The following is a 72,089-nucleotide window of genomic DNA, read 5'->3' on the forward strand; positions in this document are numbered from 1 at the left end:
TGAATTCATTTCGATTCTTCTGTTTCTTTTGTTTAAAAACAGATTCCTTTTCATAAGGGGTGGCTCTCTAAAAGAGGCAATGTGAAAACAAAGCTATCAATAAAATCTATTTAATAAAATCAATGAAAAAAAGAAAATCACCACTGGCATGTGCCAGTGCATGCATGCGCATGTGCCAGTGCATGCATGCGCATGCACACACATGAACTAAACACTTTGTAATTATGATATCCAAGCTAGGTCCTAGAGGAAAAAAGGAGAAAACACTTTCCTGCCTTCGTTGTAGAGGTGGGTGACTATGGGTGTGGAACAATCACATGGGTTGTCAGAACTGGTTAACATTTTGGGTTAGTTTTGTTGAACTGACTTTTTCCCCCTTCTCATTCTTTTTTAATTCTCTGTTACAGGTGTGGCTATCTGGGAAGGGGAGGGAGAAGGAATGAAACAATATACTCTGAAATAAAGGTGATCGATTTAAAGAAACAAGATATAAATATTTAGACGTCACTGATCCCAGTAGCCTTTTAAGTCATTGGAAGCTCAGCATGGAGAGTAAGCGTTAAAGATGAAAGTAGGGGCAGCTAGGTGGCGCAGTGGATAGAGCTCTAGCCTTGGAGTCAGGAGGACCTGAGTTCAAATCTGACCTCAGACACTTGACTCTTACTAGCTGTGTGGCCCTGGGCAAGTCACTTAACCCTGTTTGCCTCATCACCCCCCTCAAAAAAAAAAAAAGACGAAAGTAAAGAAATGGTTCTATCCCCATAGTAGAATGTAAGTCTCCAAAGGTGAAGATTGTTTTTAGGGGGGAGGGAGTTGCTTTGCATTTATAAGTCTTTTTGCTACCATGCACACAGTAGGCACTTAATAAATGCTCTTTGGATTGTTAGATTGGAGAGTAGTCAGACATTTACTCCTCATTCTCAGCCCTGCCAGGGGTAATCCAGAATCCCCATTCTACTCCAACCTTTAGCTACATTTCCACCTCCCTCCTACTGATGATTATGGGTTCCCTCAAGGCTCCCTGCCCTATGGGGCAGACACTATGATACATTTTAAGGGCTCCTAGGCTTTGCTATACACCTTGAAGCTGAATCTGCCTGTGTATGTCATCTCTCTCAATTCGAATGTGTGCTTCCTGAGGGCAGGGATTGTGTTTCACTTTTTTATTTATATCCCAGCTAAAAGTTGGCACAGTGCCTGGCACATAGTAAGTGCTTATTAAATGTTTTTTTCATTAATTTTCCATCCAAGAGACTCCCAGCTGTAGAATCTTTTCCAGTAAGATTAACCCAGACCACTGTGAGGATGATATGGGACAGTCAGAGATGCAGAGCTCAACAAGGTCCATCACCAACATGTTTTAATAATAAATGAACTTACAGACTTTGTTCCCTTGCAATGTTTACTGAAAACAGACATCTCCAAGCAAAAAAATGTCAGCAGCATCTTTGGCCTTCGATGGAAACTGGGGATGCTCTTCCTTCTGATGCAATCCCCTTGCTTTCACAATGGGAAACATCACATTTTGAATCAAGTACTGCAGGCCGACGTACGACGCTGACATGGAACCTAGTTAGTCCCCTTCTCCTGGCCCCAGAAGCAAGCCGAGTTTGGCCTTTGCAAAAAGGCAGGCTCTCCCCGCTGACATCTCATGTTCTGTCCACCAAAGAGGGCCACCATTCCCCCCAGGAGGCATGAGTGGCACCCCAGACCACCCCTGGGATGGTGATGTCATGAGCATTGGCAAGGGATGGCAGCAAAGAAACTAGAGCTGAGGGACGAGGACCTGAAAACTCAGCATCCCCAACCGCAGCTTTGGAAAAATACTGAGATGTGTGTGGGCACATGTTCTGATTTCTCTGTACATCTGTCCAGGCTCAAAATCTGAATCCCCCATCATGGCTGGTGCTTAATAAAGAGAGGCCATTCAAGTGGGCCTTTTCCTTCTCCCACCTTTTACCCCCATAGAAGAGCCAGCAATTCAAGATACTGGGCCCCCAAATTGCCTTTCCAGGGGGTAGAAAGGAGGTTACCAGCCCAGTCCCTCCTGGCCCTCTCCAGGAACCAGAAGCAAGAGCCCTCCTTCCGTCCCTCCTTTCTGTCCTGATGTCCCAGCCCAGCTGGAGGCAGTTGTGAGAGGTGGCTATCCGATAGGAAGGATCCCTGATCCCCGTCCAGTGAGAAAGGGTCGATGCTGGGAACAAGCCTGGGTACAATGGACAAAAACACACCTGCCCCCATGCAGTGTGGATATGGGAGTTGGGGGAGGGGCAGGGTCCTGACCTGAAGGTCAGCAATGGTGATACCACCTGGTGGTATGATTGGGCAGTGAGCAATGCCAGGAGAGCTCTGAGCAGAGAGAACGCTGACTCTTTCCCATTCCCAGTTTCAGAAGCACTACTTGGACCTGAACAAAGGGTTGGGAGGTTGTGTAGTCCCCAAGTGCTTTGGATTGACCTTCCTCTGCAAGCCCAGACCATCTATAATGCCCAGGAGAATTGCCACTGAGCTGGGGACTCAGGACCCAACTGGCTGCTTGATGGCAGAGGCTGACCCATCAGAGTCCCCTTCTTTGCTAAATGTGTCGTGGAGTTGGGTCACCTCCATGGACCTTTCGGCTTTTGGCTCTCCCGTCGTCGAACACCTGGATCTGAATGGCATCTGGTTGGCTCATGACGTCACTGGACCTTTGGAGCTTGGCAGTGGGCCAAGCGAGAATGACAGGCTACTAACAAACCTCACCCCACTATCACACAGACAGAGCAACCCCCAGAACAAATGCATCCCCTGCCATCCCCGAGGTGGTGCTGGATGAATATGAGTGAACGGTATTAAAGACACAAATTCCTTTCGGTCCAAATCCACAGGTCTGGAACTTTGACCCATGACGTTGGCAGTGACAGCCTGATCCCGCTGGGAATCACCCCCACCTCCTCCCTCTCGGTCTTCCCCGACATCTAGCCTCTCTAGCCGCCATCACTCTTGTGATCCAGAATTTGACCTGGTCACACCCATGTTGTGGGAGCCTTTTCCCACCATCTCCTGACCCCACTCCCGGTGGCTGGACTCCTGAAGACCACGGCCTTTGGTTTCAATTGGCAGAAAGCAGGAGGCGAGGGCAGCTAAGAGGCAGCAGCCACTGTATACCACCAGAGTCAAGTAAACAGACGATTCCAACATCACCTGCAGAGTGAGAGATACAAGATGCTGGTGACAAATCATTTTGGGAGTTGGGCCTTTATGGACACTGATCCCCTAAATCTAGATGTCATGTTTTTCTGCTCAAAGCTCTTTTCCGTATGTGGTCTGAGAGGCAGTCTGGTATAAAAAGAGCATTAGGTTTGGAATGAGAGGACCCGAGTTTGAATCCTGACCCTAGCACTTACAACTTTTATGACCTTGGCCCCATCATTTCATCTTTTGTCTTTAAAAATGGATTTGAGTTCTCATGGTTTTTTAAAACCTGCTTCTTCTTTCACAACTGTGACTAATATGGAAATATTTTTCACTTGACAGTCCATATATCAACTGGATCAAACTGCCTACCATTTTCAGAAGAGATGGAGGGAGAAAACTTTAGAACTCTAAATCTTGTAAAAATGAATGCTAAAAATTTTCTTGGCATGTAATTGGGGAAAAAACAAAATACTATTCATTCTTTAAAAAATATTTATTTGTTTGTTTTAGTTATCAACATTCACTTTTATAAAGTTTTGAGTTTTACATTTTCTCCCCCTCCCTGCCCTCCCCCCTCCTCAACTCAGCATGCAGTCTGATATAGGCTATACATGTACAATCATATCAAACATATTTCCACATTAGTCATGTTGGAAAGACGAATTAGAACCAAAGGAAAAAATGAGAAAGAAAAAAATTAAAAAGAAATTAAAAACCAAAAAATAGTATGCTTCAATCTGCATTCAGATTCCACAGTTCTTTCTCTGGATGTGGATAGCATTTCCCATCATGTAAAATACTATTTTATAGAAGTGGATTTGAGGGTGCATTTCATGAAGCCTGGTCTAGGCATGAAAAAAATAATATCAAGAGCTCTGCCTGGCATTCTCATGAGGACAGACTTGCTTAAGAGTAAGGGCCTGCCATTGCTGTCCCATCCCCCACCCTCTGACTTCTTCTCTTTCCCGCCCATGATATCACCTACCTGAGCAATAAATGGAGTGATGAGGGCACCCACTCTTGCCATGCCACTACAGGTGCCCAGTCCCAGGGCCCGGGTAGCTGTGGGGTAAACCTGAGAAAGAGAGGAGCCAGATGTTAAGCTCTCATCCAGGGGATCTTATCTATTTTAAGGTCACAGACCCCTTTGGTAGTCTGGTGAAGGCCAGGAACCCCTCTTTGTAATAATACTTTTCAATGGATAAAATAAAAAACATGGGACTACAGAGGAAACCTATTGCATTGAAATACAGTTATTGTCTCTCCGTGCCCAGCGTCAGCCAGCCCCCACACCCTCTGCTCACCAAAGCTGCCCCCTTCTCACCCAGACCCTCCTACCTCTGGAGTGTAAACGTAGGCAGCCTGAAATCCTCCTGAAATGAAAGCCCTTGAGATGAACAGAAGCACGGTGAGGACACTTCTAGGCGAAGAAAAGAGAAAGATGCTTGGCCAAGAGTTGGTTTGGCAGGGAAACGTTTTTCATCAACACTCTGGAAACCAGCAACAGTGCCCTATGTATTCTAGGTCCATCTCCCATCCGCCAAGGCCTGCCCTGGTAGTCCTCACTATTTCACAAAGAACAAGGATGGGAGGGGGTAACCCTTGGGGTGAGCAGAGGGAGAAGGAGAGGTGGTGGATGGTCTCCAAGTCAAGGAGATTGAATGCTGACCCTGGAGTCAAGAAGCACTAAGTTGGAGTCTCACCTCTGACGCTTATCACCTAACTTCTCTGATACTCCCTTGGAAAATGAGAGGGCTGGACTTGTGGTCTTGTGAGTGTTGGACATGGAGTTTGGAAGAGCAGAGTTCAAATTCCACCACTGATAATAACTGTGTGACCCTAACTGAGTCATGTAATCCTCTGAAACTCAGCTTCCTCATCTGTAAAATGGGGCAGTAGTTCCTGTGCCACCAATCTCACAGGGTCATTGCAAGGCTCAAATGAGATAATGTATGGGAAGCACTCTGAATATTTGAAAGCATTATGTAAATAATGTTAGTTATATTAAATTAACATCAACATCATCACTGTCTTCAAGTATCCCAAGTAATACCAGAGTGTGCTTAGTTGGGGAGATTGAGCAGCCGGGGGGGGATGTGAGGGAGGCAACCAGGGGCCTCACAGGGTGCGCAGGGCAGGAAGCTCAAATAACTGGCAATGGGCATAATACGTGTGTGAAAACCAGGAGGTATCTGCAAGCCTCATCAATCAATCAACAAGTATTTAAGTATCTACTGTGTGCCAAAAACAGAACTAGGAATACAAAGAATAACTCGGTCCCTGCCCTCGTTCTAAATGGGGAGAAAACTGGCACTTATAGAGGTACATAGAAAAGAAACACAATTTTGGGAGTGGGCAGGGAGGGTGTCAGGGAAGACCTCACGTAGGAGACGATGTCTGAGCTAGTCTGAAGGCCTGAGAGCCTTCTCTCTGAAATCATCCCCAATTTCCCCTGCACATATCTTGTATGTACCTAGCGTGTTTGCATGTTGTCTCTCTCATTAGACTGGGAGTGTCTGGAAAGCAAATTGCCTTTTGCCTTTTTTTGTATCCACAGCACGTTAGCACGGTGCCTGGCACATAGTTGGGGCTGAATAAACGCTAATCCATTAACTGAGTAAATAAAGCCTTTACCTTTCTCATCAACCTTAAGACATAATCATGACAATAATAACTGCCATTTCTATGCACTTTTAGGTTTTCAGAGTTCTTTATATGTGTTATTCTATTTGAGCCTCACTATAACCCTGTGAGTCATCCTCTATGGGTATTATCGCTCCCATTTTACAGATGGAGAAATTGAGGCTCAGAGAACCACCTACCCATGGTCACAAGCCTAGGAAGCATCAGAGGCCGGATATGGATATGGAGTTGAACAATTTATCCATTATACCATACACGCCTTTCCCAACCTGGTGGCCAGGAGATAGGATGGTTGGCCCTCTACCCCATTATCCATTCTTGACCCTACCTTCCAACGCAGATGAGTAACAGGAGACTACAGAAGGAGAAGACGAAAAAGGAGAGGGCCATTGTTTTCTTTCGGCCTAGACGATCGATGATCCACAGAGTCACAAGGATGCCTGGAGAGAGAGGAATAGCATTAGCCTGAGGCCTGACAAACTGGGGTTGGGGGAGGTGTTGGGGGACCAGGGAAGATAATCAGTGGCTCTTCCCAGCCCTTGATTGGCTGTAGCTGGGGACATCAAAAGCACCATTTCATGGATGCCAGATTTATAGAGTCCATCCTGGTCTCCTTAGCTAATTCCATAGCCTAATTGGGGAGGTAAAGTCAGAAGGAGCTATGGAAGATCCCCAGTCAGGACCATACCAGTCTCCCAGCTCAGAACAAGGCATGTAAGCGGTCACTATAAAAAGGCTGTAGCTTTTGGGGAGACAGGTTGAGTCATACAAAAAATTCCCTTCCCACACTCCTGCCATTTTCTCTCCTGATCTAGTACTGACCTCAAGGCCAGAAACAGCCCCTGAACCTGGTTTTCCACTTATCAAAGTCCCTTGGATTTCAATGCTCTGCAGACAGCAAGATAACAACCCAGCATGGTTTGTGCTCTTCCCGATTTGGGGCACCTCCACATCTGCTCCCAGAAGGGGAATGCCCTCTACCCTCCTGAGTTTTTGCTCAATCACTTGCTGATGATGGATCTAAGTCTGGTATGGCAGAACATTGAATTTCCACGTAGCCCACGTTTGAAACACCTTTCACAGACACTAGAGATATCATTACTATGTCTTTAAGAGTCAAAAGTAATGTTGAAAGCAGTTTTACTAGATCTTTGCTTGGCTAATCAGTCACGCCCCTTGTTAACTCTTTCCTTTTCAGTATTTCTCACCCTTTTTCTTTCCCCAAATTCTTGTGGATGGAGCTCCTGCTAAAAGACTGTAGCTTAGACTTGGTGAACAAGTTCTAGAGTTTTCCTTCCTTATTGTTTTGTATCCACGTTCTTCTGCACTAATCACAGTCTAATCCTGAACCAAGATTCTGATTCAAAAGTTCTCAACATCCACCCATGTCCCCTGGATGGTAGCAGCATCTGACCCCCTTCTTCTGAATTACGCATCTCCCTTCATTCTGGTGCATGCTTCTTTTCTTGTTGTTCAGTCATTCAGTTGTGTCTGATTCTTTGTGACCCCGTAGACCATACTGTCCATAGGATTTTCTTGGCAAAGACATTGGAGTGGTTTGCCATTTCCTTCTCCAGTGTATTGAGGCAAATAGGGGTTAGGTGCCCAGGGTCTCACAGCTAGTAAGTGTCTAAGACCAGATTTGAACTTAGGTTCAAGGCCTGGTATTCTGTCCACCGCACCACCTGGCATTAGCACAGATAAATGAGAGGTAAATGAGCTCACGTCTGCTCCAGGTGTGGGAGTAGTCCCAGCACAGCTCAGCCAGATAGTGGCCCTCTGTCTCTGGCTAGGCCCCCTGTCTCTGGCTAGGCCCCCTGTCTCTGGCTAGGCCCCCTGTCTCTGGCTAGGCCCCCTCTCTATAAGCAGGTGGGTCACTTACCAGGAAACTCTGATAAAGTGGTCAAGAGCAGGTCCATGTAATCCTCCTCAGTCAGGTACTCACAAGCCAGGCTACACTTGGCCTTCACAGCTTTCCTTCTGCTGGACACTGGGGCAGGAGGAAGGGAGAGAGGAGGAAAAGTAACATTTAAATGCTTCAGCTAGGACTTTTCAGGACTACCTACTCTCTTTGTTTTCCAATCAATAACAATGAATGACATTTTGTTAATAATAACTTAGTAACATTTAGATAACATTTCAAGGTTTACAAAGCCCATTATAAATATTATTTCATTATATAAATATTATAAATATTATTTCACAACAACCCTGGTATGTAGGTCATTATTATCCCCATTTTATTGATGAGGAAACTGAGGCAGAGGTTAAGTGACTTGCTCAGGGTCACATAGCTAGTAAGTTTCTGAGGTCAGATTTGAACTGAGGTTTTCCTGACTCCAAGCCTAGTACTCTATCCACTGTGACACCTAGCAGCCTGATAGATGTCACCATGTCAAATACTTATAATCTCCAAACTACTCTCAATTAAAAAAAACCTTCCAAAATATAGAAACCTAACAGAGATGGAAACCATGTGGGAATCAGACTAAGGGGAAGCTAGGTAGTATACTGGATAGATCACCAGACCTGGAGTCAGGAAGACCTGAGTTCAAATCTGGCTTCAGACACTAGCTATGTGACCCTGGGCAAGTCACTTAACCTGGTTTGCCTCAGTTTCCTCATCTGTAAAATGAGCTGGAGAAGGAAATGGCAAACCAGTATCTTTCCCAAGAAAACTCCAAATGGGGTCATGAAGAGTTGGGCATGACTGAAAATGACTGACAACAATAACAAAGATGATCGAAACCATGTGGGAACCAGACAAAGAACACGCTGTCTCCATCACCCTGTCCAGCAGTCCAGGTCTCCCAAGGATACTTACAGAAGAAGAGCTTATATTCTCACAGTTTTATTAAATTACAAAAACAGTCATTCGTACACTTTTGGTTAATTTGTTTCATTTGACTCTGAGGATTTGTTACAAAGACTTTATACATTTCTTTCCTCATAAGAGGGTTAATGGAAGGGTGATGGCAAGTAGGAAGCAGTCAGTCAACCTATATTTATTAAGTATCTATTACATGCATATCTATTACACTCTGTCAAACACTGGGGATACAAAGAAAGGTAAAAAATGACACCTGCCCTCAGGGAGCTTACAATCTAATGAAGGAGGTAACAAGCAAAGAATTGTGTACAATCAAGATATATACAGGACAAATAGGAAGAAACAATATTGGGAAGACACTGACATTAAGAGGAATTGGGAAAGGCTTCATCTTTTTATTTTTGTTTTGAAAAACTTTTTAAAATTACCAAGCATTTGTTTCCTCTCCTTCCAATTCCCTCCTTCACCCCAACTGGAAAAAAGAAAGTAAGAGAAAGGAAGACATAGGATGTTGGTGCTGTTCAATCATTTTCAGTCATGTCTGACTCTTCGTGATCCCATTTGGGATTTTCTTGGCAAAGATACTGGAGTAATTTGCCATTTCTTTCTCCAGATCATTTTTACAGATGAGGAAACTGAGGCAATCAGGGCAAAGTGACTTGTCCAGGGTCACACAGCTAGTAAGTGTCTGAGGCCAGATTTGAACTCAGGAAGATGAGTCTTCCTGACTCTAGGCCCTACGCTCTATGCACTATGGCGCCACCTAGCTGTCCATCCTGGAAGCATAGTCAACCAAAACCAATTCCTACATCAGCCATGCCCAAACATGGTTCTCATTGTACACATTGGTCCTTAACCTCCGTCCTGAGGTGAGGAATTTCTTCACTATTGGTCTGCTGAAATCAGGGCTGGTCATCGTGTTTATCAGAGTTAATTGTTTGTTTTTCCAATATTGATGTTATAGTAGAAATTGTGTTTTTTGGGTTTTTTGTTTTTGTTTTTAACACAGAAAAATAGAGAGAAGGACAGTTTTGGATGCTACCTCTTGAACTTACTATTTATGTCAAAAGAAAACGCAAGCTGCACATCATAGCAGAGAGCTGTGGGTTTGTGTACAGTACTTCCTATTCTGCAATGAAGAAAGAATGGCCTATTTTACTGGGTGTTTGTTAAGTCCACAATAAAAATAAGATGGAAAATGCAAACAAAGGCAGTCACCCTATCCTTCACAAAAGTCCTTGGAACATTAAACATAAAAGAAAAATAGCAGGAGGGCCAACGGCAGCAGGACTATTTCTACCTGAACTCTATAAAACAAGATGAGATGCTGGAAATAATGACGATAATGAGAATCGCTCAATTTGTCTAGAGCTTTAAGGCTGCAAAAGCACTTGATGTATACTGTCTTTTTGATTAATCCAGCAAGCCCTTAGCAAGCTCCTAGTCCTTATGCCAGGCCAGCTAGGCGTTGTTATAGTCACAGAGCACTGGGCTTGGAATCAGGAAGACTTCTTTATCTTCATGAGTTCAAATCCAGCCTCAGACACTGGCTAGCTGTGTGACCCGGGGCAAGTCACTTCATTCTGTTTGACTCAGTTTCCTCAACTCTAAAATGAGCTGGAGAAGGAAATAGCAAACCACTCTACTATCTTTGTCAAGAAAACCCCACACGGGGTCACAAAGAGTCTGACAAGGTTGAAATGGCTCAACAGCAACAAAAAGTCCTTATGCCGAGCAAAGTGCTCGGCACTAGGGATACTGAGAGAAAAGTAAGACAAGAGGGTAGCGCCTACCCTCAAGGAGGTTGATTTCTATTGTATGTAGAAACATGTATATAGAAAAGTAATAACAGATAAGTTATATAGTACCTACTACGTGCCAGGCACTGTACTAAGCACGTTATAATTATCTCATTTGATCCTCACAACCACCTTGAAAGGTAGGTGTTATTATTATCCCCATTTAACAGATGGGGAAATTAAGGCAAATAGTGTTTAAGTGACTTGGCCAGAGTCACACAGCTACAAAATGTCTTCAGCCGCATTTGAATTCAGGTCTTCCTGCCTGCAGGCGCCACCCTTTATCCACTGTACCACCTAACTCTCTCATTATAGTAAACATAAATAGAAGGAAATACAAAGTCTATATAATGTTACTACATAGCAGTCTTGGAGGGAAGGTAGGTTGGGAAACACTAACCACTGGGACTTGAACCTTAATTTTTAATTTCTGCCTCTGTCACTTAATTTCTGTGTGACTTTGTCCAAATCACTTTCTATTTAAAAAACATGGTGTGTATTATCACATATATTAACCACAATATGTAGTATATGATGTATTTATATATAAATATCACATGTATATTGAAATATATAATAACTATACAAAATATATAAATAGGTGATGTATTTATATATAAGTATATATTTATGTGTAATAATACCCTCTCAGTCTCAGCTTCTGCGCCTATAAGGTGACCGGATTCTGGTTTTTGAGGTCCCTTCTAGTCCCAGATCTATGCTCTACAGTGTGGACAGGCCTTTCCTAGAAAGGGGCACCTGAGCTGCCCCCTGAAGGGAGGTGGGGTGTCCAAGAAGCAGAGGGGCTGCCCAGGCCCACCCTGTCCAAGGGTCGGCGACTGCCCGTCTAGGCCAGCAGATGCATTATGTTCTGACATTCCCCGAGAAGCTGGATAGAGCAGGTCCAGAGGAGGCTGCCAAGAGACCCCCCCCCCCAGTCCTTCGGGCATCACCTAAGCCCTGGACGTGACTCTGCCAGGCTCTACTCTTCTTCTTCTTCCCTGTCCCCAGGTGGGTTTTGCTCCTGCTACCTCCACTGTCTCTGGAATTACCACTGTCTACCCACTGACTTGCCAGCGCTAACAAGTGCCCATTCCCCATTAATAAGGCCTCCTGCAAGGTCTCTTGGAGTTATCTCTTCTTGGCAGAATCCAAACAAATCAGGTGGACGGGCAACAGGTGAAGCCAGGGCCATAGGTACCGTTCATCCAGGGGCCACTGGTCAGAGCTGAGATTTAGTAGATGCCTTCCCTACTGCAGCTCCATGAACAGAAGGCAGGCAGCCTTGCTCTCTTCCACCATCCTTCCTTGGCCATGGAATCACACCCTCCAACGGCAAGCACCTCTGCACCCCCTCCCCCAGGTCATGGACTCTTGTTCTAAACAGTGATTCCTCAGCCAGGCAAGCTGCCCCATGCTCTGTAATGAAGTCTCAGAGGCAGGGGCTTGGGGGGGGGGGCAACAATAAGGCCTAGTGAGAAAACTGCTCACATTCTGCTTGATCCATAAATTTCTGTCCAAGGCTGAGACTAGGCCTGATACCCTGATGAGCAGGGGGCTGTGATGAAGGACTCAGAGGCAAGGCCTAGGGGGGCTTAGTTTCGAGCCTCAACAGCTGAGGACTCTACTTTCCCCTTAGACCTCTGAGCGCCGACCAAGCCTGGAAGGAAGGCCTTCAGCTGCTGTGCCTTTGGGAACAGGATGTTCTGTCCCCACCAGGGCAGGGGTCAGAAGAGTCTCCCTCCCTGCCATGGTCAAGGCAAGGCCAGTGCCCTCCAGACAGTGTAAGTAGTGACCTTGGACAGCCATGAGCAAAGCAGGAAGGCATGGGGAGAAGGACACTGGATCTCCAGTTCTTAAAGAGTCTGGGTTCAAATCCCACCTTGGCCATTTAATAATGTGTGACCCTGGGCACATCACTGAGTCTTGCGGGACCTCTTTCTTCATCTATAAAATGAGGCAGTTGGTGCCTGGATGCCCTCTGACTTCACTGTTCTCATCAGGGACACTGCTATCCACCAAGTCCCTCATATCCATGTATTTAATTATATTTGTACAGGTTGTGCATCCTGTCCCTTCCTCCTTCCTAACACTCTTCCCCCCAACAAGAAGCAACCAGGTGTAGTGGGTAGAGATTTGTCTTTGGAGTCAAAGTACCACCTCTGGTCTGACTGTGACCTTGGGCAAGTCATTTTCTAAACAATTCTCTAAAAGCCCAAGTTATGAAGAGGATGTTGACCTGCATTGGTAGAGGTATTTTTTCACCTGGGAATTCCCTATACCAATGAGATCACAGGCCCAGCTCTTATCCTCTCTCCCTATCCTCCCTCTACCCCAGCCCCCTCATCAATACAATGTAAGTTCCTTGAATTGAGGCTTGAACTAAGGTGGATTTGTGTGAGAGAAGAGAAGGCGATGGATGTGAGAGAATACATCCTTCTCTCTGAGTCAGTTTTTCCATCTGTAAAATAGTTGAACTAAATGATATCTATGGTCTTTACTAGCTCTATGATCTAAGGTCCCTCCCAGCTCTGACATTTTCTAAGGCCCTTCCCGGTCCTGACATTCCCTGTTCTGAGGGCCCTCCCAGCTCTGACATTCTCTGTTCTGAGGGCCCTCCCAGTCTGACATTCCCTGTACTGAGGGCTCTCCCAGTCTGACATTCCCTGTTCTGAGGGCCCTCCCAGCTCTGACATTCTCTGTTCTGAGGGCCCTCCCAGTCTGACATTCCCTGTTCTGAGAGCTCTCCCAGTGGGACATTCCCTGTACTGAGGGCTCTCCCAGCTCTGATATTTCCTGTTCTGAGGGCCCTCCCAGCTCTGACATTCCCTGTACTGTGGGCCCTCCCAGCTCTGAGATTCCCTGTTCTGAGGGCTCTCCCAGCTCTGATATTTCTTGTTCTAAGGCCCCTCCCAGTTCTGATATTCCCTGTTCTAAGGACCCTCCCAACCCTGAGATTCTACTAATCTCTGGAAAATAAAAAGAAAAAAGCGTTACTACTTACTGTTGCAGACATCTCCTTCTTGAAAGAACTCTGTAGTTAGCAAAACTAATCCATAGTATGAAAATGCATTGGAGAACCTGTCAGGGAGCAAAAGAGAATGGTTGATTCCTGTGATGAAGCTTGCTGATGAAGGCTACTCACCCCTCCCTTCATCCACACACTATCACTATTTCCTTGCACAACCCACCTGCCAGGGACCCATGACTTCTCAGGGCACCAGGGGCCGATTGTATTAATGTGGCAGTTCTAAGTCGTTATGTGCAGGCAAGGACTTAAAGTGAACCAGAGACACAGAGGGGAAGACTGCTCTCAATGACAGAAAACATTATTCAGGGCTATCCATATGGAATCAAAAGCTTTCTTTTGTTCAAGCTCCCTGTGGGCAGAGATTGTTTTATTTTTATCGCTATATTCCCAGCTAGCAAAGTTCCTGGCCCATAGGTACACAGAAGCAACATAATATAAATATTGTGTAACAATACTATATAACAATATATGCTTATTGATTGATACATGGATGGAAACATAATGTCAGCACTAGAAAGAACGTTAGAGATCATTTAGCCCAATGGTCTCATTTTACAGGTGAGGAAATTGAAGTCTTGGAAGGGGCTTGCCTGGAGTCACACATTCTATGTCCCTATTAAATATTCCCATTTCTACAAAATCATCTACAATGACCCTTCACCACTGACGATGACAAATTCTGTTTGGTACACATTTAACACGACATTTTCATGCATTGAAATTCGTCTCCTCTTCCCACCCTTCCTCCGCCCCACACATTTTATCTGTCAAAATAGCCTCTCTCGGGTAGAGACTACATCTTCTGTTTTTCATTTATCACCCTGACTCCACACTATGGTGGTCTCTACTACCAGAGTATAACTAGGGCAGGGCAAATGAATCTTTCCCCTAGGGTGCTGAATATAGAGGGTATGCCCAGCATATATAGATGTGTTCAAGCATGTCACAGGCTGTCACGTAGACTTATTCTGAGCAATGGGTGGAGGTTGCCAACAGTCAAATTTCCTCCCAATGTTAGGAAAAACTTAACACTTAAAACTATATAAAAGCAAAAAAAAATTTTTTTGAGGCAAACGGGGTTAATTGACTTGCCCAGGGTCACACAGCTTGTAAGTGTCTGAGGCTGGATTTGAACTCAGGTCCTGTGCTCTATCTACTGCACCACCTCACTGCTCCCAGAATGGGCTCTCTAGGAAGGGAGCAGGCTTCCCTTCACTGGAGGTCTTCAAGCGGAGGCTGGCTGACTACATGTCTGGGATATGACAGAACGGATTCTTGGTCACGTGCAAACCGGGTTAGATGGGCTCTGAAGCCCCATTCCACTGAGAGAATCTGATTTTTTTGAATCTTAGATCTAGAGCTGGAAGCCACATAGTCTAACACCTCATTTTACAAATGAGGAAACTGAGGCCCAAAAGGTTAAATGACTCGCCCAGTGTCACACAGGTAAACATTAGAGGTGAGATTCCAGTGTTCTTTCCACAAACTCCCTCATCATGTAAAAATAGCAGAGCTTAGTGCCTAGTTTGTGAGAAATAGTTACAATAAGATATAATCAGAAGGTAGAGTGGGCTGTCCTCCTTCCCATTCTCCTCCCACTCAGCTCCCCCAGAAGTGGCTCATACTTTAGACATTTATAAGCTGTGTGACCTTGTATAGGTCACTTAACCTCTGTCTGCCTCAGTTTCTTCAATTGGAAAATGAGGATGATAATCATAGCACTTATCCTCCGGGGTTGTTGTATGGATCTAACGAGATATTTGTAAAGCACTTAGCCCAATATGGCACTTAGTAGGCCCTATATAGATGCTTTCTGTTATGATTAATATGAATGATTGAATACATGAATTAAACTGTCCATTACTCAGGGGCTGACCATTCATTGGCTTTTTTTTTTTTGGCTAGGCAATGGGGTTAAGTGACTTGCCCAGGGTCACATAGCTAGTAAGTGTTATGTATCTGAGGCTGGATTTGAACTGAGGTCCTCCTGAATCCAGGGCTGGTGCTCTAACCACCTAGCTGCCCCCATTCATTGGCTTCTTTAAGGTGCCAACCTCTTCTCCCTCTTGTTGCTCATTTCACAGGTAATTAGCACCTTTCCCAGAGAGTGAGCAAGGAAGAGCAAAGGTGATTAATAAGTGATAAGGAGAAGCAACGATATTTTTTTTGTTATGTGTGAATAACTCTGTTTCAAGGTTTGGTGAGAGAGGAAGCATGAAGGAAAGGGCGAAAGTGAAACATTGGGATTAAGAAAGGAGGATAGATTTCTATCTGGAAGGCACCATGAAGGTGATCTAATCCAATCCCTTCACTTTACAGATGAGGAAAAAGGCCCAGAGCACTTAAAGGCCTTTACAGGGTTACAAGGCACACAAGTATCACAGAATCTCAGAGTTGGAAGGAACCGCAGACATCATCTAGTCCAATCCATACTTGGTCAAAAATTCCTTTTCCAATATTCAAGACATGGAGTACAATGGCCCCAAGTGGAATTCAACATCAGCCTCTAAATTCAGTGCTTCCTACTATAAATGGAGGATTTGTTTTCTCCCAGCAAATTTCCCTACTGATTCAAATATTCAACACTGAGGAATTAGAGATTTAGAGCTGGAAGGGACCTGAGAAGCTGTTGAGTCCAATCCCTACATTTTACAAATGAGGAAACTGAGGCACAGACTTGCCCAAAGCCACATAGGTAGCTGGAGGCAGGTTTGGGACTGGTCCATTGTTCTTTCCTCTATACCAACCTATCTCCCTAGTGCATTGGCTATTTACTGACACCTAAGGAAATGAGAACACTACGGCAGCCTGGGAATTGCTAATAAGACTGTCTTCAAGACACATGGAAGTCTTTTGTGCCACATGGTCAATGGAATACATTTGCAGAAACATGGAACATGTGTGGGGAAAAACACTGGTACAGAAAATCTCTTACCATATAAACCACAGCAATAAAGTTGTCCACCTAAACTGGGGTGTGAAAAGATCCCTAAATTTGCCCCGGTCTTCCTGTTTCAAAACAAAGACAAATTTGGTTTACATTTCTCAAACTCAAAATAAGGTTGCTATCTGAACAGAGAATAGGTTTATTGTTTAAAATCAGTGGGAGTGGACAAGTTCATGGAGAAAATGTCCCTAGCTTAGCCTTTGTCACTTTAAATTATTTTTCAGTCTTGAACAACTCTTTGTGACTCAGTTTGGGAGAGATACTGGTGTGGTTTACCATATCCTTCTCCAGCTCATTTTACAGATGAGGAAACTAAGGCAAATAAGGGTTAAGTGACTTGCCCGGGGTTACACAGCCAGTAAGCGTCTGAGACCAGATTTGAATTTAGGAAGATGTCTTCCTGATTCCAGACCTGATGCTCCATCTACTACACCACCTATGGTATAAATAAATATTCAGTCCACAGGATCCCCTTTGTCCTCCAAAACTTCAAATTCTGCACTGGGCAGCACAGGTAGCAAGGATTGACTCTCACTTGTCCTATAATCTTGAGACACATGGGACAAAACAAGCTTTTTCCTCCAGGGAGCCTGGAAAATTGAATCATGAAAATGATTCTGAGATAACAGGATCATAAATTTAGAGTGAGAATGTACTTTTGCTAATCATTTTACAAATGAAGAAACTGAGGCCTGGAGAGGTTCTATAACTTTCCTGAGTCACATAGGTAGTAAATAGCAGAACAGGGATTTGAACCCAGGTCCTTAAGACTCCCAAACCAGCTCTCTTTCCACTCCCACATGCCCAATCCCCATCAGCTGCAGCACACTCTGAACCAGCTCATTCAGGGCACTGACCTGTCTGGAAATGATCAATTTTCCCAGGGGCATTGGTGCACCATTCTCTGTTGCAATCCTCTTCAAGGTGGCGATGGCCTTTTCCTGGTTCCCAGATAGCACATCATACCTTGCACTCTCAGGAAGCCACTGGGAAGGCAGAGAAGATCAAACCCAAAGCAGAGGCAGGGGGAGGCTGGGCACTGACTCCCAGCTGAGCCACAATATGTGGGGCTGGTGTTTGAGATCAAGGTCAATCCCAGCCAACCACCAACATGCCCCTGAAAGTCCTTCTAGATGCTCTTTTTTTTTGTAGTGAGGCAATTGGAGTTAAGTGACTTGCCTAGGGTCACACAACTAGTAAATATCATGTGTCTAAGGGCCGGATTTGAACTCAGGTCCTCCTGACTCCAGGGCTAGTGCTCTAACCACTGCACCACCTAGCTGCCCCTCAGATGCTCTTTTGACATGGAAGTTTCCTAAGGGCAGAGACTGATTCCTTTTTATCTTTGCATTTATAGAGCATTGCATGGTACCTGGCACCTAGGAAATGCTTTATTTGAGTTTGGATGCCTGACTACCAAGGAAAAATGCCAAGTAGAGTACATCCTGAGCTAAAACTTTGGCTACACTACATAAAGTATGACTATGTGAGTCAAGAAACTTGTGATGGTTGGGGGAGTGGAGTGTGTTGATAAGATCTGAAGCATTAGAGAGAAGCTAGTACATTCATTTATACTTCTATCGTCAAGGTGAATCATTTGTTTTTGCCAAAGATGCTCTATTTGTCAAAGATGCTCTATTTATTAATGCTATCAGTAAATGATAATATTTGGCTTTCCAATCAATCAATCAATCAATAAACGTTTATTAAGTGCCTATGGGGTGCCAGCCATTGTGTCAAGCACCAGGGATACAAAAAGAGGCAAAAGACTGTCCCTGCCTTCAAGGAGCTTACAATCTAACCCATTTCCCCAAAGTTCAATAGTCTCTGCCTTCAAGGAGCTTACAATTTAATGGATTTCTTCAGAGTTTGAATCTTGGATCTTCTAGGATATCTTCATAGCATACAGAGCACCCCATTTTATAGACAAAGTCCCCAAGTGGTTGGGTAATTTGCTCAAGGTTCTAGAAGTAGGAAGTCACAGAACCAAGATGCAAAATCAGGTCTGCTGATTTCAAATAAATCCCCCGACTTTCCACTCCACCGAAGTCTGGACAAGGATCCAGGATCAACCAATGCATTTATTATCATTTAAAACTTGATATTTGCATAGCCCTTTGAGGTATATAAACAGGTTTGTACATACTGTCTCCTCTGAGCCTCACAACAGCCCAGTGAGGTAGATCCTTAGAGGTATTATCATCCCTATTTTATAGGATCAAAGCACCTGGTCTTCCTTAAACCGACCGTTGATTACTCTTCACAATAAAAATAAAAAACGGTTTCTTTGATTTGCTAATAATTCTTTCCAGTTCTGGACAGGACTCAGTTTGAGTATACTGAGTAGAGACTTTCTCTCTTTCTCTCTCTCTCTCTCTCCCTCTGTGTGTGTGTGTGTGTGTGTGTGTGTGTGTGTGTGTGTGTGTGTGTGATATGCTTATTCCTACTGCAGACAATTCCTGAAAAATGACACATAGCTAGGAGCAACCGAACAGCAGAGTAAATATAGCACCCAGATAATGGTTCCTGTCACATCTAGTCCAGAAGGAAGGCGTGGGCTCTCAAATAACATGGCTTTGGGAGTCTCTAAGCCACACACCAAATGGGATTGTCATGGGAGATCCATCTCAGAATGCCAGGTGCAAGCCTCGCTTGTTCTAAGAAGTACAATCTATGTGTCTGCCCTGAGTGTACCACAACCCACGCTATTCATCAACAAATGAGGAGTCCTGGACTCAGATGCCCATGCTTTTAAAAGCTCATAGAGGTCCTGCCTTGGACTGATGATGATGTATGGTGGGAGCTGTGACTAAGGCAAGGAGATCAGACTGTTAGCCCTGAGCGATGAGCTTGGGGTGGAGAGGAGGGGGAGGGAGAGGCAGGAGGTGCTGAATTTAAAAGGCTCTATCCTCACTGGCAGTCCTGTAGCATAGAAACAATAGAATTTAGCTCAGCACGACTAATTCCTTAAAATAGGAAGCTGCCAGATGGCTTGCTGGCGTGAGCTCTTCCCTTCCCCCACTTTTTCCCATCCCCCTCCCCAGAGGGTGAGTTTAGCCAGTGTGGTTTGTGGTAATTGCCCCAGGTGCAAAAATTCCCAGTTCTGCCTCAGATGTCTCATTAGGAGGGTGTCTTTTGACCACAATTCCAATGATGTTGTAAGAATCATCATGTAATCTGAGATTCTGGCTCAGAATCTGAGTGAGCGACTGAGATGACCATGTTTTTGCCTTTCTTGGTATCCCCAGCCCTTAGCAAGTGATTGGAATATAGTAGGTGCTTAATTAATGTTTGCTGCCTGCCTGCCTACAGGCAGGACAGATACTCTGTTATCGGGAAGGCAGGTATCCAATGGGGATTTGTTTCTGTTGAGTTTTCCCTTTAACTCTGCCAAGAAATTAATACCTACCCAGGAGTTTTTCATTTGTAAGAGGTTTGGCGGATGAAAGTGAACGCTTGTAGATAGACTTAGTGGCATTTCAACAGAAAATACTGCAGCCTTTCAGCCAAACGCCAAAGCAATTTACAAATCAAGGGGCTGGATTTCTGTCTGATCTTCAGCCAGTAAGTGGAGCTGGTGCAGAGGGATGTATGAGGTGGAAGGAGAAGGAAAACATCAGGCCAATCTGGACCCCTGAGCTTCCAGTCTCTATTACTCAGTGCTCAGGACATAGAATGTCAGAACTGGGAGGAGCCTCAGCACAGAGAATGTCAGAGCTGGGAGGGGCCTTAGAACAGAGAATGTCAGAGCTGGGAGGGGCCTTAGAACAGAGAATGTCAGAGCTGGGAGGAGCCTTAGAACATGGAATGTCAGAGCTGGGAGGAGGCGTAGAACATGGAATGTCAGAGCCTTTACATTTCTTTGTATAGCAAGGACCCAGTACAGTAACTGGCATGTAATAGGTGCTTAATAAATGCTCATTGACTTGACTGAGAGCTCGGGGGAGGGGTGGACCTTAGAAGATATGACATAGAACAATACAGTTGAATAGATAGACATCGGTCCAACTTCCTTGTTTTACAGAAGTGCAGGGAGGACATGTGACTTGACTAGGTCCTGGCGCCCCACACATACACTTCTACCTCCCCCACCCCAGGGCTCTTTCTATGGCACGGCACTTCCTTTGTGATGCGGGCTCAGGAGGTCCTCATGCACTCAGCCAGCCCACTTTCTCCCTCTGCAGAGGATATCAAGAAAAGTTGGGTGGGCTCAGAAAGGGACCTGCAGACTTATATGAATGGAAACAGAGTAAAGTGGGCAGAACTAAGGGATGATGTATCCACTGACAACAATATTGCAAAGACAAATGACTTGGAGAGACTTGGGAACTTTAACCATAGTAAGAACCAACTGCGATTCCAGGTGATGAAACTTACTGCCCACTTCCTGAAACAGAAATGAAGGACTCTTTTTTTATGGACATGGCCAATTCAGGGATTCGTTTTGCTCGACTATATGGGTTTGTGGTGGGGATTTTGTTTTTCTTTCTTTCTCAAGTTGGGAGGGAGAAATAGGAGGGACCAAAGGTGGATTTTAGTTGACTGGAAAAAAAATTAAATTAAAAAAAAACAAACCCAAAAAGGTACCTACAAAGCACAAGACAGCAAACAGGAGCAGCGGCACAGCAGAAAGGATGAGCAGCCAACGCCATCCCAGGCTGGGCATAACAAACACGGCCAGGACGACCTCAAACACTGTCCCAATGGCCCAGAACACCTGCCACAGGAGAATGGAAATCAGAGGTAAGTAGAAGGCTGCATGGTCAGAATGAACAAGAAAGGAGGAATGAATGGGCCAGGCGACAACAGCTGCTATCTGTACTCCCTCAACCTCCCTTTTTTGCCTTGTGACAAGGTAGAGAGGACTTTAAACCCGTAGTTGTCCTTAGCCCCAGTTTATAGATGAGATAACTGAGGCCCAGAAAAGTGGTAGGATCATAAAGTTAGGGCTGGGAGGGACTTTAGAGGTCATGTAGTTCAGCTTCCTTCATTTTACAAATTCGGAAACTGAGACTCACTGAGGTTAAGAGACTTGTGTTAGTTCACACAGGTAGTAAGCAGCTGAGCTTGGATTTGAACCCAGGTCCTGGGACTCTGATTTTAGCCTCCTTTTCTTTATTCCACTGTGAGGAGACTTGCTTATAATCACATGGCTAGCAAATGTTGGAGGACTTATTTGAATTCTGGTCTTCCTGACCCCAAGTCTAGGACTCTACCCACTGTACCACACTAGTTAATGGGGTCAGCGTGGACCAGCATGGTGAGTTTGGACAGGTGGACAGGACAACCTGCTCAGTGTGGACAGCAGTGTGGGAAGATGGTCACCGGGGACAGGCTGACTACTAGTGTGGGACCGGGCGGTCAGTGTGCTGAGGACGGTCAGGGAAGATAAGGTCAGTGGAGACGGGAAAGTCAGCTAGTTGGGATGGCCAAAATGAAGAGGACAGCCATTGTGGTCAGGATGTCAGTGTGTCAGGAGGGACAATATGGGCAGCACAGTGCAGTCAGTGTTACCTAATTAGGTACCAGGCAGAAGTTGTCCCTAGGTTTTCTTCCTGAAGCTGTTATGGGAGCACATGAATAAATGAGGGGCATAGGGAAAGAGAAGAAGAGCTCAGCAGCTCATTGGATAGATCACTGGGCCTGGAGTGAGGAAGACCTGAGTTCAAATTCAGCCTCAGATACTTCCTAGCTGTGTGACCCTGGGCAAGTCATTTAACCTCTGATTGCCTCAGTTCCTCCACTGTTTAAAAAAAAAAGAGCTAGAGAAGGAAATAGCAAATGATTCTAGTATCTTTTACTAAACAACTCCAAATAGGCTCATGAAAAGTAGGATATAACCGAAAAATGACTGAACATAGGGAAGGGAACCCCTTCCTCCATTTCTCAGCAACATTGGGCCTGAGATCATCCCAATGGGGTCTGGAAGGAGTGTTCCAAGATGACAGCTAACTCTCTTGTTAGCAATAGGCCTGCAGCAAAGATAACCAAGTGTGAAACGTTGGCTCTGAATATAAAATTGGAAGGGGGAAAAAGGAGTGGAAAGGAGCATAGGCCTTGGAGCTCATCCAATCCTACATCCTCATTTTACAGATAAGTAAACTAAGGCACAAAACATTAAATAACTCATTCATGAACCCAAAGCCTTGGAGTTGGAAGGATCTGAGAAAGCTCCTCAACCAACTTCTCATGTTAGAGATGAGTAAACTAAGGACAGAGAGAGGAATTAACTTAATTGAGGTCACATCGTTTATAAGTGGCAGAGCAGGATTCGAACTCAGATCCTCTTACTCCAAACCCAGTGCTTTTTACCAATGCCCCCATGGCTCCCAGACACCTCTGTTTTCTAGGACTACTCAGCACTGTCCTTCTCAGAACCGCTACTTCCTCATAAGATCAATCAATGCAGAACTGGAGGAGACCTCGGAAGCCATCTAAGTCAAATTTAACAGAGGAAGAAACCGAGGCCCCAAGAGGTGAAGTGATTTTACCCAGTCACACTAGTTATAAGAATCCTTTTACAACCCAAATAATTGATAATTTGTAAATTTGGAATAATTAGCGGAGTTTTCTTATAACCCATTGATCTCCAGTCCACATTCCTTCCCTTCCTCTCACTCTACATGCTGGGATGTCACTAGGCTCAGGAAAGACTGCTCCTGGGGCTGGAGAGATGGAGTGAGGTGATAAGAGGAGAAGGATCTGGGGGCCTGAAGATGATTGCTAAGTGTTCAGCATTCTCCTCTGCTGGGGTTCGGGACTGCAGCTCCATACCTCTATCAGCAAGATGCATTTGGCTCTGGCCTTCATCGGGAGGAACTCAGCATACAAGGTTACCCTGTGGAAAACAAAATCAGAAAAAGATGGATTAATGTTAGATAGGAGGAAGTACCAATCAAATTGATTGGCTTGGCACCCCTATGACTCCTCAGACCACAGGATCCTTCCCTGGCCACCTCTCTCTTCTATGTGTTTCCTGCTCCTGTTAAATTGCAAATTCCTTGAGGACAGGGACAGCCTTGTGTTTATATGGGTACCCATAGTTTAGCATGGTGCCTGGCACATAGAAAGTACTTAATGACTTTTTTCTTTATTCGTTCATTCATTCATTCATTCATTCATTCAAGTGAGAGTTAAGATCATGAAGGACCCATAGTCTAGAAGGGACAATAAAATTCAAAGATATGGATTATTTGGGGCAGCCAGGTAGCACAGTGGATAGAGCACCAGTCCTGGAGTCAGGAGGACTTGACTTCAAATCCAGCCTCAGGCACTTGTCACTTACTAGCTGTGTGACCCTGGGCAAGTCACTTAACCTGTTAGCATTCTAAGCAACTCTCTAAATTGCAGAGGAGGTGCTAACCTGTATTGGTAGAGGGAGTTTTCTCACACGAGAGTGCCCCATGCCAGTGAAATCACAGATCCAACCTCTTTCCCTCCATCTCCATTTTGTAGATATTTATATAACAGGAGACTAGCCAACAGGCTCAGTTCTTCTGAGCGGGTGTAGCACACCCTTCTTGAAGTCCACATGCAGACTTGAGTGTGCACAGATATTATTTTCAGTCTGTTTACCTTGGCCCTTTGATTGCAGATCCCAAACCCAGGCTGCATTCAGAAAGCCTTCACCAGCCTTTGGAGTTAGACAGATGCACTGTACACCTCTGGGTGAGGAGAGGCCTAGGACCCTCCCCCTCTGGGGCTGATGGGGCCCATCAGTATTGGCTTCTAGACTTCACCTCTTATTGATCATTTTTTACTGCTCATAGGGGAAGAAGTATGAGAAAAGGCCATGACCCTCTGAGCTTTGCAAGGTCGGAGTGGCGAGCCCCCAGGGGCCTGGAAGCCAGAATCCATGACAGGGTTTTTGGCCAGCCAAACCTGGTCTAACAACCTGGCTCAGCAGCGGACAGGCCCAGAAGCCAAGATGCTCAGCCTCATAAACAAAGGAACAAATTGTGTTGAGAAATGAACTTGGCAGAGCCAACGCATTGTTGAAATAGATTCCAATTTAAGCCCACTCTTCCTTGGTACCAAAATGGTACAGGGAAGAACTGGTCTAGGGCTCTGGGAGAATATGTCTGCACCTGGATTCTTGAGTAACTGAGAAATCTCCTCAATAAATATCTTTGTGTAAAAGCTACCTGTTGTTAATTGGTTAAATGACGCTGGGTTCGAATTGCTAGTGTTGCTATTGGTGAGAACACACCAGAAGAGCAACCCCCAATGCCTCAGGGCCTTGAGGGGACCTGGCAGGCCCCCTGAGGCACTCAGCCTCATCAGAGAGGATGAGGGAGGGTAGCTAAGGGGCTCAGAGAACGTGGTGCCCTTCACTAACATCCTTCCTGATAGAATGGAAGCCTCCTGAGGGCAGAGACTCTTGTATCCTCAGTACCTAGTACTGGGCCTGGCTAATACACGCTTGTTGACTGAGTACATGATTTTACATATGTGAAGATCTAGACAAAAGATCTAGTATTCCCTGGGGCAAAACCTTGGGTGGGGTTGTGAGCCAAAGAGAATGAGACACACATACATGCATACACACATGTATACACACATACATATGCACACATGCACATATATACACATATACATGTGTGTATATGTATGTATATAAAATATATATGTATATATAAAAACTTTTTTTTTGACAGCTCTTCAAGATTAGCCTGGCTCAGGCCAAATTAGAGTTTGGCATTCTGGGTTATATGCACAGCAACGTTAAGAAGTAGAAAAATGCAAATATCACGATCCCCACTTTACATATGGGCAAACTGAGACTTTGGAAGGTTCCCAAAGTTGCCTGGGTAGCACATGTCAGAGCTGGGATTCGAACCCATGTCTCCTGACTCCAACTCCGTGGGTCTCTCCACGACAACTGGTCTTGTTTCACGTCTCTCTCCCCACCCCGATCCAGCCTCCACTCAGCTGCCAATGTGATTTTTCTGAAGCTCACTCTGACCACGTCATTCCCCTCACCCCTTTTCAGTGAACATCAGGGACTCCCTATTGTCCCGAGGATCGAATATAAGTAATTATTTTAGGGGGGAAGAAGCAGCTCGTGACAGCTGTCATCTCGGGGCTTCTGGTGAGAAAGTCAAGCTTGTTTTTAGGCGGTAGACCCTGTTTGAGGCTTGAGAAAGATGAGCCGCGTTCACTTGGCGATGAGCGCTGTCATGATTACGATCATGCTGAGAGACAGATGAATGAGCAATGAAGTTAGCAGGCACCGAGCAGCCGTCTGTGGCTAATTCTGACATAATTTCCTGATGTTCACTGTTGGGTCTACAGTGAGCTCTTACTGGAGAGTTCATGTAGGCCACTCTGCTTGGGAAGAGGAGGCCATGTTATCTGAGTTCAACTCAATTCCGTTCTACAAACATGCATTAGGCATCTACTATGTGCCAGATACTGTGATCACCACTGGGCATATGGAAACATGGGGGACAGCTAGCAGACTCATGTGACTGGGATGGGGAAGTAATGTGAAATAATCCTGGAAGGGTAGATAGGAGCCCTAGTGTGAAAGGCTTTAAATACCAGGTTAGGAATTTTTTATCTTATCCTAGAGGCAATGAGCAGCTAGGTAGCTCAGTAGATATGGCTGGGCCTGGAGTCAGGAAGACTTCAGTTCAAATCTGGCCTCAGTCACTTACTAGCTGTATGACCCTGGGCAGTCGCTTAACCCTGTTGGCCTCAGTTTCCTGTAAAATATCTTGAGAAAGAAATAGTAAACTACTCCAGAATCTTTGCCAAGAAAACCCCAAAAAGGATCACAGAGAGTCAGAAACCACCACCAACACCACCATTTTTAATCTTATTCTAGAAGCAAGAGGGGGTCATTGAGCTTCAGAGGAAAAACCAGCCTTGAGGGTCATCTGTATAATCTTGTTAGAGGCCAGAAGCACTGACATGTGACTGCTCAATCGAGTTTTGTTCCTTATGCTGTGTGACCTTAGACAGGTCACTTCTCATATTGGAACCTTAGTTTCCTCAATTGTAAAATCGAGACTTGGGATTAGACAATCTTTCAATTTCTTTCCAAGTTTTAAAGCCTTGAATTCTGCAGTTTCACTTGAGGGATAGTGATGGGGGCTGCACCGATGGAGCGAGCTCCCAGATGAGCAAATCCCTCCACCAGTATAGGTTAGCACCTTTTTTTCCTTTTAATTTATAATCTTAAAAAGTTGCCTCCAGTCCTAAGTGACCTGCTTGCTCAGTGAGGACTAGAGGCTATGCCCAGAGTCATACAGCCAGCTTGGTCAGCAGTGGGACTTGATCCCAGGTCTTCCTGGCTCCAAAGCCAGTGAGTTATTGATCTGCCTTGCCACATTGCTTCTTCCTCACTTGAGGACAAGAGGAAAATTGGAGCATCTTCATGGTTTGGTCACCCCTTAGCGGATGGCTGCACCGTAGTCAATGAACAAAGTCCTGGGAATGGAACGTTTATCATTCCATTCAGTGTGATGGCCTAGCTCTGGGAAAGAAGCCAGGCCAAAATGGCAGCCGAGTTGAGTTAGTCCCAAGATTTGTGACCTGAGCTCTAGACACAGCCCTGGTTTCCAGTCGAAGAGGCTTTTAAGGCAACTCTAACCCCTGGCAGGACCTGCTGTCCAGTGCTCAATCAGCCAGAGCCTTAGAAGAAGGATCAATAATGAATGAGGATGGAGGATGAGGGAAGGGAAACACAGACTGCTACCTGCTCTGGTGGTAAAAGTCCCAGTGCCTTCATTTCCCTGGGACCATAGAAACCCAGAAGGATGGGGATGGGCTGCATCTGCCCTCCATGGACATCTTTGCCAATCCTCCCAGGCCCAGTTCCTTCATGACCTTTCCCTGCTTTTATTCTAGCTAGAAGAGATCTCATGAGATTAGAGGATTTAGAGCTTAGAGATCACCTACATTATGCCCCTCATTTTGCAGAAACTGAGTTTTCTACCTCTCAGAATCCCCCCCAGAGTCCTGCTCCTAGCTGGTACTTAGCATGTATTTGTTAAATGAATGAACTCGCCACTTTACAACTTAAGCTTCTGTGATTTTGTTGGTTTGGGCACCTTCTCCACCAATGCAGATAGCAGCCCTTTGATAATCAAGCAGATGGTCTTTCAGAGCTGCTGTTACCCCAGGTCCCCTCCATTCACCCCTCTACAGCCAACTGAGCCCAGAGCCTCCCTTAACTTGAAGCTAGACATGGTCTTCAACAACAGCTACACCAGCTTCATTGAGTCCATGACAAAAACCTTTCTAGTTTGGTCGGACCTGGTGGTGGTGGTAGTAATAGCAGAAGTAATAATAGCAGTTGTAGCAATGGTAGTAAGAGTAAGAGTAGTAGTAATAATGATGGTGGTAGTAATGGTCATTGTAACAATAATAGTAGAAGCAGTAATAATGGGAGTAATTGTAGTAATGGGAGTAGTAGTAATAGTAGTTGTTGGGGCAGCTAAGTGGCCCAGTGAATAGAACACTGGGTGTGGAGTCAAGAAGACCTTAGTTCAAATCTGGCCTCAGACACTAGCTGTGAAACCTTAGGCAAGTCACTTAACCCTGTTTGCCTCAGTTTCCTCATGCTTAAAATGAGCTGGAGAAGGAAATAACAAACACGAAGAGTTGGACACAACTGAAAAATGATTGAATTGTAACAACAAGTAGTAGTGGTAATGGTAGTGAGACTAGTAGTAACAGTAATTGTAGAAGTAGCAACAATAATAATGGTGCTAAGACTATTAAGGAGTAATAATGATTATGGTAGTTGTAATATTAATGGTAATGATTGTAATTAATAGTAATGGTAATAATGATAGTAATAGTAGTAGTAATAGCGGTAATAGTAAAGTGGTAGTAATGGTTCTCCCATGCTTGTTCTCCCTTCTTCATTCTCACTACTGGTCTCTCTGGCTTCTTTTAAATCCCAACTAAAATCCCACCTTCTCCAGTAACCTTCCCTAACACCTCTTAATTCCAGTTTCCCTCTGCTAATTATTTCCTATTGGTCTTGTATATAGCTTGCTTTGTATATATTTATTTGTATGTTGTCTCCTCCATTAGATTGTAAGTTCCTTGAGGGCAAGGATTGTCTTTTGCCTCTTTTTTGTGTCCCCAGAGCTTAGCATGGTGCCTGGCACATAGTCGATGCTTAATAAATGTTTATTGATTGATTGGTATTAAGATTAGAAGTAGTAATAATGGTAATAGTGGTATTGGTAGTAGTGCTAACAGTGATAATTGTAGTAACAGTAGTAGTGATAATGATAGTGGTGATAATATTAAAAGTAATGATTGCAATAATAATAGCAGTGATAGTAAGAGTTGTAGTAACAATGGTAATAGTAATAGTAATAGTAGTCAAAGTAGCAATAGTAATAGTAGCAATAGTAGTAGTAATAATGGTAGTATTGGCAATAGTAGTGATGGTAGTAGTAACATTAGTAATAGTAATTGCAGCAATGGCAGTAGTGAAAGTATGGGCAGGTAGGTGGCTCAGTGGAGAGAGTGCCAGGAGTCTTCCTGGAGTCAGGAAGACTCATCTCTCTGAGTTTAAATCTGCCTCAGACACTTAATAGCTGTGTGACCCTGGGCAAGTCACTTCACCCTGTTTGCCTCAGTTTCCTCATCTGTAAAATGAGCTGGAGAAAGAAATGACAAAATACTCCAATATCTTTGCCAAGAAAACTCTAAATGGGGTTACAAAGAGTCAGACAGGACCGGACAACACCAACAAGTAGTGAAATCTAGTAGTAATGATGGCAGTAGTGGTAATAGTAGTAATGATAGTAATAAGAATAGTAGTGATAATGGTAATAATAGAAGAAGTAGTAATAATGATAGCAAGATAAGTAGTAGTAATGGTAGTAAGAGTAGTGGTAGTAGTAATGGTAGTAAGAGTACTACTATTAGTAATGGTGGTAAGAGTAGTATAATGGTAGTAGAGTAGTAGTAGCAACAGTAGTAATGATAGGGGGCAGCTAGGTGGTGCAGTGGATAGAGCACCAGCCCTGGATTTAGGAGGACCTGAGTTCAAATCCAGCCTCAGACACATAACACTTACTAGCTGTGTGACCCTGGGCAAGTCACTTACCCCATTGCCTAGCCCCCCCCCCCAAAATAGTAGTAATGATAGTAAGAGATAGTAATTAATGGTACTGAGAGTAGTAGTAATAATAATAATGGTTGTAATAGATGAGGTAGCAGTAGTAGTAATGCTAGTAAGAGGTTTACTAGCAGTAGTCGTGATGGTAGTAGTAATGGTAATGAGTAGTACTGGTAATAATAGTAGTAAGAGGTATAATAGCAGAAGTAGTTATGGTAGTAAGAGGAGTAGTAGTAGCAATAGTAGTAATGGTAGTAAGAACGGTAGTAAGATTAGTAGCAGTAATAATGATAGTAAGAGGCGTAGTAACAATAGTAGTAATGGTAGAAAGAGGTGTAGTAGCAGTAGTAGTAATGGTAGTAAGAATAGTAGTAGTTTGGTAGTAAAATTAGTAGTAGTAATGGTAGTAAGAATAGTAGTATTAATGGTAATAAGATTAGCAGTAATAATTATAGTAAAAGTAGTAGTAGCAACAGTAGTAATGATAGTAAAAATAAGAGTAGTAATGGTAGTGAGTAGTAGTAGTAGCAGACTAATTGTCTCCTCCCCCTAGAATGCCCTCCTTCTTTACCTCTGTCTCTTGGAGTCAGAACTTCCTGTGAGGCTCAGTGCAAGCACCACCCTCTACATGAGGTCTTCCCTCATCCCGTAGCATCTCCAAACTACCTTGTATTATATACATGCACGTATGTGCTTTTACATAAATACATATTTACTTTACATGCTTATATATGGACGTGTGGTCTCCCCCAAGAGATGTAAGCTCCTTGAGGGTAAGGCCAACTTTGCTTCCCATCTTTATATCTTTATATTCCCAGCACTTACTACAGTGTCTGGTACATGGTAGGTGCTTAACAAATGCTTTTTGATCGTTTGATTACAGATGAGGAAATGAGGCAGAGAAGTTCAGGGACATGCACAGAATCACACAGCTTTCACTCCAGTGACATACCTTTTGGGAGCCCTGAGTCACCTCCACACTGTGAAGAGGCGTTGGAGTCTCGAATGAATGAACGAATGAATGAATATTTACTTACGACTGAGGAACTCCTCCAATCCCAAAGCCCACGAGGCCCCTGAGGACCAGGATCCAGCTATACACGGGGGCAAAAGCACTGAGGATTCCATAGTAGAGCGTCCATAGCACGCTGATCTTCAGCCCCTGCAGTGGGAGGAGGCAGAGCGGAGGTCAGACTCCGAGACAGAACAGCACCTCCACCCACCTAGCAGACAGTCTGCTCTCGCTTTGGAATCGCATAGGGAGCTTAGGATGAGTCAGCCAAAGAATCCCCCTCCCCCCAAGGAGATCCCATAGTCTAATGCCCTCATTTGACAGATGGGGAAAACGAGGCCTAGAGAGGGAAAATCAGGACTAGAACCAGGGCTCCTAACATCCAGTCCAGGCCTCTTATGTCTGTGCGGTGCAATTCACCCAGACTGCCTTCTCCTAGGATAATAATATTAATGTTAATGAATATCACATTAATAATGGGCACAAAATATTTAGGCCTCATTGAAAAATTTTTGACATCTTTTATTTTTCATGGCAGTCTTTATGCAAGTATTTTTCAAAACTAGGTATGTGTATTGACAAAATGTCTCATGAAATAATATTTCTTGTAACTTTTGGGAGTATGAGAAAACCCATTTGGCCAATTCCTTTCTTAGCCTTTCCAAGGCAGACCTCGGAGCCCTCCTTCTATTGAGCTAAAATGTCTTTCATTTTTTTTTTCATTTGTAGTCAAACCGTCAAGATTGATATCATTCATCTCTTTGCCCAATATGTCCACCTGTGGGTCACTGGACAGAGGTCTCACTTTTAGAGTAGGGATAAGGACGAGATCTCTGATTTCACTGACATAGGGAACCTCCCACATGAAGAATGTACCAGTTATACCAGATGTACCAATGCAGATCCCCCAAATCCCTGCGCCCTGCACCTTAGCTGCCTAGAGCATTGAGAGGTTCAGTGACGTGTCCAGGGTCACACAGCCAGCATGTGTCAGAGGTGGCAGTGGAACCCAGGTCTTCCTCCCCACCCACTGCATCACACTGCCCTTCTCCATTTAGAACAGTAACAAAGTTTGTCAACAGTTTGGCAGCTGTGTGAATCTTAGCACTTTCTGATTATCTCTTGTTTTTACATCACCTTCATTCCCCACCACCTCATCCAGAAAGTCATCCCTTATGAAAAAGGATGACAAAGAAAGGGGGGAAAGGAGGCTGCCTCTTATGGTAGAAAGACAATAAAACTTAAAAGTATTATGTAAATATTAGCTACTATTACCATGGGCTGATGGACACTTACGGTCCCTCGATCTTCTCACCAAAAACTGGGCTGTTTGTCCTCAAGTCCATCACTGTAGAGAACTTAGGAAAGGGGTCCCTACCCCCTAGCAAGGGGGGTTAGCAGGGGGAGAAGTGTTACAGATTGGGGGGAGGCACTGTCAAAGTTTTTCTTGGGGATTCCATGCTGACTCCTAATCTGACCCATCAGGTTTTAGGATGAACATTCCTTTGAATCCCCTGATCCTAGAGAAGAATGAGGAGGAATCAGTGAAAGGGGCCTGGGGTTGGGTGGAAAGGGACGTCAGAAAGGCTCTGTGATAAGAGACCCTGACTGCTTTGAGCCACTGAGGCCCAGATTGAAACTGCAAAATCGATCTTTCCCCTCCGGGCCAGCCAGGGATAAAAACAGATTCGAGTCACGTGGTCTGCTGATATGGGAAGGATGAAATCTGTTAAGCCTGCTTCCTGCCCAGGATCCCCTGAGCCAGCCTTCTGACAACAAGGAACCGGCTAGTAGCATCACCAAGAAATTCCCTCTGCAGCGGGACAGAAATTGAGTGAAATATGAGGAGAAAGCCAAGCCAGCTCACTTTCTATTAAGTTTGGAGGAAAAGGGGCCAAGTAAGGGTCTGGGGCATGGTGTGTGCCATTGACGGATGTCCTGGTGATTTGCCCCGAAACATAAAGATCCCTCCAAGCAATGTAGGAGAACCTACTGTGAAGGTAGGGTACCTCAGTGGTCCTGGAGTCAGAAGACCAAGATTCTAGCTCCTGGTCCACTTAACTACCAGAAAGCAGGAGAGGTAGAGTCCGAGGATCTGGGTTTGAAACCTGATTCTGGCACTACCTCTGGGACCTTAGGTAAATCTACTGACCACAGTTACTCATCCTGAAGGTACTATAGCTTGAAAGAAATAGGGGTGAAGGTGAAAGTTTCCTGAGTTCTGACATTGATGTTCTAAGGTCTCTCCTAGTTCTGACATCCTCTAAGGCCTGTTCTAAGGCCCCTCCCAGCTCTGACATCCTCTGTTCTAAGGCCCCTCCCAGCTCTGACATCCTCTGTTCTAAGGCCCCTCCCAGCTCTGACCTTCCCTGTTCTAAGGCCGCCTTTCAGGTAGTACAAACATGATAATTAGGCAAGGAAGAAACTTGGAGTCATCATCAGCAGAATCTATGCTCCTTGAGGGCAAGGCCCATTTAATTCTTCTGTCTTTGTGGACTCAATGTCTAGCTTAGTTAGCTAAGCAAAGTTTGCCTTAGTTTCCCTATCTGTACAATGGGGATAATGATGGCATCTTCTTCTCAGGATGGTTGTGAGGATCAAATGAGATAATATTTATAAAGTGCTTAGTACAGTGTATGGCACATAGTAAACACTACATAAATGTTAGCTATTATTATTAGCCATTATTACAAGCTACTATTTAATTGCTTGCCTCCCAGGATTCATATTGCAGGATTAATGAAAACTTCATTGTTGTTGTTGTTTTCGGTCATGTCTGAATCTGCCTGTCCCCATTTGGGGTCTTCTTGGCAAAGATAACTGGAGTGCTTTTCCATTTCCTGTTCCAGCTCATTTTACAGATGAGGAAACTGAGGCAAACAGGGTGAAGTGACTTGCTCAGGGTCACACAGCTAGTAAGTGTCTGAGGCTGAATTTGAACTCTGGTCTTCCTGACTCCAGGCCAGGTGCTCTATTCACTTCACCACCCAGTGGCTCATTTTATAGTCCTCCCCTTTAGCTTTTCCCTCTAGGAGCTTCCAGGAAAGACTATAAAACCTAGTGACTTCCTTCTCTAAGGGTACCATATTGGCCACAGCTATGGGAGTTCTGGAGCCAAGTGCTAAGTTTTCAGAGCAAACATTTACACCTCAGAAATCAGCAGCTTGATTTATTATTTAAACAGATCAGAGCTTGATTTATTGTATTGCAAATTGTTTGGGCTTAAGAAAGTGATGGACAGAAGTTAGTAATACAGGTTAAAAGTGGGTCCCGCTTACATTTTTTTCTGGAGAGCTGGTTGTTAAACATCACCCCACCAACCCACACTTGTAGAATAATAATGAATGACTGAAGTCATTCTGAGGGCCCGAAGTCTTTGGTGGGCTAGGTCTGTTACTGAGCCAGCTGTCAGTTAATGGGCAATCAACAAGCACTTATTAAACACTGATTGTATGCCATCCATTGTGCTCATTTCTGGGGATACATAGAAAGGCCACCAAGCCATCTAACAAAATTAGTCCTGTACAACGGACAGACCAGGAATGCTGATGGAGAGGAGAAAAGGGGGTAGAACAGAGGAAGGAAAGAGAGAAGGGCCAGGTCTACCAGTTTGCTCCGTTCCTCAAGCTGTATACAGCAGCAGCTTGAGAATCTCAAAGCCAGCTCAGTTCAAATTTGTGATAATCACACCAGGAGCCAGACAGATGTCTGCCCTGCCCATGGGGAAAAAACAATGGATGGAGGATCCCAGGGCTTGTGGCAAAGGGAACAGATCACTCTCTGATCTTCAAATTCTTAATGTACCTCTTTACACAAAACAACTGATGGGCCAATTACAAATCATTCTCATCTCTCAGGTACGCTGGCCAATGTCCGGGGGAGAGTGGCTAGGACGGTAAGTGAGCTAGAAACCGCACAAAATGAACATCATTTGAAAGAACTGGAACATTTGTTCTGGAGAAGAGAAGATTCTGGGGGGCCATGACAGATGTCTTCAAGGGTTTGAGGTAGCCTAGTATATCAGATCAGGCAGGAGATTTGGAGTCAGGAAGATTCAGGTTCAAATTTCATCTCAGACCCATACTAGCTGTGTGACCTTGGGCAAGTCACTTAAATTCTCTGCCTCAGTTTACCCATCTGTAAAATAGAAGATTAAACTCAAAGGGACTGAGGCACCTTCCAGCTTTAAATTTATGATCCTTTGTCATTCAAAAGATAGATTAGACTCAATTAGCACTTAGCAGAGTGCCTGGTATATAGCAGGTGCTTAATAAATGTTTACGGCTTGACTGACTTGTTCTTGGCCCACAAGTTGCAGGGAAGATTTTGTCTTGATGTGAGAAGTATCTCCTGACAATAAGACCCACTCCAAAGGGGAATGGGTAACCTCAGCAGGTAGTGGGTTCCCCTTCAGTAATGGTCTTCAAGAAAAGATTAGATGATCAGGGATGCTGGAGGGGGAGGAGTGGAATTCTTATTGGGATGTTGGTTGGACCAGATTGACTTTGAGAGCCCTTCCACCTGAAGATTAAAGCAGGATCCTTCATTAAAGCAGGGTCCTAAGGGCTTTTACATAGCCACACTTTGTCAGGCCAATCAGGGTTACTAGGTAAACATAAATAAAATGCATTAAAAATAACTCCATGACCCAGACCCTCCACTGATCCAACCTAACTTTCCCTACCTTCAGTTCCGGTAACAATAGCTCATATCTCTATAGCCATTTAAAGTTCATAAAGTACTTTGCACACAATGATGATGAGAAGTAGGAACTATAGGCATAGTACAAATTAGTGATTGTTATTTCTTTCCCGCCCAGTCACAAGGGGGCCTAAGAATAAATACTCAGCAGGGCCTATGCCTCCTCCCCATATTCATTCTTTAAAAAACCAAAACATCATAAAGCTTCCTGAAAGGATAAATGACATCCGAAAGGAAGGGAAATGTCCCTGCTGGATGGAGAAAGGGGCATCCCAGGCAATGACAATTAGGATTTCTGCACCAGGGTGCAGACTTTCAAACCAGCAAATGTCACCGGCTGAACCGAAAGGGGGACAGGAGGTAGGAGGAAGGTGTCAGGCAGCAGTGCTCTGCCAGCCTGGGAAGGAGAAGGAGGAGGAAAGAGACTTGTCTCTGGAGGAGATGAGGAAGCTTTTCATCCTCCCCCTTCCCAATGCATGTGATTCATCAAGGAACGGTGTCTCCAAGGTGTCCCGGATTAGCAACAGCTTGGTAGTGGTGTTTATGGAGAAGAGAGTCTGGGGTTAGAGGTCAGAGGACCAGGGTTCACATCCTGGTTTCACTAACTTTGGGACAACGCCACTCTCTGTATGACTCACAGGCAGTCAGATAAAGGGGAAAGAAGGCTGGATTGGGAGTCAGAGGACCCAGGTTCCTTAATCTCAGATTTGACCATGACACCCCATTCCTGCACCCCCACTAGATAAAAATCTATTATCTTCTGTTGAAGGCGGCACCATCTTTCCAGTCTCCCAGGATCATCACCTTGGCAGGATCCCCAAATCCTTATCCTGCACCTCATCTAGTCACTCGTTTGCCAAACCTTGCCATTTCTGCCTTCCTAGTTATCTCTCCTTATCTGACCCCTTCTCTCCTCTCACCCAATTACCATCTGGCTTCAGTTCTCGCCTAGAGTACTGCAGCAGCCTCCTAAGGGGTCTCCGTTCTCTCATGTCTCTCCCGATGCCAATTCATTCTCTACCCGGTTGCCACAGAGATTTTCCCAAAGCATAGGTCTGACCATGTCGCTGACCTGCTCAATAAACGACTGTGGCTCCCTATTTCCCACTTAGATCAAATACAAACTCAAGTGTTCGACATTTAAAGCTCTTCCCAACCTCCCCATTCTGATCTTTCCACTGGCCTCACACCTTCTACTCCCTCTGTAATCCCTCTTTGCAATGGCAGTCCTGATGCTTGAAATGCTCTTCTCTCCTCACCTTTGCCTCTTGGGATCCTTGTCTTTCTTCCAGACTCATCTCAAATGTCACCTTCTGCAGGACTTTCCCAACCCTCCCTAGCTGTGAGTGCCCTCCCTTCCAAGATTGCCTTCTGTCTACTCTCTGTGTATCTCATGTGGTATATGTCGTTTTCCCCATTTGGATGGAAGCTCCCTGAGGGCAGGAAATAGTCTTGCCTTTCTTTATATTCTCAGCACTTTACACAATGGTTAGGACTTAGGAGCTTGATAAATGCTTATTGATTGATTGAATAAAATGGAGAACACCCACACACAAGTTATCCTGATTATAGTTGACTTACTGTCTTTCGTCCATATTGGTCAGAAATGTTTCCCCAAAGAGTGGAACTAGACATCATTCCCACAAACACCACCTGCAGGACATGAGAAACAATTTCTGTTAGAGACAAGTTCAGGATCCCCAAGAAAGACTCCTCTTCCCCCCCCAAAAAACCCCAATAAGCCATTCAAATTAAAACCTCCAAAGACATATATCCATCCACATTTGTTATGAAAGTTACTCAGATTCATACAGCTTTTTAGAGCTTGGAGGGGTCATAGAACATGGAATGTCAGGAGTCTTAGACAAGGGGTCTTAGAACAGGGAATGTCAGAGCTGGAAGTGAGTGACCTTAGAATAGAAGTTGCTAGAGCTGGGGGTGAACTTAGAACATAGAATGTCAGAGGTGGGGGGTTGGGGAGTGGGACACCTTGGAACAGAGAATGTCAGAGCTGAAACTTTCAGGATGATCCAGGCCTCCTTCCTCACTTTACAAAGAAAGGAGATGAGATCCAAAGAGAAGTATTTAGACTTAAGTCACAGCAAAGTCAGAGTCATTAAAGACTGAATCCATTATTGGTTACCTTCCTATTTTCCAGATAAGGAAACTGAGGCAAACAGGGGTTAAGTGACATGCCCAGGGTCACACCGATAGCAAATGTCTGAGACAAGACTTAAAAAAAAGAAAAGTGGGACACATATAGGACAAATGGCTTGCTTGAGGACACAAAGGTAGATGGCAGAGGTGACATGTACAGGAAGGTTCTGGCCTCTCCAATTCCAGCACTTTTTTTTTTCTACTATAACCCATAACTCTGGGGCAGGGGCTCAATGATGAACAAAAGAAAGTTCCATCCTCTTAAGTGGATTCCACCGTCAAAGATGTGGGTAGTCGAGAGACGGGAAGGTTGTACTGGGGCAGGCAGGAAGAGACTGCAGTCTGGATTTCCCTACCAGATTCCCAACCAAGGTTCACATCTCCTCTGCTGGGTTTGAATGATGGAGACAACTCCACATGGACCACAAGGGTGGTAGGCAAATTAAACCATGTGAAGACAGTAGACATGCACCGGGCTCCTACCGAGGTGAGCAGGGCCACCTGCCAGCTGGGGAGTCTCCATTCACAATGCAGTTGGGGCGCCAAAATGCTGAGAATCATCATTTCCATTGCATCTGCCATCTAGAAGAAGGAGAAAGTGTGAGAAGTACCGGGAAAGGGAAAGCAGACAGACACACTGATTATTGGTGTCGACTGACTCTGCCTCCTCATCTTCAGCTTCCAAGACTGTCTCCTCTTGCTTCAGGGAAGTCGATAGGCTGAATAAGGAAGCTGGTTCCCAAATTTACTCATGCAGCCAGCCCATGACAGAGGGGTAGAAATGCTCCATCCATTGCTTGCTTTATTCAGTTAAAATCCTCAGTTCTTCTTCATGGAAAGAGACACATGGTAGTCACAATAAACGCTTTTTCATTCATTCATTATTGGTCAAAAACCCCCAACAACACTTCAACGTATGTAGGGGTCACTTAAAACCTGCTTTTGACAATTCCAAAAGACTCATGAAGGAAAATGCTATCTACATCTAGAGAAAGAACTCTGGAGTCTGAATGCAGATCAAAGCATACTATTTTCTCTTTTTTTGTTTTGTTTTTTCTTTCTCATGGTTTTTCCCTTTTGTTCTGATTCTTTCACAACATGACTAATGTGGAAATATGTTTAATATGATTTTACGTGTATATCCTATATCAGATTGCTTGCCATCTTGGGGAGGGGGAAGGGGAGGGAGGGAGAAAAAAAATGGAACTCAAAATCTTATAAAAATGAATGTTGAAAACTAACCAAAGAAGTAATAATAGTAAAATTTAGAATAAAAAAACCCTGCCTTTGAAACACTGAACTGCCCCCATTCCAAATACTTGCCCATGCCAATCCAGTGAGGACAGACAGTTTCCACTGAAACTTCCCAAAGCCGATGGCTTCCACCGCATCTTCCACCATGAAAGTATCTGAGAATGAAATAAAGAAGTCAGTTACCCTATAGTTTTCCTAGGGTGAGAATATTTCAAGATGACTGTGAAGTTAAATTGAAACATCATAATACATGATTTGGAAGATGGTGGAGGTTTATGTCTGCAATAAAGTTCACTCCATGTTCCTCCCCTTTCAGGGTTGGTCATCTTCATAACTGCCACCTCCTGCTTAGCACAGTGACAGAAACACAGCAGGCACTTAATTAATGCTTAATGATTGCTGAGAATGTTATTGCTCCATCATTTAGGGAATAGCTGAACCAATTGTGGTATATGAGTGGAATGGAATATTATCGGGCCATAGAAAATAAAAGTTAGGAACATGGGAAGACTTGTATGAAGTGAGGTAGAAGGAATACAGCAGAACCTTGAGAAAAATGTATATAATGGCCATAATAAGGCAAATAGGAACGATGCTGAAAGGCAATTGAACTCAGATGATTTCCAATGACCTAGAGAACCCAGGATGAAACACACTCCCCTCCTCTTGAGAAGTGGGGAACTACTGAGATGGAATGCTGCACATATCAGAGCTCTCTCCATAGGTCAATTTGGCTTAGCAGTTATTCTTTGTTATAATGGTGAAGGGGCTAGTATACTGAGAAATAACTATGATTAAAAAAAACCTAGAGGGAATCAATAAAACATTTGGAAAATAAAAGTAAAATAAAATGTGATTGACTCTTTAGAATTGTCTCCATTGACAGGCTTTATATAAGTGTACGATATCTAATTTTTCCCACTGGTGTTGCTGTTATCTCATAGAAATAGATGGAGAGGAAGAATTTTCCCCTTAGAGTATTGTTGGCTTTGTAAAGCACCATCCAAATTCCTTTTCTTCAATAATCCAGACCCCATTCCACTATAGTCCAAGATTATTCAAAACAAGATGGTTGGAACAGTGCTATAAGAAACAATAAGGGGGGGGGGGGTGCAGCTAGGTGGTGCAATAGATAGAGCTCCGGTCTTGGAGTCATGAGGACCTGAGTTCAAATTTGACCTTAGACACTTGAAACTTACTAGCTGCGTGACCCTGGGCAAATCACTTAACTCCAATTGCTTCACCAAATAAAGCAAAAAAAAAAAAAAAAAGAACAATAAATGTGAGGAATTCAGAGAAGCAAGGGAGAAGTTTTGTGAACTGATGCAGACCTATGGAAACTAAGCTTGAAAAACAACATACATGACTACAACAATAGAAATTGAAAAAACAAGGGAAAAAATGAAACCGAGCAGTGTGTAACTACAATAACCAAACTTGGCCTTGAAGAAGAAATGCAAAAACATCCCTTCTTCCATTCTTTGTAGCGATTGGGGGGAGGGAGGACTATGGATATGGAATAGCATATATACTGTCAGAAATGGTTAAAGTGTTCTTTAATTTTGCCGAACTGATTTTTTTCTCTCTTTCTGTTATTTTTTACTATGAAAGAGAGGTCGCTGGATGGGGTGGCAAGAGTGATAAAGACATTTGGAAATGAAGGCAATGTCAAAAAATGTATCAGGAATCATTTGAATAGAAAAAACCCAACAAGATGGCTGGTAGGGATTGGGCCATGATCCCTAGATACTGAAATTGACCACAATAAATCACTGTTAGTGACACCTCTAGTCCCCATTGCCTTCCCATCTAGATGTACTGAGCCCTGAAGCAAGTACGTCTGCGTTGGGCTGATTTTGATAAGGTTAACCCGTAAGTGAGCCTCAGCCTCCAGAAATACCTTACTTCAGCTGTTAAGAACAGCAGCTAGATGGCCAATATGGGAATTATTTCTGCTTGCCTGTGCATACGTGTCACAGAGGTTTTGTTTTTCTTTTCTTTTTTCCAATATGAGAGAAAGTTGGGGGAGAGAAGATACATTTTTATTCATTGAAAAACACTGTCTTTCAATTTTTTTAAAAAATAGCCGATAGATTCTGAAAGCCAAGTTGCCCAGTGGTTAGAGCACTGAATATGGAGTCAGGCAGGCCTGAGTTCAAATCCTGCCTCAGTCACTTGCTAACTGTGTGATGATGGGCAAATCGCTGAACCTTTCTCAGCCTTAGTTTCCTCATCTGTAAAATGGGGATAATGATATCACCTACTTCGTAAGGTTGATGTGAGGATCAAATGAGACAATGTAAGTAAAGTGCTTTGCAAGGCTTAAATCACCATAAAATTGTTATTGTTGTGGTTGTTATTGCTACCCTACTCACCATCAGTGGGATTGGCAAACTCTTTGGGCACTGCAGCTCCATCCTCCAATTCCACAGCCTCTAACTCTGACCGGACCCCTTCAATCTGGATTTCATGTTCTCCTGAGATGGCATCATCATCAGACCTGGAGCTCTCTCCTGTTCTTCGGAACTTGACCACTCTAGAGAAAACCAGGGATGGTTATCTGGGGAGGAGTTTCCCCGACTCAGATCCTTTGTGGAAATCTTGCATCTGGTTAAATGTAAAAGGCTTTCTTTTGTTGACCATGAGACTGTGAATTCCTTGAGAGCAGGGACTGGTTTTTTTTTCTTTCTTTGTATCCCTAGTGATTAGCCCAGTGCCCAGCACACAGTAGGCACTTAATAAATGCTGGTTGACTTGACCAGAAAATTGAACTGGGTAAGTGTGAGTGGCTAGCTAACTAGAAAATATGGATGTGTCTTTAAGACACTGTGGTGCAAGAGATAGAATATTATTTCTGGAGTCTGAGTTCAAATCTCATTTCTGATACTACCAATGTAACCTTGGGCATGTCACAGTGAAGTCTAGTGGATGGGGGCACAGGATTTGGAGTCAGGAAGACATAGGTTCAAATCCTACCTCAGATATTTACTAGTTGTGTGACCCTGGGCAAGTCACTTAACCACTGTATGCCTCAGTTTCCTCATCTGACAAATGAGGAGATTGGATCTGATGGTCTCTGAAGGTCTATTTCAGCTCTTGATAAATTATTCCACGATATATTTACTCTTGGCCATAATATTTTTGTCAAGAATAGTAAGATCAAATTAGATGTTGGCATTTCTGCCCATAAATGCATGCCCAAGAGATGGCTATTATCATGTTCTAGTTAAAAATAAAATAGTTGATTCAGGACATATAACCTGTTTAATGTGACCTTGGAGAAGTTACTTAACTTCTCCACACTTTAATTTCCTCATCTATATTATGGGAATGAGAGTATCACAGTGTCATGAATGCTTAGCTCCTTGAGGAAAGGGGATTGCATTCTCTGTTTGGTCTTTATATCCCCAGTGCCTAGAATACAGCAGGTGTTTAATTAATGCATGCTGAATTGAATTGAAACAAAACTACCTCAGAGTCACATGGAGGATGACAGATTTAGAGATAGAAGAGATCTTAGAGACCATCAAATCAAACTTCCTCATTTTACAGACGAGGAAACTGAGGCTGAGAGAGGTCTAGTGACTTGCCCAGGGGTCACACACCCTTTTTTTTTTTTGTTGAGTCATTTCAGTCACGTCCAACTCTCCTTGACAGTTACTGGAGTGGTTTGCCATTTCCTTCTCCAGCTCATTTTACAGATGAAGAAACTGAGGCAAAGAAGGTAAAGTGACTTGTCCAGGGTCACACAGCTAGTAAGTATCTGAGGCTGGTCTTGAACTCAGGTCCTCCTGACTCCAGGGCTAGTGCACTTAGCTGCCCAATTAGCAATCGTCTTTGAATTCAGGTCTTCCTGACACAAAGTCCAGAACTCTATCCATGGTGCCATCTAGCTGCCTTAAGTACAAGTTATACTTGAATAAGAGTCCTCTCTACAAAGTGGTTAAGCCTCTGCTTGAGTACCTGTGAGGAGGACTCACCACCTTCCAAAGCAGCTCATTCCACTTTGGGATGACTGTGTTTGTTAGGAAGGTTTTCCTTACACCGATTCCAGATTCTCTTCTTTGTAACTTTTACCTATTGTACCTGGCTCTGTGCTTGGCAAACAAGTGAAACAAATAAAAGTTCTCTGCATGAGAGCCCTTCAGATGCATGGGGAAGCTCTCATCTTCTCCCTCAATCTTTTCTTCTCTAGGCTAGACATTCCTGGTTCATTCAAATGATCCTCATATGACAGGGCAGATCCAAGCTTTCCAAATTCAGAGTATTATTGAATCAACTATGGAAATCATTGTACAAATGCTTTGAAAAGCAAATCCTCTATAAATATAAAATATTATTTTGATTTCCCCCTCCTCCTCATAGAGAATTTTTCAAAATAGTGTGGTCAGTGAACCGTAACTAGAGATTTTTGTATTTAAAGATACTGGCTTGAAAGGTATTCAATTTGGGGGCAATGATTGTGGGACACTATACTATTAGGGTCACAGAGACCCAGGAACTCTGCCATGAGGCTGCTGCTGGGGAGGCCTCTCCAGGAGGGAGCAGAGAAGAGTGGGGGAGGAATTTCCCAAAGGACTCCAAATGCTGTCAGCATTTGTAAACTTGGTGCCCTAGGGCAGATCCCCTATCACCCCAGCCTGGTTTGGCTCTGGTGCAGACCATTCCTCAAACTTAAAAAGTGCAATGAACACGCCATACTTTTGAAATTGGTATATGAGAAGTTAGATATCAACACACTCGGTTAATGAGAACATCAATACGCACATTATTATCCATACGCAAAACACACATACATTCATACATATATGTTTTTGTTTTGTTTTGTTCTGTTTTCACATTAGTCATGTTGTAAGGAAGAATTAGAACCAATAGGAGGAACCACAAGAAAGAGGAAACAAAACAAAACAGAAGAAAAAAAAAAGAGCAAATACATACATATATGTTTTGAAGTCCCTTTTCCTTCCAAAGCTTGTGCTTAGAAATCTTTGGGTTTGGTACATTTCTTATCATGTACTTGTGAGGAACCAGTTTGTCCTGGGAGAATGAAAGCTTCATGAGAGCAAGAACTGATTTCTGTTTTATTTTTGTGTGCCCAGAACCTAGTCAAGGACCTTGTATACAGGAGAAACCTAATAAATGCTTCTCAGATTGGATTGAATTGGATTGGACTGGCATATTAGATGAATCACGGGGGTAATAATAATGATAACAATAACAACAATAATAAAAATGGCATTGGGTTTTCCAAATATAACTGAAAGTGATTTACCTCTGGATGGAGGTTAATGAAACAACTGATATCCAAGAGTAGAGTCAAAAGGCCCTCTCTGAATTATTCAATAAACTGATAAAGAAACATTGAACGAACAGCTGAATCATGTGGATTCATTTGTGGAAATGGAAGGGTTTCTGATGGTCATTCAGGACCAGGTCATTGCCATAAGAAACTAGAGGTTAATCCTTAAGGAACTGGTCTTAGTGATCAATGTAGGTTATGTAAGATAATGGTGGAAATTATGCAGCACCTCACTGTAAACTGTAAGAGTTTAACACCTACCGACTACCCAGCAAGACAAGACTGACGGTTAGCATTATATGTCAGAATTATCCATCTACCTTTCATTGACTAACAACTCCCCATACTGCAAATACAGCCTTCATAATATCCTGGAGAACTCAAACATTAGACTGGGACCAGATCATTATTCCAGATCAAATTGTTTCCCACAATCACCTTTACATAACATTGATTCATTAAAAACTCAAAGTCAATGTTTTTAAGAGTTTCAGAGGTCTGCTAGTAAGTGTTTAACAACTGGCTCTCTGAAAAATAAAACATGTACATGAAATACTTTTATGTTGAACTTGCATTATTAACATTTTCTCCATCAGTTTCCTACATTTGGATAATCAACAAAACAATTAACCAAGTCTTGATTTATAGTGTTTGCTGATTTCTGACGTATAAATGCTCACTCTGAAAAATTAATAATTGACTTTCATGAGCTGGTATGAACTGGGTCCCATACATCCCTAGATATCATCATCCCCTAAACTTAACAGAATCACCAAGCTCCATGGGGAAAGCAACCGGAGCAGCAGAGACAGCAACACTCTCGAAGTATAGAAAGCTGGCTGAAGAGATCAAAATCTTATGGTTGAGCTGAGAAGCTGAGATGCACACCATCCCCATCCTCCTGTCTGCTACTGCTGTTCTACAGAGGATGCTTTCAGTGAGTCTGCAGAGGATGAATCAACATCTTCCCACTTGTAGTGAATGCCAAGAAGTAGTTTACCTGTGCTATCACCCTGCATCACTTAATATACAGGAATAAGAGAAGCCAACTTTTCCTAAGACCATTTGCATCTGAACCTTATCGAAAAAGATACAAATAAGATAAGGATAACAAGAACAAAAACAATCTCTTTATCTACCTTGTAACAGTCTGTGTAACATGAAACGTAAAAGAACGATCAAGAATAGCAACTTTTTCCGGGACTATTTATATCTGAACTCCATCAAATGAGATTTTGATGAGAATGATGGTGATGATAAGGATGCTGATAATGAGGTTGGTGATGGTGATGATGATGATACTGAAAGGTAGGATTACTTAGTTGTTAGGGTGCTAGATTTGGAGTCAGGAAGACCTTGGTTCAAATTCTACTTCAGACACTGAATTACCTGTGAGATCCTGGGTAAGTCACTTCACTTCTCTGCCTCAGTTTCCTCATTTGTAAAATGAGGAATTTGGACCCAATGGCATCTAAGCTCCCTTCCAGTTCTATATCTAGGACCCTAACATAATAATAATAATATCCAGTTACAAAAAAGCAGGTATTTCATCCACCCATATATTAGCCCACGGAGCATAAAATCTAAAATAATAGCAGGAGGGAAACTTGAACTGGTCTGCTTCTGGCCAAATATCATTGAACAATATGAAAAGAATGCAATGAATCACCATCATAATAACTGACATTTATAGAGAGTGTTAACTTGAAAATTTTAGTAGTATTTTTTTATTTTTTCCAATTACACATAAAGACAATTTTTAACATTCATTTTTTATAAAATTTTGAGTTCCAATTTTTTTCAAGAGCACTAATTTTTCCCCAAAATTTCATATACATGATTTCATTTGATTTTCACAACTCTCTTGGGAGGCAGGGACATCAGGTGTGATTATGCTCATTTTCCAGATGAGGAAACTCATCTTGAAAGTTGCATAGTCAAAGAACAAGTAGCATCAAGACTTGGCATTGGAAGATGTGAGTTCTGGTCCTTCCACCACTTTCTGCCTGTATGATTCTAGGCAACTCCCCCTCTCTGGGCTCAGTTTCCTCGTCTGAACTAATCTTGTGTGGAAAGCTATTTTCAAACCATTAAGTGCTAGCAAAAGGTGAGAGAAGGTGGATGAATGCAGAAAGTTACATTAAAAAACCAGGCTGGCGACCATGACCTTCAGATAGTTTCACAGGGAACTTCTTTCAGGCTAGGCAGTGAGCTTTTGAAAGGTTCATTGAGTACATCAGAGCCAGTGAAGCCATTTGGACGCCCTTGAGCAGCAGTACAGTCAAAGCCTTCAGGCTAGAGACATTTGTATGGCTGGCCACAGGCAGGTATGTAGCTGTGGAGCTTTGGTGGCTGAGATAGAAGGACCATGGCAGACCACTTGACCTTCACCAGCAGGGCATCCCTGTTTACAATGGAAGTCAGCATGCCCGGCTCCAGAGCTAAGGACTCCTCTTGAAGCTAGAAAGAGGCAGTTCTATGACTGAGATATATGAAGCTACTTTTACCTCGTTGACAAGAGTATTTGTCCCTTCTACATCAAGGGGACTAGGGGTGCAATGCCCCCATGATCTGGAAAATCTGCCTAAAATTTTTTGGTCCTGCCTTTGTATCAGAAAAGAAATCTGAATTATGATGGTATTAAAAGATAAAGTATGTTGATATCATCCAATATTACACATATATTTTATGCATTTCTGAGTTTCTAAACTTTTTCTGCGTGGTCTGCTGGCCTTCACATCTGGTTTGCAGCTTCTGCAAAACTCCCCAAAAATTCTCATTTAATTTCTTATGCTGACCCTCGATATATCGACACTGTGATGGGGAAAGTCATGATGTGGAAAGGATCCCAAAAGTCTTAGGGAAGTTTTATCCCCTGTTCCACCCAGCTGGTCTTGCCCCGGGAGAATGAGTACGGTCACCACCACACATCCCCACAAACGCACAAGATAGTCATGAGAGGAAGGCTAAGAATAAGTAGGATAATAACAATTATACTCTATTCAGAGACCTTTCATCTCTGCCCCTAGAACAAAAGGGTCTCCTCAGCTGGGTAGTTAAGAACCTCCTACCCGTCAAGCCTCATGTCACATTACTGCCTTCCCTGAACTACATCCCAGACTGACTGGATCATGAGCTGTTTCCTAAGCCCAGCTTTCCATTGCCTGCCATCATATTTGTCTGAGCTGTCCCTCATTTCTGGAAAGCATCCTTATCTGCCCCTCAGAACCCTCATCTTCCACAGGTGACTCAAGTGCCACCTTCCTTGATCACCCTTCTACCTTCTCTCTCTCCTCAAATGACCTTATTTATTAAATGACCTATTTATCTGTGTATAGGTTATTCCCACCTCACCCCACACCTCAGAAGGTAAGCTTCTTGACAGCAGGAATTCAGGATCCCAGATCTAGACCATTTGGTCTAACCTCCTTATTTTACAAGTGACTTAACCTCTCTGTGCCTTAGTTTCCTTATCTGTAAAATCAAGATAACAATAACACATATCTCACAGGGTTGTTGTGAGGATCAAATGAAATAATATATGTAAAGTACTTCAAAAATGTCTAAATAAATGCTAGCTATTATTAAATTTTATTATTATGAAGAAACTGAGGCACAGAAAAGCCAAATGGCAAAGATTTAAACACAGGTCTTAGGACTCTTTCCTCTATATACATTAATTATCCCTGTATCCCTAGTTCCCAGATCAGTTTTTTTCTTTTTTTTACACACCCCTGTGATTTTACTGGGGTAAGTAGTTTACTCCTGGTTAAAAAAAAATTTCCTCTGGAAATTATCTGTTGATAAATAAATAATGAAATTATAAGCTGATAAATCTGTTTATAGAGAGCTGGGCAGGGGGCCTGGGATTCATTGACTTATAGATCTGGAGCTGGCAAAGCCTCAGAGGACTATCAGTCCAACTCCCTCATTTTACAGAAGAGGAAACTGAGACCCAGAGAAATTAAACAAGTTATCAGCTAGATGGTGAGGTGAATAGAGTGCTTGACCTAGAGAAAAGATGACCTGAGTTCAAATCCAGCCTCCGATGTATCTTAGGTGCCTGGCACACAGTAGTATGCTTGTTTCTTTCTCTTCTTTAATGTGCTTCCTTAGCTCTAATCAGGACCACCTCATTATACCACCACCATGACATGCTTAGTCCTGCCTCCTTACTTTTGCTCACATTTCCCTCATTGGGAATACTTATTCTGTGCTTCTCAGGCTTGCCTCCCCCTGGAAGCTCTCCTTGACTGCTCTGGCCCTCCTGAATTTCCCTTTCTGACTCCATTCAGAATCATGGAATCTCACTGTTGGAAATGTCCTCAGAGACCATCTAGCCCAACCCATGCCTCAACAGAAATCTCTGAAAAAATGTCAACTAGACTTTGCTTGAAGAGCTTCAGGGAGTGGGAAATTACTGCCTCCTAAGACAGTTGATTCTGTTTTTGAATAGCTCTCAAAATTAGTACATTTTTCTGACATCAAGTCTAAATTTATTTCTATCTCTGTAATGTCTATTTTTCCTACTTTGGCCTCTGAGGTTAAATATGAGTCTATTGCATCTTCCACGGGATAGCCCTTGGCTGTCATGTCCCTAATTGTTCTCTCTGGCTCGCCATCACCCCGCTCCTTCACATGCTCCTCAAACAGCACTATCTGGATGCCTTTCATCATCCTTGTTACATTCTTCTAGATGTTCTCCACCTTATCAATGTCTTTCCTAAAAATGTGACATTCAGACCTTGATGTAGCTCCCTTTCTGAGGCCACTCCCTGAAGAAGGCATTCCCATTCGTTGGTTAGGGTCGCTAAAGGGAAGCTGACTACTCCTCCACTCAGGATTCTAGGGGTATCAGCAAGAGGCTGAGGGGTTCTAGTACTGTTGCTCATGAGCTCCCACAGGTGTGTTGCCCATTATCAATCAATCAGCTGAACTCCAGTAGCACTTAGAAAAGGGATTTACTTATAGCAAGAAGCATCGTTACAAAACATTTCCCTCCAAACTGAGATCACATTCTTCCCTGACCATGTCCATCCCCTATTTTGTACCTAAGCTCCAGTGGCTTCCTATTACCTCTAGATGCAAATATAAATTTTTTTGGCATCCAAAGCTCTTCACAACTTGGCCCTCTTCTGCCTTTTCAGCCTTATTCCTCCCCTTCTGCAGCTTGAAGGGGGGCAGAATAGACATCCCTCTAGCCTCTTCTTCCCCCATCCTTCTCCAAGGAAGGCTTTAATTCCTTCCAGAGGGCAAGAGGTTGGGACCATAAGCTGAGGGAGAGAGAGAGAGAGAGGGGAAGAGAGAGAGAGAGAGAGAGAGAGAGAGAGAGAGAGAGAGAGAGAGGCAGAGGCAGAGGCAGAGGCAGAGGCAAAGACAGAGACAGAGAGACAAAGACAGAGAGACAGAGAAAGGTAGTGACAGAGAGAGGCAGAGACAGAGACAGACAGAGACAGCAGAAAGAGAAAGAGACACAAAGAGAGACAGAAAAAGACATAGAGAGACAAATAGAGAGACACAGAGACAGAGATAGATAGACACAGACAGACAGACAGACACATACACACACACACACACACACACACACACGCACACACAGAGAGAACCTGGCTAGAATTATATTTATTTGGTCTTTAAATATTATTACTCTAGGGGATATGGTTTTCAGGTTCAAACGAAACTTCTGATAGTGATTTCTCAATGGGGTAAGGGGGACCTAATCTTTATATCCAAGGCTTGATACCTTCCCATCAAATACCAGTTACACAATGAACACGCACTTAGGAAAGAAACCCATTTGTCAAGACAGAAATCAGAGAAGGTATACACAGGAGAATACACACCAGACAACACAGAGTGAATGAGCTCTTCTATTGGGAGTGAGGTAAGTCAGCTCAATCAAGAGAGTGCTGAATGTCACTCAAGGGGAAGTTCTCCAAAGTCTCTGGTGTAGAAAGCTGGGGATAGGGACACAATGGATACAGTCAACTCCTCTCATGTCGACTTCTTCCTAGACTCTTATTTTCCTTTCAGTAACCTGAAGTGAGGTGATCTCATTCATCTTCTCTCTTGAAGTTGGAAGCCAGAAGCCCCCAAAGCTACTTCAGAGGCCAAAGAGACTGAAAAAATTGGACTGCGTGCTCTCCTCTCTCCCACTCTCACCTACTCCAACCTGCCTGTCACCTGGGCTCAGGCACTGATTTCCACTAATTAGGAAAGAGCCCATAAGAATGGGCTTTGGGAATCAGGTTGCACTTAGAGGTGTACATATCGTCTGCTCTCACAGAACGTGAGCTTCTTGAGGGCAAAGCCTGTTTCTACTTTTTTCTTGTTTTACTTTTGTCTTTGTAACCACCATTACTTGCACGTGGTAAATGCTTGTTGTTTAAGTGCCTTGCTCAAGGCAGGTAGGTGGCACAGTGGATAGAGTGCTAGGCCTGGAGTCAGGAAGATCTGAGTTAAAATCCTGCTTCAGACGCTTACTAGCTGTGTGACCCTGAGCACATCACCTCTACTCTGTTGGCCTCAGTTTCCTCAACTATAAAATGGGGGCAAATAATAGCACCTACCTCCCAGAGTTGTTGAGAGAATATTATTTGTAAAGGATAATACAAATAATATAAGGATAGTATTTGTAAAGCCCTTAGCATAGTGACCGGCACAGGGTAGGCACTCAATAAATGCTTATTTCCTTTCTTCGATGCCACATAATTACTAAGAAGAAGTGGGATTTCAACTCACATGTTTTGACTCCATGTGCAGCAGTATTTCAAGGAAATCTGCAGTCTGCAATCTGTCTATACCATGCATGGGAGATGACATAAATGGTATTTGTCGGGATTCACTGTGGCACATGGAATAGCATGGCCCTTTGAGCTGAGTTTTAAGGATAAATTACTGCCAAACATTGCCAAAATCATTCTGATTTCATTAAATGTATATATTTTGTAGCTTTGTATATTCCAGTTCTGCATATAGTTTATATATATGTATGTGTATATATATATATATATACACACACACACACATACAATACATACATACATACATACAGTATGAACATATTCCAGTTACTCTTTGGGGCCCTGTATAATTAACATGGGCAGCTAGGTGGAGCAATGGACAGAGTGTTGGGCCTAGAGTCAAGAAGACTCGAGTTCAAATCCAGCCTTAGACACTTCCTAGCTGTGTGACCCTGGGCAAGTCATTTAAGCCTGTTTGCCTCAGTTTCCTCCACTGTAAAGTGAGCTGGAGAAGAAAATGGCAAACCACTCCAGTATCTTTGCCAAGAAAACCTCAAACTGGGTTAGGAAGAGTCAGATACAACCGAACAACAGATAATTAGCATGCTTATTGTTTGCTTTTCTAAATGTTCTTCTATTTTTATGGTCAGTTCTTTTTGATTCAGTACGGACATGTCCAGTTAACTTCATGCAACTTCTTTGGTTAAGGGAGGCATCCCCTGAGTCATCTGTGAATTTCTCAAGTGCTATAAACTTGCTGAAATATATTCACTCTTCAGAAAATCATTAAAAGACTGTTCGGTGGATATTGTGTTTGTGTTTTGTTCCTAGACCATTTGTAGGGAACCTTAGGACACAGAACATTGAATTCAGACTAGAAGAGGCCTGGGAGGCAGCACTGTACAGGGAAAAGAGCACAGGATTTGGCACCAGGGGAACTGAGTTCCAATCTCAACTCTGCTACTTATTTACTAGCTGTGTGAGGGTGAGCAACTCATTTCTCCTCCCTGGGACTTTACATTATCTGGAAAATAAAGGAGTTGGTCTGGATGGCTTCTGTGTGCCCTTCCAGATGTGTGTGTATGTGTGTGTGTGTGCGTGTGTGTGTGTGAGTGAACACAGAACCCCAGAGATAAAAGGTTCCTTAGAATATGGAATGATAGAACCAAAAGGCACCTTAGAACATGGTATATTAGAACTGAAAGGGACCTTAGAAAACAGAACATAGAATGTCAGTGGTGGGAGGGCCCTTAGACACTACCTACTCCTTCATTTTGTTGTTGTTCAGTTGTTTCAGTTGTGTCCTACTCTTTGTGACTACATTTGTGGTTTTCTTGGCAGGAGTGATTAGCCATTTCTTTCTGCAGTTCATTTTACAGATGAGGAAACTGAGGCAAGCAGGGTGAAGTGACTTGCCCAGGGTCACAGAGCCAGTAAGTGTCTGAGGCCAGATTTGAAATATGAGCAGGAGTCTTCCTGATTCTAAGCCCAGTGTTCTATCCACTGTGCTACCTAGTTGCTCACTCCTTCATTTACAGAGAAGGAAACTGGGGCCCAGAGAAGGAAAGTGATTTGCCTAAGGTGTGACATTACTAGTGAGGAACAGAGCAAGAACAAAAACCCATACCTGTCCCGCCCCATACTTTCCATATTTGTTTGTTTTTGTAATGATAGCCTTTATATAGTACTTTAAATTTTGCAAAATGTTTTACAAATATCATCTCATTTAATCCTAATAATGTTGTCAAGTAGGTGCTACTACTATACCTATTTTACAGATGAGGAAACTGAGGTTGGGAGGTTAAGTGACTTAACCAGAGCCACACAGCTATTATGTCTCTAATGCAGGATTTGGACTCTCTAATGTTCCTGACGCTAAGCCCAGCACTCTATCCACTTTTCCACCTTCCAATAATATTTAGAAACTAAAGTTATGTTCGATTCCAACCAACATTTCTTACATACCTGCTATGAGCGAGGCAGAGAGGGATACAAAGACAAAATGCGATAATCTTTGCTTTCAAGGAACTTCCATTCCACTAGGGACTACAGTATGTACCCTGAGAAGTAAACCAAAGTGTATACAAAATAACACAGCATTGTTTCAAGAGGCAGAGAACGCTAACAACTTTGGGGATCAGGAAAGACCTCATATGGAAGGTGATCCCAGAGCTGTGCTTTGAAAGAAGCTAGGAATTCCAAGAGGCACAGGTGAGGAGAGAGGTTATTCTAATCATGCTTGATGGATTGTGCAAAGGCACAGAGGCTAGAGATAGTATGTCCTATACAAGGCACAGCTGATAGGTCAACTTGACTGTAGTGGACAATGTGTGAAGGTGAATAATACAAAATAAGACTAACAAGACAGGTGGAAGCCAGAATGTGGAAAACTTTAAATACTAGGCTGGGGATTAAAAAATATATATCCTAAGGATAATAAGGAGCCAATGAAAATTTCATTTTATACTAGAGGCAATAGAGAGCTGTTGAAGATTTTTGAGTGAGGGGGAAATGTGGTCAGATGTGCTATAGAACACAAAGTTTTAAAATTACAATTTGATGTTGATTTTGTATATTGCAGGCAAACATATTCTCTTATGTCACCAGGAACCCACGTTTGTTAAATATGATTTAATTTGGGGCTATTGTTTTTCTATTGGCCCTTAGAATTGACTTTTGGTTAGAGTAGAGAGTACTTGTTTTGTGTAGGCAACATGGAGTGGAAAAAGCACTGGGTTCAAAGTCAAAAGAAATTAGTTCAAGTTGTGGCTCTTACCACAGTAAATGTGTGGCCTTAAGCAAATTACTTCCCCTCTCTAGAGGCCTTAATTTCCTCTTTTGTAAACTGGTCTCCAAGGTCTTTTGCAAGCTCCATAGTTCTGTAACTCAGTCATATAAATTCCACTCAGGTACTTGTATTTCTGTATTCTCATATCTCACCTGACAACCAGCCTTTGGCAGCTATAACTGGCCATCTTTGGTATAATGTCCGATGTGATTATTATTTATGAAATCATTCTATGTTCAACAATAAAATATATGTCTATTAGCATCATTCTATTAATAAAAGCCTTCATGTCACATCCAGCACAGCCACCGTCTCCTTCCCTTCTGCGCCCCATCTAATGTAATCATTTTACACTGGGGAGGAAACAGAAATTACAAGGTACCCTCTTTGGTGAAATCCTCATGGAATTGCTCACTCCTCATCACCTTGAAGAGCTGTATTTGTGTGGAATATCTGACTATCCAAGCAATTACACTCACACCCAAAGTGACTTTGGAGGATACTTAAGTGCTACAGAGAACCATTTTTTTTTTTTTATAAAATAAAGCTGAATGGATAAAAAAAGACACAGAAGGCATAATAAGCAATGGTTTTGGACAGGTCGAAATGGAATTTCATTCAGTAAGCTGAGATTTGGCTGAATGGCCACAGAATTGCTTTCTCCTTGGAGTTCTATTTCCCTCTTAGAAAATCTGCATGGAGGGAAATCCCCTCTACCCAACACCCCCACCCCCCATTCCTGCCCCTGCCAAAGGTAGCAATTTTGAGCAGTTGCTTTAGAGTGTTCCCCAGGGTTCCAAGGCAATTTTATTTTACCCTGAAGCAATCATTCTTCTAAGCAGTGGATTTCTACTGCTTTTTTAGCCAGTGGATTAAGGTGGGCTTCATTGGAGCTGGATTTTTAAAAATTCTTCTCTCCACTCATTCAAAAGAAAGCAGATTTCTAGGGATAATACCTGGTATAATCAGCTCTGGGTCCAGACCTACCCTTTACACACTTCATAAACAACAGCCTTTTGCCCCATCTTTTCCTCCCTAGCGGGAATCCTGGTGGGAAGGGGTAGTGATGAAGGGGGGGGGATGGTGTTTGCACACATCCTTATCATTCCCTACTGACAGACCTTGCAGAAAGATTTCGGAGGCTGGGAGTCATTCATCGTGGAGGTGAAGAGCTGCTAAGGGCAAATGTCCAGGCTTTTAAGAGGCTATCAGCATTTAAAATAAGCTGCTCCACCTTCCTTAAACCCTAGTCCTGACAGATGCCTGCTAATCCATCCCTCCAGGACTGGAAAGAACCCCAGACAATATCCCTGCCACAGGGCTCCCCTTATTATCTCCTGATTGCCAGCGGGGGGAAATTGAACTGAGTCAGAGAAACCCAACTTGGGCTCCCCATCCGAGAAAATGGCCTGCTTCCTTGGGGCCTAACTCATTTTCTCGGGGCTCCTTTCGGTGCGGTGCAATTAACAGCCCAGATGCCGCCCGCCTGGAGCGGTCTGGCTTTTTCCAAACGCACGCACATCTGTCTGTCTCCCCACATCCCCCAGTGGTACTCACGGCAGCTGTCTCAGCTGGAACACATCATCCTCCATGGCAAGGCTGCTGCGGGGAGCGCTGTTTTCATGGCTCTTACATGGTGAGGGGATGGAGGGCTTGGGAAGGTTTTCAGGAGCGGGGCTGCTGGACAGCTCCCCACCGCTACCCAAATGCAGCTAGGGCACCCTGGAGACAAAGCGGCCGAGGGGAGGGCAGCGGAGGAGGAGGAGGAAGAGGAGGAGGAAGAGAAGGAGGAAGAGGAAGAGGGGGAGGAGGAGGAGGGTAGCGGCAGCAATAGCAGCAGCTGGAGAGGAGCGGAGGCTGCTAGACGGAGAGGGGGCGGAGATAGCTCTGCTGCGAACAGAGACTTGCCCATTCCCTCCCACTCGACTACCCCGCCCCCTCCTCTCCGCCCCCTCCTCTCCTCCCACCCCCCTCCTCTCCTCCCCCTCGCCCCCCTCCCTCCTCATTGTGTTTATACTAGGGCTTTTGGAATGTTGATTTTCCCCTGTAGCATCGTATTCTATAAAATGGTTGTCTGCATCAGGGCTCTGTATAAATCTTGTATATTCCTATTTATGTCCGTGTTATTATTCATCCTATTAGAATGTAAGCTTCTTGAGGGCAGGGATGGTTTAGGCTTTCTTTGTATCCTCATGTGCTTAGTACCGTCCCTAGCAGGCAGACAGGAAGGAAAGAAGGAAAGAAAGAATGAAGGGAAGGGACTTCTTCAGCTTCCGTTATGTGCTAACTGCTTTACAAATATTCTCATTTGATTTTCGAAGCATCCCTGCGAGGTGGATGCTATTATTACCTCCATTTTACAGTTAAGGAAATTGAGGCAGACAAATGTGAAGTGACTCACCCATGATCATACAGCTAGTAAGTGTCCAGGTTGAATTTGAACTCAGGTCTTCCTAAAGACTTAATAAATGCTTGCTTGATGAAGGTTTTCTGTATTTTTGGAAAGAATGTTGGCTTGAACATCCAGAGAACTGATTTCAAATTCTAGCCCTGTGGTTAACTAGGCTGTGTGACTGGGGATAGATCCTGGAAGGCTCTGGACCTCAGTTTCCTCATCTGTAAAATGAGACTAGTAGTCCTTTTCTTACTTCTTTCTTAGAATTGAGGTAAAAAGAGCATTTTGTGAAAATCTGAGCTCCATGGGAGTTAGTATTACCATCGAGGCAGCTGCTGGACTGAAGGCAAACAATACTTTGGTTCAAATCTCATCTCTGACACTTGCTGGTATAGCACTCCCTCTGGGACATAGCTCCAATTGATTACATCAAGTAAATTGGAAGGGTGGGGAAACCAAATGCCTGCCCCCCATATACACACTACACTAGATTTGACTTTTAAGATCATAGTATCAAAATTTGGAGATATAAAGGAAGCCATATAATTTGCCCACATCATTTTATAGGGGTGGAAACCAAGATATCAAAAAGTGAAGGAACATATGAGGAAAATTGAGAGAAAAAAATGACAAGATCATAGGATCATAAACATAGAATGATATGATTTTCATCATAATTCTTTCATTAAAGGTCATCAATGATAACTCTTTCCTATAATACTTACAAATGACCCACACAATAGGTTATGCAATTATTAGTATCCCCATTTTATAGATTAGGAAACTGAGGTTGGGGAGAATTGGCACCATATGTTCAAGAATCAATAGCTAGAAAATGCTGGAGGCAGCATTCAAACCCAGACCTTTCCTGACACCAAGTCCAAGGCCAGGGTTCTTTCTATCAAACCATGCTAATTTTTTGGAGGTAGCAGTGGGTATGGACATATAATGGAATAGGAAAGAAAGTCCAATTTTACTATCTATCCAATTATACTATCTATATCCAACTTTACAATTCTACTATCCTTGCCATCAGGATAATTGGGTTATTGAAAAGAGTGCTGGACTCACAGTCAGGAGAGGTCTGCATTCCATACCTTCACATTAGCTCTGGGACAATGGACAAGAGTCAGTCAGTCAGTCAATTAATCAACATATATTTATTAAGTAATTACTAATGTGCCAAGCACTGTGCTACACACCAGGGATACAAAAGAAGGCAAAAAAAAAAATCCTTGTCCTTGAGGAACTCACATTTTAATGAAGAAGACAACATGTAAATAACCAGGTCACTACAAGATGTACACAGAAGAGTTGGGAGGTCATCTCAGAGCAGAAAGCACCAACAGTTGAGGAGACCTAGAAAAGCTTCTTGTAAGAGGGAGGATTTGAGCTGTCTGGAAGAAAACTATTGAAACTAATAGGTAAAGTTGAAGGGGAAGTGCATCCCAGGTCTTGAGGACAGTTGATGAAACATCATGGAGCTGGGAAATGGGCTGGCCTGTGCAAGTAGGCAAAGTAGCTGGACAATGGAAAACCAGAGGAAGGTTGATATAACTGCATAAAGCCCACCACCAAAGGCTAGAATGGAAGAAAGGAAAGAACTGTAAAGATGAAAAGAAAACGTTTATAGATGGGTAGGAATGGAAATGTTGGTGGAGGGCAAACCCACCTTGAAGCCACATAAGAAAGATGTCTGTGCTTCTATACACGCACACGTGTATGTGTATGTATGTATGTATCATGATGTATATGTACATATACACATGGATGTATATGTGTGTATAGGCATGTGTATATGTATATGTATATGTACATATACATATGTGTGTGTCTATATAATAGCTGACATTGATATCATGCCTAAAGTTGACATCATGACTGACGTTTGCAAAGCACTTTCTTGAACCTTATTTCAATTAAACCTCACAACAGCTCTGTCAGGCTGGCAATCTCAAAGTCTCAAATATTCCAAAGGATCTGTGATCTCAACATGTTGAGTTTCCTGCAATAATGCAGTTTACAACCTTTCCATGCTACATTTGGATAAATACAGGGGGAACATCTTTTTAAAAAGATTTACAAAGCCTTTTCCTCACAACAATCACATATGAGCATTACTATACCCATTTTACAGATAAGGAAGCTGATATTTCAAGAGGTAAAGTGATTATTAATAATTTGTTGTTGTTTAGTTGCTTCAGTCACGTTCAACTCTTTGTGACCCCATTTGAGGTTTTCTTGGCAAAGACCCTGGAGTGATTTTGCAATTTCCTTCTCCAGCTCATTTTACAAATGAGGAAACTGAGCCAAACAAGGTTAGGTAACTTGCCTAGGGTCACAGAGCTAGTAAGTGTCTGAGGCTGAATTTGAACCCTGGTCTTCCTGACTCCAGACCTGGTGCTCTATCTATACCTAGCTGCTCTTATAATAATATATAATATAATATGACATAATATAATATGATATATGCTTTATGATATGACATGACATAACATAATATAATATAACATCTATATAGCACTTATTATGTGCCAGGTACTGGGCTTAGTGCTTTACAATTATTATCTCATTTGATCTTAATAACACAGGAGGAAGGCACTATTATTATCCCTATTTTACAGAAGGTAAAACTGAGGCAAACAAAAGGTAAGTAACTTGCCCAGGGTCACATAACTAGTAAGTGTCTGAGGCCAGATTTGAACTCAGGTCTTCCTGACTGCAGGTCTACTGCTATATCCACTGAACTGCCACAATGCTTATGAGTCCACCTAGTAAATATCAGGGGTGGGATTCAAACCCATGTCTTCTGACTCCAAGTACATTTCTCATTCCCCTGCAATATGCTGCCACTTAAAGTGAACTGAGGTGAAAATGTGAGTCGAGGGGGATGCTAGAAATAGAGGTCCAGCAACTAGAGATTATTTAATTCCATCAATATTCCTGAAATGCACAATTCAGCATCCAGTGTGGGTGGGTGAGTTGAATTAGGGACTTCTGATTTGATTGGGTTAGGGGATTCCTGGTGAGAAAAATCCCTCTACAATTTAGATCAGTTGCTACTCTGCCACTTATAGCCTTAGGGTTGCCTGGGACCCTGAGAGGTCAAGTGATTTCCCCAGGGTCACACAGACTGTATGTCACAGATGGAATTTGAACCCAGGTATCCCTGAAACTCCAAGGCCAGCTCTACCTCTTTGTTAGAAATTATTAAGTACATAACACCAAAAAGTCCTTGCTTAAGAAGCCACAGTTAAGGTATATTGAAATTCTCCTAAGAATTCAGTGTTCTGAATATAATAACAGCTAACATTTGTATGGCCTTTATTGTGTGTCAGGTACTGTGCTAAGTGCTTTATAAATATTATTTTATTTGATCCTCACAAAAACCCTAAGAGGTGGATGTTATTATTACCCCCATATTATAGATGAGGAAACTGAGGCAAACAAATTAAGTGACTTGCCCAGAATTACGTAGCTGGTAAATATCTGAGGCCACATTTGAACTCAGGCCTTCCTGACTCCAGGCCTGTGTTCTATATACTCTGTTACCCAGCTGCAGACATAGAGTGTCTTGTTGTCAACCACATATAATTAGGATGAGGGGAAATGGTATTATTTTCTAGATTTAGTTTATTCTTGTGTTTTCCCCTCTCCTAAATAGGAGAGACCATGGGAGCATGGGAGACCAAAGTAGAAAAAGGTAGAAAAACTGGGGGACCCATAATCCAGAGAACCCTTGGCAATTTTATAGAAACATAGCCACTAAACTGATGATGACTGGGTGGAGATTAACAGTGGAAATTAAATAGGAAGCCACAAGGACTTTCTAACCTTAAGTGCATATAAGGCCTCTGATTGAGACCCTGTCCAAGGTGACCAGGAAATTGAGATTAAAAAAGAAACTTAAACCTGAAGGCATTAGTTAGTTGAAGATGTTCTATCTTCCTAAGATATTGGCACCTGAACTGAATAATTTTCCTGCTGGAGAAAACACCCATTTGTACAAAGGCTCAGAAAAAATAGGTAGTTCTCATAATAGGAGGAAAAACAACTATAGGATTTCCTAAATTCAATGACTGGAAAATTGAGCTCTTTGCTTTTTGAAAAAGAGATATACAAAAACTATGATGGCAAAGCCCATTCTCCTTCTTGTGGAGGTGAGGCAGCATGTCAGCTAAGGTCTCCAGTTCAAGTCAGAAGCCAGAAGCAGTAACAAGGTCCACAGTCTTATTCTTAGGTGAGCCACACTTGGTATTATTTATCAAAAGCCATCAGTGGACAAGTGGAACAACATCAATTAGTGGCCATACAAAGCCATCAATGGCCCACAAAGACTCCATGACATGCCCTCACACCCAGTAGACATTACATACCCAACAGAGACTCTATACCACTTGAGACTAGTGGGGAGCAAGCCCAGAAGGAGCTGCATGATGGCATCACTAGAAGACATTAGGGCCCTGCAGCACCAGTAATGTTAGCTGCTCCTCCGCAAATGTGCCAGAACCACAGTGTTCTTTATGTGGCTAACTCTCCATGTATCTTTTTTCACATGTGCCCATTCTTCCCATTGGTGATGTATATTTATGGGAAAGTGTGCTTCAGGTTGACAGAGGAAGTTTTTTTTTATTGCTACTTTTCTTGTTATGCTATTTCATGAAATGCCTTTGCTTAGAATTAATTGTGTCTTCTGGCTGAATAAAAAATTTCTCACACACTGGTGGGGACTTGTGAACTGTGGCTCTGAAAAGATGTGCACCCTTATTGGGGGTCCAGAGTAGCCTTATTGGGGGAACCCACTGTACAAGTTGGGAAGTGGTTCTTGAAATTACATGTTTGTTGAAATAAATTTCTTTGTCAAGCGTGGTGGTAAATCTCTGTCGTCCCTACTGCTGGGGAGGTTGAGGCTAGTGAATTAGTCTGAGTTTGGGAGTTCTGCACTCCAGATGTTCTAAAACCAAGTGGGTCTCTATGATAACTCTAGTGCCAAAATGGTGAGCCCCTAGCAGCAGAGGGTGACCAGGTTACTTAAAGAGAGACATACTGGCCCAGGTAAGAAAAATAGCAGGTTCAAGCTTCCTTGCCAACAGCATTGGGATGAGGCCTATAGGATCACTGCCCTTTCAGCAAGATAAGAAGATCCAGGTTAAAAGACAAACAAACAAACAAAAAAGAATTAAATTAAATTACTTTGACTTTAAACATCAAACAAATAGCATGGGCAAATCCATGGTCAGAGGATGTATTGGGGAAAATGTAAAAGACCATGAAATATTAAATAACTTTGGTATCATTCAAGAACTGGTGTAGTAGAAACCCTATTTACTAAAACCATCAAATTATTTGAGAATTAACCTAATCAAGAAGGCATATGGTTTCTATAAAGGCAACCCAAAATTGAAAATGATGGAAATAAAGACAGGACAGTCGATGTTCATAGATTAGTCAGATAAATAGCAAAAACAATAGCACTCCAAAATTACTCCACATGTCTAATACAGTATTAATCAAATTACCATAGAATTGGATACATTATAATTAAATTTATGGGGAAAAATAAACAGACAAGAATAACAAGGGGTCTACTAGGAGCATGGAGAAGGAAAAAATTAGGAAAACTGGTAAAGATAAGCTGGCCTTCATAATCTATTAAAAATCAGTGATAAAATTATTTGGAACAAGGCAAAAAAGTGATCGATGAACTGGAATGGAGATATTTCAGATGTCCAACCAAATATATATGAAGAATTAATATTTGATAAACTTATAAAAATAAGGACTGGGAAAAGAATTCAAAATATTTAACAAATGTATCAGGAAAATTAGTTGGTACTCAGGCAGGAAATGGATTTTTACCCACATCTCATACCATATACTTCAGTGAATTCCAAATGGATGATTTAAACATTAAAAAAGGTAGAAGAAAACGGAATAATGTATCTATCTCATTTGTGGTAGGGAGATGACTTTCTTCCTATTCAACTAATTGAATGAATTGAAGGAACTATTAGAAAGAAGATAGAAATGCTTGATTATATTAAATTTTTAAAAAAACCTGGAATATAATGATGCATTTTACAGGTGAGTAATCATCATGAGGTTGACTTCAGGGTATTTAATTTTTTGGGCACAATCATTCCTGAAGACCAACTACTAAGTCATAGAAGAGTTGGGGGAACCACCCCAACAAAATCACGTACCTTTGCATTGTAAATGTAACCCATGGCCCATGGCAATCCCAGGACTCCATTTGGGGTTACATAGACTCAAGCTTAAACATGGAAGCTGACCCCAAGAGAGTAATTTTCTCTCTTTTGCTAATTTCCCCCACCTAGAATTACTCTAAGAAAATTTCCTGTCTCTAGAGTTGCCTAGCTCTTACAAAGGCGCTCAAAATAGCCAAATGGGGTATAGGACAGCCTTAATTTCAATATATTAAAAATGTATAAAATGTAAAGGACACTCAAAATCTCGTAAACAAATAAAGATAATGTCAAAAAGCACTCAAATAATCCATCAGTTCCCCTCGGAAGGGAGTTTACCTCAAAGATGCTGCTGGAGCAAGCTTTTGACATTCTAGTGGGTTACTTTCTTATAGAGTCTTATACTCTTCCCAACACTTGGAGCACCACACTGTGGTTCAGACTCCTCCCTAGGGAGTGAACTGTGCATAGGCACAGATTTTTCCCTCCCATATCCACCATGAATGTAATCAGTCTGCTGTGTGCTGGTCCATCTTCTTGAAGAGATAGAGACAGAAATACAAAGACAGAGCCATGGAGAAACAGTTGTTGTTTGTCCTTCATTCTTGAAGAGGACCAATGACATCAGGAGGGTGATGTCTTGACTTGCAAGTGAATTGGATTTAAGTGAGGCAGGGCTGTGCAAAGTCATCAGCCTCACTCTCTTCCTCCAGTCTTCAGAGTCCAGTGACAAGACATAAGTCAAGTCAACTGGCGATGGATCAGGATGCAGTGGGAGACCTAGGACTTTTAAAGTTAAGGTCTTTCCCAGATCTCAGTTTGTCTGAGGCAATGCCCACCCAGTGATTAAAGGCTAGGTAAGAACTGAGACAAAAGACGGACTAGTTTGCCATCACAAAAGAATCAATCTGGGAGGGAAAGACCCTCAGAGCTTTTGTTCAGAACAGAAAATAATTGCTCTTTACACTCACTCTGCACCATCAAAACCCCAAAAATGAGTGAGAGAGGCTTGGTCTGGGACCTATTATTGGCCAGTCAATGAAAGCCAGACTGATTTGGGTTTAAAGGCAAAGTCAACTAGCTCCATTTGAATCACAATAGGTTTTTTCAAAGCCTGTTTTTCCAGAACTATATTTCAAGAAATCATAAATAAGGGGGCAGCTAGGTGGAACAGTGGATAGAGCACCAGCCCTGGAGTCAGGAGGACCTGAGTTCAAATCCAGCCTCAGACACTTGATACTTCTTAGCTGTGCGACCCTGGGCAAGTCACTTAACCCCATTGCCCAGCGCCTCTTCCCCCCCCCCCCAAAAAAAGAAGGAAGAAATCATAAATGAAAGCTACATGAGACAGAGTTCATTATCCCAGTTTTTTGAGAAAAAAAGATATAATAAATAAATAGGGGGAAATATAGTCCTCAAACCCCAAGATACCTTGTAAAGTATAAGCAATCAAAAATCAAAAAAACAGAAGAAAGAAGAGGAGGAAGAAGAGAAGGAGGAGAAGGAGGAGGAGAAGGAGAAGAGAGAGACAAAGACAAAAACAGACAGAGAGAAGAAAAAGGAGAAAGAGGGAAGAAAAAGATTAGAGAGAGACAGAGAGTTTTTGTAGACTATAGAGCAGGGCAGATTCTCTGACAAGAGTCCATTCAGAGTCCCAATCAGCAAATTATCTCGAAGCAGCTCCAATCCCAGGAGTCATCTGTGCCCACTTTGTCAGCCCCACTATCACTTATCTTCAATCTCTCCTTGTCTACTGGCTGATTCCCTACTGCCTATAGATACACTCACATCTTCCTCACCTCAAAAACATTGTCACTTGATCCATCCAGTCCCACTAGCTATCATCTCACATCTTTCCTCCCTTTTGTGGCTAAACTGCTTGACAAGGCCATCTACAAGTGATACTTTCACTTCCTTTCCTCTCTCTCCACAAGCTGGCTTCTGACCTCATCATTCAGTTGAAACTACTCTCTTCAAAGTTACCAATGATTTCCTAATTGCCAAGTACAATGGCCCTTTCTTAGTCCTCATCCTTCTTGACCACTTTGACCACTGTTTATCACTCCCTTATCCTTCATACTCTCTTCTCTCTAGTTTTCTGTTTCTGTAACACTGCTCTATCCTGATTCTCATCCTCAGCCTCCTTTGCAGGATCTATGTCTAGGCCACACATAAGGGTTCATAGGTTACCCTGTGGGCATCCCACAGGGCTCTATCTTGGGCCCTCTTCTCTTTCCTTCTTCTCTCTATTTCATTTGGAGATCTCATCATCTCCCATGGATTCAGTTACCACCTTTATGCTGGTGACTCTCAGACCTACTTATCCAACCCTAACCTTCATTCTCACATCTTCTCTTAGACATCTCAGTCCAAAAGCAAACTCATTAACTTTCCCTTCATGCTCTACCCGCTTCTTAAATTCCCTGTTACTGCTGACGGCACCGCTGTCAAGGTTAACAGATAGGTTGTGAACCTGGGTGTCATCTTTGAATCTGTACTCTTTCTCACTCCCCTGTATCCAAGCTGTTGCCAAGTCCTGTAGATTTTACCTTTGCAACATCTCTTGGACGTACCTCTTCCCTCCTTGGGCATTGCCATACCCTGGTACAGTCTCTCATCACCTCATGCCTGGACTATGGCAACACCCTGATGATTGGTCTCCCTGCCTCAAATCTTTCCACTCCAATCTATCCTCCACTCAGCTGTTAAAGTGATTTTCCTAAAGCACAGGGCCAACCATGTTTTTATTGTTGTTGTGTCATTTTTCAGTTGTGTTTAACTCTTCATGACCCCATTTAAGGTTTTTTTGACAAGGATACTGGAGTGGTTTGTCATTTCCTTCTCCAGCTCATTGTACATATAGGAAAACTGAGGCAAACAGGGTTAAAGGACCTGCCCAGGGTCACATGGCTAGTAAGTGTCTGAGGCCAGGTTTGAACTCATGAAGATAAGTCTTTCTGACTCCAAGCCCAGTGCTCTATTCACTGTACCACCAAGCTGACCCACCATGTTACCCCCCATAAACTCCACTGACTCCCTATTACCTCCAGGACCAGGATCAGGATCATAGCACCCTCTATTTGGAGTTCAAAGTTCTTCATAACCTAGCCCCCCTCCTACTTTTCCAGGTTTCTTATACCTTATTCTTCTCCTCCTTTGCTCCACTCCCCAGCTCTGCAATCCAGCAACACAGGTTTCCTTGCTGTTCCTTGAACTAGACACTCAACTCCTGACTCCAGGCATTTTCACTGGCTGTCCCCTGTCCCTGGAATGCTTTCCCTCTGCATCCCTCCCTCTTGCTTCCTTGTCTTCATTTAGGTCCCAACTACTATTCCATTTTCTCCAGGAAGACTTCCCTACCCCCTCTTAATTCCAGTGCCTTCCTCCTGTGATCTCCAGTTCATCTTACCTATGACCTTTTTTGTACATAACTGTTTACACATTGTCTCTCTCATTAGAAGGCAGGGACTATCTTTTGACTTTCTTTGCATCCCCAGTGCTTAGCTAAGTGACCGGCACACAGTAGGTGCTTCATAAGTACTTGTTGACTAACTGCTTCCAAGCAGATCAACAATGGACATGCCCATCTCCATGTAGAGATGGCCTTCAAGCAAAGATCCATATCCTGCAGCATTATCAAATTGATCAGAGTGGAAGCAAAGAACTCCCTTAGCGGAACATAAGTTCCTTGAGGACCGGGATTGTGTTTTAAGGTTTTTTCATCCCCTGCACCTAACTTAGTACTCTGTGCATAGGAGGTGCTGAATAAACATTTTTAGAATTGAACTGAAATGAGAACCCAGTCCAATCAATTCCTATCCAACCAAGACTTGTTGAGCACCTGTAAGTGCAAGGCAGAAGGCAGGGTGGCACAGTGGACTAAGGGCCAGAGCTGGAGGCAGGAAAAGCTAAGTTTAAGTATATTGTCCATAGGACCTTAGGTAAATGACTCCATCTTTTGGTTTCCCCAGGCAAATTCTTAAATCTATAACCTACAAATAAGTTTTGCTGATCTATGTTGGTAGAGGGAATCTTCACACTGATGAAATCATCAGTATGGACTAAACAATAAAGGGGGGGCACTGGATACAAAAAGAAAAAATGAAAAACAATCTCTGCCCTCAAGGAGCTTACATTCTAATTGATCCTAAATCCAATGCTCTTTCTGCTATAACAACATTAAAATCACCTATTTATCAATCAACAAATATTTGTTAAGTACCTATTCTTGCCAGGGACTGTTCTAGGCACTAAGGAGACAAGGAAAGAATGAAACAACCTCTACTCATAATGAACTACCATTCGAATGGGGAGACAATGAGTACATGTGAAAATACATACACATAAATATGAAGTGAATAAATGCAAATATATGCCAAGTAGTTAAACACAAGGAAATTTGGGAGGGCAGACATCAGCAGTTGCGGGGATCAGGAATGTTGATCTTCATGGTGGGGATCTTCATGTTGAAGATGATACTGGATCTATGACTTAAAGGAAGAGAGGGATTCTGTGAGAAAGAGGGAAGGAGAGAGTGCATTTCAGGAGTGGAGGATGGCTAGGGCCAAAGTAAGGAGGCAGGAGATGGTAGGAGGGGCCAAAGTCAGGATACAAATAAGCCTAGATCATATGTGAAAAACAAAGAGAAGGCCAGTTTGCTTGGATCCCGGAGTTCAGGAGAAAGAGTAGTGTCCAGTGAGGCTGGAAAGGTAGATTGGGGTGAAGCTATATAGGACCTTAAAAGTCTAAACAGAGGACTTTGTATTTTATTCTAGAGGCAAGTAGAGCAGATTTTCAGGGAGAGCTTGATTCTACCATCCCCATAGGATCAGATTCCCACAGGCATTGATAATTGGATGATGCTCACATAGAATCTATTCTCATTTATAGAATACCAATGTCCTGTGCCATGATCAATTCTCTCTGACTTTAGATTTAGAGTCAAAGGACCTAGGTTCAAATCCTGACTTTAGCACTACCTGTGTGACCTTGGGCAAAATCACTTAACTTTGCTGAGTCTCCATTCTTCATCTACAAATTAACTACATAATCTTTTAATTCTAAACCTTTGGTCCTATGATCCTATGACTTGGATACTGGAACAGGAAGGGAGATTGAGAGAGGAAGTTAAGTCTCTTATTGAAAATTTAATTTAAGAACAAAAACAAAAAAAAGAAAAGTCAATTTTTAAAAAAGGAAAGAAATGCACAAAAGAAAAGAAAAGAAAAGAAACAAATATCCCTTGCTGCCACATGGAATAGGTGTCAGTTAATCTGTTTCAAGAGAGGCTCAGAGGGGAAAAGGACCTCTCTGAGCTCAGAAAGATAAGCTACAGAAACCACATTAGTAATAACCATGATGCCTCAGACAGACTGTCCAGATAGCCATAAAGTAAATAACAGGAAGGGGGTGAATTAAGGGCCAATAATTCTGTCAAGAATTTGGGAGTATGTCATAAACCAGAAGGCAGCTTGAGTGGTCTGAGTTACTGCAGGAACCTTGGGAAGGAATTACAGCCCCAGCTGGTCTGCTTTGGTTGAATCTTATCTATACAGATTCCTGACTTCCTCCCTTCTCTGTTCAACTTCTGATGTAAGTATCTAGACATTCCTTGTTACAAAAGGATATCCAATGTGCCTCTAATGCATTTAGTCATTTACCAAGCAGCTATTAAATGGCTACCCTATGTTTGTGGAGTTTAAGTGTATAGGTATTATTATGCCCATTTAGGAGCTGGGCATACCGACATGAAAAATAACAACACTGCCTGCCCTCAGGGAGCTTACAAAAGAAAGAAAGAGAGACAGACAGAGAACCTGTCTACAAATAAGCATAATACAAAGAAGGATGGGATGGATACAAAAGAGAAATCCAAAGTGCCCTAATAAAATGATAGGAGGGAAAGATTACTTGGAGAGGGAAGAGAAAGTAAGGGAAGGTTTCTCAGTAGAATTAACAGGATTGGCTTTTGTTTTATCACTGTATTACCAGCACCTAGTACAGTGCCTTGCAAGTAGTAGGTATCTAATAAATAAATGCTCTTTGGATCAAATGAGATACCATACACACAGTTCGGAACTCAGAGGATGGTGTTGCTCTCAATAGTAATAGGGGAGTTTGGAAGTGGAGAGGGTTTAGGAGGAAAGAGAATGAGTTCCATTTCGGACATATTGAGTTTAGGATGTCTACTGGATACCCAGTTAGAGATGTCTGAAAGGCAGTTGGAGATGCAAGATTGGAGGTCAGCAGAGAGGTTAGGACAGGACAGGACAATGTGAGAATCATCAGCATGGAGATGGTAATTCAATCCACGGGAGCTGATGAGATCACCAAGTGAAGTCGTTTAGAGAGAGAAGAGAAGAGGGCCCAGGACAGAGCTCTGTGGGATACCTATAGTTATAGGGCATGATGAGGAGGAGGATCCAGCAAAGGAGACTGAGAAGCAGTGGACAACCTTTTTTAGAACACTTACAAACATGAAAGATTATCTGACTTATCAGACTTCAGTCTGTGTGCTACAGTAGAAAGAGCATTAAGCCTCAGGAGACCTGATTTCTAGGCCTGGTTCAGCCTGTTTAACCTTAGAAAGTCACTTACCCTTCTGAGTCTCCATTTCATTAACTGCTTTGAAAGAGTGTTTGAGGAAAAAGAATCTTAAAGGTAAAGTGCCTGGAGCTTTTGCCGCTTCAATTCCATTCAAAAAGTATTTATTTATTAGGCAGGTCTTATTTGGTGCCTGGTCCTGGGCTTGGCTCTGGGAATTCAGAGATTAACTGAAAATCAGTTCCTTCCCTCAGGTTTACCGTTTGAGGAGGCAGAAAAACAGTTAAAAAACATTTATTAAGCCCCTACTATGTGCCAGAGACCCTGCACTAAATTCTGAGGATACAAAGAAAGGTAAAAGACCTGCTCTCAAGGAGCTCACAGTCTAATGGGGGAGACAACATGAAGACAACTATATACAAACAAGATAGAGACAAGAGAAACTGGAAACAATCAACAGAAAGAAGCCACTAGAATTAAGAGGAATTGGGAGAGGCTCCTTTTAAAAAAATTAATATTTTATTTTTTTTCCCAATTACATGCAAAAACAATTTTTAACCTTTGTTGAGAAAGGCTTCTTATAGAAGATGAGATGTTAATTAGGACTTGAAAGAAGCCAGGGGAGTCAGGAGGCAGAGAAGAAGGGGAAGAATACTCTATTTAAAACGTTTAAATAATTATGACATATTTTGAACAGAAAGAGGTCACTAGAGGTATCAGAAAGGACTTCCTCTAACAAGAGGTGGCCCCTTGAAGGAAGCGGAGAACTCTAAGAGGCAGGGGTGAAGAGATGGAGAGCAGCCTATGAAAAGGCATGGAGATGGGAAACAGGGTCCTGTGTAACAGGAATTGCAAGCAGACCAGTTGGATTGAACTATTGAATGCCTGAAGGTGAGAAACATAAAATAAGCCTGGAAAGGTCATAAGGAGCCAGATTGTGCAGGGTTTTAAATGTCAAGCTGAAGACTTTATTGAAGATAAATCAGAAATAAAGATAAAATTGCTCTGAAATGATAACATAATTATGAGTCTACAATTCTTCAAATCATACAAGATTCTACAAAACATGTCAGATGGGGAGGGTGCCTATTGCCAGCTATTCCCTGATTAATTATGAATCCCCAAACTATTTTCAGAAATTGTGGGATGCAAAAGGCAGGTAATAGAAATAATGAATGTGAATTGGCATCAAGAGTATGTTGGTGAATGTTTAATATCCAGATTTCCAGGAAAAAAAAATTGTGCACAGGACATACTTTTAAGTTAATATGCATCATTAACATTTCCCCCTTCATTTTCTTAAGTCAAGACAAACAACAAACAATAAATCAAGCCTTGATTTGCAGCACTTGCCAATTCCTTTAAGTGCTTACATTGAAAATTTAACAATCAGCTGTTGAGCCAGCTTGAGCTGGCTCTAGCATGCCTTTGTTTAGGTGATAGCCCCAGAGAACTGAGGGGCTGCAGACATAACCAGATGAACTTTATTTGACAACCACTGCCGTTATTCTGATCAGGTGAGGCATAAAACAGGGAGCTTTACACTCACCAGTGACCCTGTGAGGAGTCCACAAGTTCCAATGATGTTCGCCATCAGACAATGGTGTATGAATGACATTTCCTAGCCATGAAAAAATATAGATGTCTGAGCCATGGTTAATGAGGCATGAATGGTCTTGCAGGATGGAAGAGGTATCATGAATCTATGATACCACCATCCTTCCTATGCCTAAGGGCAATTGTCCTAACTTCTTAAATGTAGCTCTCCCTCTGGTCTCAATGACCCAACTTGCACTGTCCTGGCAGGTCAGGTCCTTTGGGTTACTAACCTGGTAGATGAGGGGAATATCAAAGATAGAGCTTACTTACATCTTAGCCAAGTGTTTGATAAAGTATATCATGATGTGGGATAGAGTAGGGGTCTCCAAAGCTTGAGCAATAGAGGCAGCTAAGTGGTGCAGTAGATAGAGCACCAGCCCTAGATTCAGGAGGACCTTAGTTCAAATCCGGCCTCAGACACTTGACACTCATTAGTTGTGTGACTCTGGTCAAGTCACTTAACTCCAATTGCCTCACCAAAAAAAAAAAAAGTTTGGGCCATGACCTCAGGCTGAAGCTTGAACCCCTTGGGGGATGTGATTGTCCAATCAGAAGGCGAGAAAATTTGTTGACTGTTGAGGGTATCACCATCGTCTCAGGCTCACAGGCATCATCTTTGACTCCTCACTATCTCTCACTCCTCATAAACAATCTTCCCCAAACCCATGAATTTCATCTTTGTAACATCTCTCGAACACACCCCCTTCTCTCCTGTGACATGGCCACTCCCGTGGTGCAGGCCCTCATCCCCTCACACCTGGACTATTGCAACAGCTACTGGGGAGAGGGGTCTGCCTGCTTCAAGTCTCCTCACCCCAGCCCGTTCTCCATTAAGTCACTAAAGTGATTTTCCTAAAGCTCAGGTCTGACCATATCACTCTCCTACTTAAATAAAGTCCAATGATTCCTGGTTGCCTCCAGGATCAAATATAAAATCCTGTTTGGCATTCAAAGTCTGTTATAACTGGAACCTTCACTCTCTTTCTAGTTTTCTTACACCTCATGCCCCAACCGGACAAGTACTCTTCCATCCAATAACACCAGCCTCCTGGCGGCTCCTCAATGACAAGACACTTCATCTCTCCACTGAGCATTTTCACCAGGCGTCCCCCATGTGTGGAATTCTCTCCCTCCTCATCTCTGCTTCCTGCTTCCTTGGTTTCCTTCCAGTCCCATCTAAAAGCCCACCTTCTACCGGAAGCCCTTTCCTTACCCTCTTTAATTCTGGTGCCTTCTTTCTGTTAATTATCTCCTATTTTTTCTGTCTAAAGATGTTTATGTGTTGTCTCCTCCATTAGACTGTAAGCTTCTTGAGGGACAGACTGTCATTTGTCTCTTTTTGTGACCGCAGCACTTAGCACAGTGCCTGGCACATAGTAAGTGCTTAATGTTTATTGATTGACTGACAAATCCTCCTCCTCCTCCCCATAGCCAATCCTGGGCTTGATTCCAACACTACTTACTAGTCTACTGCTTTCAACATCCTTCCAATACTGATTGCCTTCCCTGGGTAGAAGCTGGGGAGGTAGACGGAGGTGAGGTGCTCAGAGCAGTTAGGTTACCAGACCCAGGCTCCAGCAATAGCCACAGAGACAAAATTCTTCACCATCTAGTCTCCCTCATTCCCACTCCCTGCCTTCTCTGCCCCTTTCCCCATGAGCACAGCTATTCCTATGAGGCATGAAACAGTAGCTAGCCCAGACCTCCTCAGCACTAGGCTGGGCATTCTCCAGAGTAAGACACACAATGTGAATTCCTTGAGCCACCAAATCTTCCCTTTTTATTCCCAGTGTTTAGCTTAAAGTCTGACATGTCATTACTTAAAAATGTACTTTAAAATGCCTGTCAAATGACCCGGTGGGGGCATGATAACTG

General features: G+C 43.0%; 1 protein-coding gene across 1 annotated transcript; it reads right to left on the reverse strand.

The window, feature by feature from the left end:
* Positions 1–2,976: 2,976 nt before the first annotated feature.
* On the reverse strand, positions 2,977–55,126 carry SVOP (SV2 related protein). The gene is made up of 16 exons (XM_027865165.1): positions 55,029–55,126; positions 41,017–41,177; positions 38,711–38,796; positions 37,871–37,969; positions 36,812–36,883; positions 30,555–30,679; positions 23,202–23,265; positions 21,019–21,144; positions 17,285–17,413; positions 16,416–16,489; positions 13,454–13,530; positions 7,703–7,810; positions 6,149–6,260; positions 4,516–4,597; positions 4,163–4,252; positions 2,977–3,183 (listed from the first exon to the last, which is right to left on the reverse strand). Exons 1-16 carry the CDS (start codon positions 55,061–55,063, stop codon positions 2,977–2,979), a joined length of 1,647 nt encoding a protein of 548 aa, XP_027720966.1. The 5' UTR covers positions 55,064–55,126.
* Between the last annotated feature and the right edge of the window lie 16,963 nt (positions 55,127–72,089).

Source organism: Vombatus ursinus, unplaced genomic scaffold (genome assembly GCF_900497805.2).
Source record: "Vombatus ursinus unplaced genomic scaffold, bare-nosed wombat genome assembly UNPS02001287.1, whole genome shotgun sequence".
Taxonomy (NCBI): Eukaryota; Metazoa; Chordata; class Mammalia; order Diprotodontia; family Vombatidae; genus Vombatus; species Vombatus ursinus.

Bases quoted from the DNA above. Each gene is read 5' to 3' on its own strand.
- SVOP (XM_027865165.1), bottom strand. From the start codon at position 55,063: ATGGAGGATGATGTGTTCCAGCTGAGACAGCTGCC. The intron at 41,178-55,028 runs GTGAGTACCACT...GGTTTTCTCTAG, and splicing joins TTCCAGCTGAGACAGCTGCC to AGTGGTCAAGTTCCGAAGAA. The intron at 21,145-23,201 runs GTATGGAGCTGC...CTCCTGTGGCAG, and splicing joins AATGCATCTTGCTGATAGAG to GTGTTCTGGGCCATTGGGAC.